We start from the raw sequence: 60948 nt of genomic DNA, 5'->3' as shown, positions 1-60948 counted from the left end.
GGGTGATTCTGAATGTGGCGAAGTCAAATATGTGTAGGTTTGATTTTTTTTTTATTGCTTTATTTTGATTGGGGCGAAAGGGAGGTGATTTGAACTTTTATGATTTTTTTTATATTTTTAAACACTTTTTTTTTACTTTTAGCATGCTTCAATAGCCTCCATAGGAGACTAGAAGCTGCCATAGCGCGATCACCTCTGCTACGTAGAGGTGATGCTCAGATCACCTCTATGCAGCAGAATTACAGGCTTGCTATGAGCAGCCACCACCGGGTGGCACTCATAGCAATCTGCCATCAATAACCATAGAGGTCTCTAGGAGACCTCTGGTTGTGATGGCAATGTAGCGATGACCCCCGATCACATGACGGGGGTTGTCGCTGCGTATATTTCCAGACCGGCATCCAAAAGTGCATTTAAATGCCCGCTGTCAGAGTTTGTCAGCGGCATTTAACTACTTAATAGGCGCGGGCGGATCGCGATTCCGCTCGTGCCTATTGCGGGCACATGTCAGCTGACATGTCACCACTTTGAGGTGGGCTCACCGCCAGAGCCCACCTCAAAGCGGGGGATACTGCATACTGTTCCATTAGCTGGCAGTAAGGGGTTAAGAAACAACAGTTTATAGTCTACATTATGACGTCCGAGACACTACATACATGTGCATAGATGTCAGTAGCAAAAGCAATTGTTCAAAAGTGTTTTGCAGATGACTTTCGTTTATAATCCATGTCAGATGCTTCTGGAATAAGATTCCAGCAATAGTCAGCCAGCATTGACGTACTCCACTTTCCTTGGTACCTTTTCTCCATCAGTGCAATGTCTTGGTGAAATCTTTCACCACGTTCAATGCTAACGGCACCAAGATTGGCTGGAAAAAAATCCAAGTAAGAATGTAGAAAATGTATTTTTTGTGACATATTGCATTTCATCAAATGATATGCTGTGAGCATGTTGTCCACGAGTTGTTCATAGTTCGGTGCCCTGCTGTTGCCAAGGAAGTTGAAGGTCACATCTTTAAAGGCTCTCCATGCCACTTGCTCAGCACCTTGCAAAAGACCATCAAAGCTACTGTCATTCATTATATCTCTGATCTGTTGGCCAATAAAAATACCTTCTTTAATCTTTGCATCACTTATTCTTGGAAATTTCTGTCGCAAGTAAGAAAAGGCTTCTGATTCTTTTTTCATTGCTTTGACAAAATTCTTCATAAGCCCAAGTCTAATATGCAAAAGAGGGAGAAATATCTTTGCTGGATCAACAAGAGGATTATTTTTAACATTCTTCTGTCCAGCAGCCAGGTTTTCGCAGAGTGGCCAGTCTTTTCTGAAATTGTGCATTTCTCATGCACAACTGTCCCACTCCCAAATAAAACAACAATACTTGGTATATCCAAGCTGCAGTCCAAGAAGTGCAACAACTTATAGATCACCACATATGTTCTAGTTATAATTTCTATAATTAATGTGGGTCAACAGTAACTCCATATTCTCATACGTTTCTTTTATGTGTACGGTATGTCCAATAGGTATAGAAGGATAGATATTTCTGTTGTGTAGTAAAACAGCCTTCAGACTTAAAACTGACAAGTCAATGAACAGTCGACATTCCTTTGGGTCACGCTCGCAGTTTATTAACCCTCAGGTGCTTTGCAAGAATTGAAGCAATGTGGAAGGAAAAATGAACATTTAACATTTTTTCATAAAAATTTTACTCTGGACACATTTTTTTTAATTTTGTCAAGGGTATCAGGAGAAAACAAACCACAATATTTGTTGTGCAATTTCTCATGAGTACAACGATATCCCATGTATGGAGGAAAACCACTCTTTAGGTTCACGGCATGACTCGGAAGGGAAGGAACACCATTTGAGATTTTGAATGTAAAATTGGCTGGAATCGAGAGCGGACGCCATGTCACGTTTGGAGACCCCCTGATGTACCTAAAAAGTAAAAACCCCCCATAAGTGACCCTATTTTGGAAACTAAACTCCCCAAGGAACTTATCTAGATGTGTGTTAAGCTCTTTGAACCCCCAAGTGCTTCACAGAAGTTAATAACATAGAGCAGTGAAAATAAAAAATCTTTTTTTGTCCACAAAAATGATCTTTTCTCACACAATTTTTTATTTTCCAAAGGGTAACAGGAAAAATTGGACACCAAAAGTTGTTATGCAATTTGTCATGAGTATGCTGATACCCCATATGTGGAGGTAAACCACTGTTTGGGCGCATGGCAGAGCTCGGAAAGGAAGGAGCATCGTTTGACTTTTTCAACACAAAATTGGCTGGAATTGAGATTGGACCCCATATCGCATTTGGAGAACCCCTGATGTGCCTAAACAGTGGAAACCCCCCACAAGTGACCCCATTTTGGAAATTAGACCCCTCTAGGAATGTATTAGATGCATGGTGAGCACCTTGAACTCCCAGGTGCTTCACAGAAGTTTATAATGTTGAGCCGTGAAAATTAAAAATCAAATTTTTTCCTCAAAAATCATGTTTTAGCACCAAATTTTTTATTTTAACAAATGTAGCAGGAGAAAATGGACCACAAAAATTGTTGAGCAGTTTCTCCTGAGTTTTCTGGTACCCGATGTGTGAAGGAAGACCACTGTTTGGGCGCACGGCAGGACCCGGAAGGAAAGGAGAAAGGTTTGACTTTTAGAACACAAAATTAGCTGGAATCGAGAGCGGATGCCATGCCACTTTTGGAGAGCCCCTGATGTGCTAAACAGTAGAAACCCCCCACAAGTGATACCATTTTGGAAATTAGACCCCTCAAGGAACTTATGTAGATGTGTGGTCAGCACTTTGAAAAACCAGGTGCTTTACAGAAGTTTATAACAGAGCTAAGAAATGTAAAAAAAAAAACCACATTTTCCCCGCAAAATTTTTCTTTTAGCCCCATATTTTTATTTTTTCAAGGGTTAACAGGAGAAAATGGACCCCAGAATTTGTTGTGCAATTTCTCCTGAGTGTGCCAATACCCCATGTGTGGGTGAAAACTACTTTTGAGGCACAGTGCAAAGCTCAAAAGGGAAAGAGCACCATATTATAGTGCAGATTTTACTATTATTGTTTGAGGGTGCAATGACCCACTGGGAGTGCCTCATAGGTACCAGAACAGTAGAGCGCCCCATAAATGACTCAATTTTACAAACTACACCTCTCAATGAATTAATTTAGGGGTGTAATGATCATATTGATACCAAGGGTGTGTCACAGAATTTTATACCATTGGGCAGTGAAGAAAAGATAATTACGTTTTTATCACAATTCTCTTCTTGAGGAAGTGGTGATGGCCAACTCACTGAATGAATTTAAGAAAGGAATGGATGCTTTTCTTGTGAGTAACAGTATAGAAGGTTATGAATAACATAATATTATAGGTAGATGGTTGACCCAGCTTAGGGGAAGGAATTTTTTTCCCTATGGAAAAAAAAAATTGGCTTCTACTCTGTGGGGTTTTTTTCTTTCCCCAGGATCAACAATGCAGAACAGCTGCACTAAAAATAGGCTGAACTAGATGGACATAAGGTCTTCCTTCAGCCTTCAAAACTATGTTACTATGTTATGTTACAAAAATTTTGTTTTAGCCCCAGATTGAGCATTTTCACACAAGAAGTGAGTAAAATTGGCACCAGAATGTGTCCCACAGTTTCTGCTGAATATAGAAACACACCATATGTGGCTGTACAGTACTGCTTAGCCATAGAGTCCTGGAGCGCAGATTTTCAAATAGTTTGCAGACTCCATATACAGAACCCCCTAAGTGCTAGAGAGCAGAATCCCCCCCCAAGTGACCTCATTGGAAACTATACCCCTACCAAATGTGAATGCTAAAGGTGGTGTATGCACACTGAGGCTCAGAAGGGAGGGGGAGTTTGGATTTGGGAGCGCAAAACTTGCTGAATTTCTTTTGGCTTTTCCAGAGCCATTGTGCTTCCAGTAACGTGGAAGCCCCCTATATTTCTGTTAACAGATGATAGACCTGAGTGGGGACTTTTTTTGTGGATTGAGATGAAGCTTTTATTGGGAACATTTTTCATAATGTTTGTGATCACATTTATCTGGTGCTCTACGCTGAGCACATACTTTGGGGTTTCCATCAAAATCTCCGAGCTGCATGACAGATGAAACCCCTGAGGGATCCATTCACTATAATGAGGCAGCAGAGTTACTCTGGACTCTGTCTGTCCTCTGTTCAGCGTCGCCCTTCCTTTCAGAGGTGCACAAAACTATGATGGACTGTGTTTTTATGCACGCAGGAAAAGACAGACATCGCCGAATCACTGGTCCTATGGCATACACAGTGCCTGCCTCTATCTGCCTCATTATAGGGAATCCTCCGCCGGTGGTTCTGTTTGAATCACGTATTTCAGAGATTTACATGGAAACCCCAATGCAAGCACTCAGTTTAGAGCGCAGGATAAATGTGTGCCGAGCCTTACTGGTTGGTACCATTTTTGGGCACATTACCTTTTTTGATCGCTTTCTATTCTGATTTTGGTGGAGGCAGAATGAACAAAAAACAGAAATTCAGGAATTGTTTTTTTTTCTCCGTTCTGCATGTGGTAAAATTGATAAGGCAGTTTTATTCTTCGGGTCACTACGATTACAATGATGCTGCATTTATATCTTTTTTTACGTTTTGGCGCTTTTACATAGTAAAAACTTTTATAGAAAAAAATAATTATTTTAGCATTGCTTTATTCTGAGAGCTATAACTTTTTTATTTTTCCACTGATGGAGCTATATGGCAGCTTGTTTTTTTGTGGGACAAGATGGCGTTTTCAGTTATACTATTATTATTTATTTTTATACTATTTTTATTTACATTCCTAATTTTGATCGCATTTTATTCCACTTTTTCCAAACTGTATGATGATAAAACATAATTTGCTATTATCGGGCCCTACAATGACATCGCAGAGACACCCATCTGAAGCCAGAGGAAGCTCCTGTTCCTCTGCCTCACTCCTGAACGCTGTGATGGAGCTCGATTGCAGCAATTAGGGGGCTAACAGCCAGGGGCAGCACGGACACCGCTCCTGGCTGTTAGTGCAGAAGCTCAGCCATTGGCAGCACTGAGCTCCTGCACTGATCAGGTAGGAGGTGTTGATATTTCAGCATCTCCTGCACGATCATGCTGTTATCAGTCAGTCAGATTGACTGAACGATCACAGTGATCTGGGCACGGGGACCGACGGCATGAGTCACTGCACCTGTTGCCATGCCTCTCAGCTGTCACAGACAACTGTCGGCACTGAACCACTACTGCGTGTTTACCCGCAGTGATAGTTTAAATGCATGATGGACACAGTCTGCCCTGGTGCGGGAACTGACACCCGGCCATGACGGACACCGTCAGTCAATGGACGATAAGGGGTTAAGGAATAAAAAAATACATACTAAGTCAAGAACAGAATTTCTCAACATTTAAATTATAACACCAATAAGGAAAAGTCATAAAATAATGAAAATCACAGGATCAATATACGTGATAACGATAGCACATGAGAAAAAAAATGAAAACACTTTTTTTAAAAATATCTTGATTTTTTCAGTATCGAGTATGAGCACCAAAAGCAGAAATACTTGCACTTACAAGCCTTGGTATGCAATCGATAAACTTATTAATGACTACAATTTCAATGTTGAGGATGGTATATGGAGGTAAATCAATATATACATTGTACAATTATCCAATATACAGTGACCACTCTCTGAGAAACACTCTGATCCAGACTTGATTTCCTATGACCTAATTTCAGTTTCAGTATACAGTATAATGCATTCTAGCCATCCTTATAAAGAAGACCAGCCCTTTTGAAGACCATGTTTCAATGCAGTTTTAGATGGTTGTTTCAAAATGGTTTAACTGTATTTTCTGTAACCATACCTAATTGTTTTCAAGATCTCAATGCCTAGTGCCGTAAAAGACTACCTAAAAACAATCCGACCTATTGGCGAGCTGGCTTTTGGTCTTCGTAGTGTAGTTGAAAGCATCATTCATATTATTAATAGACTCTACTATCCCCTGTAAAATGAAATGAAAATTAGTTTGTGAATTCAGATATATAGAGCTAATACTGAACTCAAGTTCTTGTAGGAATTTTTGATTTAGGTCCTTCATTGAATGAAAACAGCTTTGCATGTCAGGTCAAGTTACAAACTTCTCCTTTTTTGTAGTAATGACACTTATGAAATAAATCACCTGTATCTAAGCAACTGATCTCATAGCAACTTGAAGCACCTTTCCTACAAAATAGGGCTGGTAATATTTTTTTCCACAGTCAGTATATTAAAGGGATAAGAACTTCAGAGGCTTTTCAGAGAATGAAGACTTGCCCTTTGAACACAGGTAGAGTTCACTCTTTTTACTGCTGCCTATTCTACTGCTTCCCATTGGAATTGGTCTGAATGTTTTTAATCCCATTTAATACTAATATTTTATACTGACTGAGAAAACATCTGATCATTTTTTTCATTTAAGAACAAAGTATGTCATTGACTTATAGAGATGAGGATGTGGAGCTCCATAGACATTGAATAGGTTCTTTTTCATTCCTTTATTTTTTTCTGTATTTTACCATCTGCAGTTTAATCTCTGAAATCGCTACAGCACTTTTCTAGATAAATGGTTGTAGTACTTTTTTGAGTTTCACTTATTTCTAATGGTGTTTTTTTTTTACATAAATTGGGTTAAAACCAGATATGTAGCCTTTCTTTTTAGCAGAGCGTTGGTGTGATCGGATCACATTAGGCTTTGTAATAGAAGGCATGTATTACAGACATGAACAAATGAAATGTTGTGTGTCTAAAATGAAAAAAAAACCATTAGAAACTGGTTATTGTAGTGCAAATTTCAGCAATCTGCGCAAAAACATTTTTTTTAATTATTATGGAGCTGCTGAGAAGTAGCTAGGCCAGTCTACAATGATTAAATCAATTTATTGCAGAATATTCAATTACATTTTTGGATAAAGAATGGGTCTAATATTAGCAATCTCAGTTATTATAAGTACTGCACACATACACGCATCTACAGTTATACCAATATAACAGTTATTACAAATATAATATAAAAATATATCACTCACTGTCCAGCTTTGTAGTTTTAGTAGCTACAATAACATTGATCCTGCCATTTTTGCGTTGATCTTCATAAAGTGATCCCAATTTACAATAATCTTTTATGCATTTAGTGCAATAGAAGTCATTTTATTAACAGTTTTCCTTTGTGATACAGAATAGAACTATTAACACCTCATTATCACTTTGTCTGAGTTTTCTAACAACAAACCCAAATCTAATCAATAGGAAGGTTCCAAGAAGCTGAAATTTCGACTAGTTTGGAGCATCCTTACACTTCAGACCTTTTCTTTTTTATCTGGTTCAGTATATATTCAAAAGGACTTCTTATACTTGAACCATAATTACAGTTTGGGTAAAAAAATCCCCCTCAAAATTTCAAATCTCTGTTATTCTATTTTACTTATTATTCTTACCTTCAACTCTATGACAGCATTAAGTGATGCTGTCAGCTTCCCAATGCCATGCAAGTAAAGAGAAAAAGTGGAAAAGTGGGGATAGTAGCTATTCCAGATACATTGGTGGATCTTCCATTAAAATTCACTCTTGGTACCAAGAGGTCAGCTGAATGGGTGTAGTTATAGAAAAATTGCAAATGAATCCATAATCCAGCAATTTATTTAAGTTTATTGACTCTCACAAATTTTGGAGCCCTGCCCGTATATTTTGCATTGGTAATTTTTATCCAGCATTTATCTAAAGTACTAGATAAAAACTGAGCTCACTGTTCTGCACTGGGATGGTCCCCAGTGGTCCAGCTCATTATTTGTTGGACTGGTTTGAGACCCAGATAACAACTTTCCATGGAAATGCTATCCGCAAAGAGGAAACATCTTATATCATCATGATAATGTAAGTCATGTATCATTATTATTCTGCATCTTAGTTCTGCTCCCAAACCTTCCTGTATCCAACATATTTCACCATGTAATATTATACGAAGGACATAAGCAGAATAGAGACTTTTTATCAAATATGGATTCTATTTTAATGTTCTAGGTGAATTCCTTGATCAATATTTGTAATAAAGGTAAATGAACTAATACATTTTTGCTATAGAAAAAGCTGTAAATGAGAATATATGGTGGAAATGTTTGATGTATGCATAAAGAGAATGTACTGTATAATCAGAAAAAATGATATTACATGACTAAAATTTTTATTATAGACATACTTTTTGAGATTCCAGGACTTGAGGGTTGGTAACTGTTATTGAGATGGGTGTAGTTTTTTTTTATGGGACATTTACAGTTTTGATCTTTGGAGCTTGTGCAGAGAACATTGAAGTTGGGTCAGAAGACTATTCTTATTACCGGATTAAAAAAGAGATGATGTATGACAGCTAACCAGATCAAATAATCAGAGTTTACCTATAATAGTTCCAAAAATTTCTCTCCATATTAATGCCTGACAAAATTAGGAAGAGTCAAAGATACCTCATAACAATATCAGCTAGGTAGTCAGTAATAAGAGTACTATAAATCAAAGTGGCAGGAATAAGGTCACCAGAACAGAAATAAGTTCTTTAAGACATTTGCTTATTGTTTAAACAATGCAGCTGAGAAATAAAACAAAACAATGATGTCACTGTCGGTCACTGAGGCTGCGCTCGCAGCAGTTCAGTCACCAGTGGTTTTCAGCCTGAGCGGTCACATCTTGGCACTGTCCAGGTTGAAAACTGTTTTTCCCCCAGACATGGATTACGGCATGAGACAGAACGACGGAGAGGTGAGGGATATTTTTGTTTTCTTACAGAAGACGAGGGCTTCGGTGAAATTAGGCGTTAGGTGAGTATAACTGTGTTTGTTATTTTTAAATAAAAAAGTGTGTTTTTTTATTTCTAATAAAGGACTTTATTCTTGCTATGTCTTTATTTACCATATGACTATAGGATTAGTAATGTATAGGTGCCTTATAGACACCTCTCCATTAATAAGCCATGGGCTTGATGTCACCTGACAATACAAAGGTTACATCAACTTCACAAATATTAACCCCACTTGCCACCTCTACAGGGCAAGTGAGAAGAGCCGGGAAAAGCGCCAGAATTGGCTCATTTAATAAATGTGCTTTTTCTGGGTAGCTGGGAGCTGCTATTTTTTGGCTGGGGGGCCAATATCCATGGCCCCTTACCAGCCTGAGAATAAAAGACCCCAACCTGTCTGCTTTGCCAAGGCTGGTTGTTAATTATTTAAATAATAAATTATTATTATTTACAGCACAGGAGCAGGCTAATGAATACACCCATCAGCAGCTCCTGCTCCCACTGTTATTAGCGGCAGCAGGTGTTGGATGATGGAATCTGTAGTTCCATCTGATGACACCAGAAACTGGAAGTAAACTTAATACTTCCGATCACAGTTGAGCACTCACGCTGTCTTTTGACAGTATGGAGACCGCAGCTCTCTGACTGGCGAGGCCAACACTAGAAGTTCGGGCCCCCATTCAAGTCAATGGGGTCAGGGTTTGGGTTCGGGTACTGTTCTGGCACCCAAGCCCGAACTTTTTGTAACTGTTCGGCCAAACCTGTCAGGACCAAACATCCAGGTGTCCACCCATCAGAATTATGGGCTGTAGACATGTATCACTTTTAATTATAATGAATTTTTATAGTTTTCCAATGTGTCCTTAAAAAAAATTGTCTGTCCGTGATTTTTTTAAAAGCTGTCCAGAAAAAAAAAAGTCAAGCTGTCAACCCTACTCAGGTATAGTCATTTATTCATCAGATCTAGTCCCATCTGCCCTGAAGAGTATTAAGCCCCCGTCACACACAGCGAGATCGCTGCTGAGTCACAAGTTTTGTGATGCAACAGCGATCTCACCAGCGAAATCGCTGTGTGTGACATGTATCAGCGACCAGCCCCCTGTCGGTTATCGCTGATCGTGCTCAAAAGCCCTGGACTTTTTTTTGATTGTTGGTCTCCCACTGACCAGCACGCATCGCTGCGTGTGGCAGGCGGGAGAGCAGCGATCAGCGAGCTCCCAGCTCGTATCCAAGGTAAACAGCGGGTTTCTAAGCACCGCGCGGCGCTTAGAAGCCCTCTGTGTACCTTAGATACCAGCGCGCTGGTGCAGGGAGCTGGTAACCAAGGTAAACAGCGGGTTTCTAAGCACTGCGCAGCGCTTAGAAACCGGCTGTTTACCTTGGTTACCAGCTCCCTGCACCAGCGCGCTGGTATCTAAGGTTCACAGCGATGCGCGCACTCGTCGTTGCTGGTGCTGATCGCTGGTGAAGCTGCCTGTTTGGCAGCTCACCAGCGATCATGTAGCGACACACCAGCGATCCTGACAAGTTCATATCATTGTCTGGATCGTTGGTGAGTCGCTATGTGTGACGGGGCCTTTAGATGAAACATGTTGGGAGCATAGTAAGGACAATGTAGGCTGACTGTAGTCGAAGGCCAGCCGGGTATGGGTGTCCCTCAGAGCAGCAGCTATTAGGGTGAGCAGGGATGAGCTGTTAAAACTGATCTGATTAGACACTGTTGTCCTGCTCCTGAATGCTGCTCCCAAAGCTCCACTTGATAGATCACTTTCTCATTGAAGAATTTTTGGCAGACCAAACCAATTTATTTCCTTTAAACATGGATCTAATCACTGCACTAATTACTGTATACTATTGTTTATTGATAGTCCGTAATCTGAGTATATCATTTTTTTTTAATCTTGTGTTGGCCTTGGCCCTTGATGAGTTTGATATCTATGACTGACCATGAAATGGTAGCTGTAAAGCTTTATACCAAGTCTATGACATTTTCAGTGATTAGTGTGTTTTATGAAGGCACTATTAAAGGTTAAGTTTTAGATTGTCTTTCTTCTGAATCTATATTGAATTTGTTTTGACAGGTTGTTCATGGATTGTTGATGGATTAATAGTGGTGTGTAGTAAGAATTTTATAAATGAAAACAGATTGACATGCTTTTTAAAAAGGTGGATATTCATGCTTACATTTTTAGCTATTTTTATTACCGTATCTAAAAAACATGAGGATGTGAAGTAATAAAATTCTGACCTATGAAAAATCGCAATCTTTTTAGGGCAACAGATGTTAAACATGGACAATAAAGAAGTGTGATATTATTTATTCATTAAAAATGTTTAAAAAAAACCTTTAATAATGTACCAAGTACTGAGGAAAACTGTCCCAGTTTAATTGGTTTGAACTTGAAAATCGTATATGCAAAATTCACAATGCCTTCAGTTGCATCGCTGTAAATGGCTTGTCAAGGGCATCTTCCTCCTTCACAGATGGCACATGTATAATCAAAGTGAAATGTGTAGTACAAAGTTGATGAAGGAATGTTATCTTTCTGTTGTGGCTAAATTTTCTTGCTATCAAGCAGATTCCCAAAACATGAAAAGGTTAAATTCCAACATAATAGGGCTTGGATCTAATGTTGTATCATCTGTTTGTTGTTACTTGGGGTTTTTAAAAGACCAAGGTGATTAGAAGTTAATGCTCTCTACACCTATACATAGGAGAGAAAACTGCCCAGGAAAGACATGATTACAGAGGTTCTGAACCCAATGCAGTACAACATCACTGAGGTTATGCCCAGTGTGGCTCCAGCGACAGCTGCTTCCATGGTGGCTTTCATATTTCTGCTTATACTTATTTGGAGTTATGAGGAAACGTCATCAATACCAGGTAAGAGAATTCGGACTTTACATGAGGAGCTGTCAAATTACATTACTACCACCACTGTGATAAATGGGTTGTCTCATGTTTGGAAGTTATCTCAGATCAATCAGATAGGAGATAACTACCCAATCCATGGGACCTACCACCGATCTTGAGACTTGGGCTTTGCAGAGCCCCATGTGAGTTGAGTAGTGGTCAATGTAGTGCACATCCTCTCTATTTATTCATAATGGGGCCGCCGGAGATAGTTGAGTGCTGTGCTCAACTGGTCTTCGCCACTCCTATAAAAATAAATGATAAGAATGTGTGCATGATTGACCACCATTCCATTCACATGAGGCTCTCCAGAGCCCTGGTTATTGGGATCGGCGGGGATTCAAACAGTTGAACTCCCAGCGATTGGGAAATTATCCCCTCTTTCATACATTAATAAATGGATATAGCTGCAGCAACGGTTAATTAATCAGATGTTATAGTTGGCAGTCATGGGTCTACGCTGAACTGTAGGTAGACCTACTGTATCACTAGAGACCTTGTTTGGGCTTGGTATAAAGTATGGACATCCATATATGAGTCTCAAAAGGCAGCTCTTGCCCATCCATATATTACATAATTGTAATGCTAAATGCCCACTGCAGTGGTTGGTGCAGGGAAAATGTCTCAGAGAAAGTAGGGATGTGGCACTTTGTTGCTCTCTGGGTCAGTTCCTCTATAGAAAGAGATAATTTTTGCGAGACAGCCCATTCACATTCACTAAAAATCTGAAAGTGCAGGGGTGACTCCAGTTCTGCCATTGTCTGCTGATAATTACTGTAGGGATTGTCATTCCCTGACTAAACAAGTAGCAGCCCAGCATTGGAGAAGTAAAACCAGAACCACTCTTTGAAAACATGTCCCATCGCCATCAGTGATAAGGCTAAATCCATCTCATAGGTATCTATCCTGTTATCATTGCACCTTTCTGTTTGCTGCGCGATCCATTTCATGATTTACTGTAACATTACTTTTTCTATAGGTCCTGCCTATTACCTGGGACTTGGGCCACTCATATCCTATGGAAGATTTCTGCTGACAGGAATCGGGACGGCATCAAACTATTACAATGACATGTATGGAGAGTTTGTCAGGGTGTGGATTAATGGCGAAGAAACCCTCATCATCAGCCGGTAAATGTGCACTTGTTATATTTTTGTAGCTATTGCTCAATATACTCTAGACATGCATATACTGTGCTGGAAATGACTTGTGTCAGCTACTGGACGCCAGCACATGCCTAGATGCTCAGCAGCCACCTAAACGAGAAGTATTAATATATATTTAGCCTACGGGAGATAAAAGCCATCAGTTTCATGTTTTTACTGATGCTTAATATTGTAGGCCAAAATGATCATTTAGGAGATTGGTATTGTCCTAGCTAATCATATTGTGCTAAATATCACCCTGACCTTCACATTTTAAAGGGATTGTCCAGTTAAAACAAGTTATCACCTACTGGATCTGCAGGATAGGTGATAACTAGCTGTTTGGTGGGCGTCCAACTGCTGGGACTCGCATTGCTTGGTAGATCAGGGAAAATTATTCCCGTTACAAGATTTTGTGGCACGTTGGATGCCTGACGGCCGTTCCATTAATTCTCTATGGTGCTGTTGGAAAGCACAGAGCGCAGAGTTCAGCAGCCCCATAGACAATATTTAGAGCGCAGGTGGCTCTGTTCTTATTGGGAATAAAAGTGTCCCATTCTTATGATCGATCACCAGGGGTCGGACCTCCGCTGATGAATAAGTTATCGCCTATCCTATAGATGGGTGATAATTTGTTTTCACCAGACTATCCCTTTGTAGATTTCTCTATAACTGATTGCTGCCAGTAAATGGAGACATTCATTGTTTATATACCGCCCTCCTCACACAGCTGCAGTTTGTTATAGTGTATCAGAGCAGATGAGCCCATGATCATATAAAGACATGTGCAAATCCTGTATTACCTCACAGAGGATTGCCTACACTGACACACTGTAGCTATATGAGAACAGCCATAGGGTAATGCCTCATTAGAGGGCCTGTCAGATTCCCAAATGACATACAGTGGGGAAAAAAAGTATTTAGTCAGTCAGCAATAGTGCAAGTTCCACCACTTAAAAAGATGAGAGGCGTCTGTAATTTACATCATAGGTAGACCTCAACTATGGGAGACAAACTGAGAAAAAAAAATCCAGAAAATCACATTGTCTGTTTTGTTTTCATTTTATTTGCATATTATGGTGGAAAATAAGTATTTGGTCAGAAACAAAATTTCATCTCAATACTTTGTGATATATCCTTTGTTGGCAATGACAGAGGTCAAACGTTTTCTGTAAGTCTTCACAAGGTTGCCACACACTGTTGTTGGTATGTTGGCCCATTCCTCCATGCAGATCTCCTCTAGAGCAGTGATGTTTTTGGCTTTTCGCTTGGCAACACAGACTTTCAACTCCCTCCAAAGGTTTTCTATAGGGTTGAGATCTGGAGACTGGCTAGGCCACTCCAGGACCTTGAAATGCTTCTTACGAAGCCACTCCTTCGTTGCCCTGGCGGTGTGCTTTGGATCATTGTCATGTTGAAAGACCCAGCCACATTTCATCTTCAATGCCCTTGCTGATGGAAGGAGGTTTGCACTCAAAATCTCACGATACATGGCCCCATTCATTCTTTCATGTACCCGGATCAGTCGTCCTGGCCCCTTTGCAGAGAAACAGCCCCAAAGCATGATGTTTCCACCACCATGCTTTACAGTAGGTATGGTGTTTGATGGATGCAACTCAGTATTCTTTTTCCTCCAAACACGACAAGGTGTGTTTCTACCAAACAGTTCCAGTTTGGTTTCATCAGACCATAGGACATTCTCCCAAAACTCCTCTGGATCATCCAAATGCTCTCTAGCATACTTCAGATGGGCCCGGACATGTACAGGCTTAAGCAGTGGGACACGTCTGGCACTGCAGGATCTGAGTCCATGGTGGCGTAGTGTGTTACTTATGGTAGGCCTTGTTACATTGGTCCCAGCTCTCTGCAGTTCATTCACTAGGTCCCCTCGCGTGGTTCTGGGATTTTTGCTCACCGTTCTTGTGATCATTCTGACCCCACGGGGTGGGATTTTGCGTGGAGCACCAGATCGAGGGAGATTATCAGTGGTCTTGTATGTCTTCCATTTTCTAATTATTGCTCCCACAGTTGATTTCTTCACTCCAAGCTGGTTGGCTATTGCAGATTCAGTCTTCCCAGCCTGGTGCAGGGCTACAATTTTGTTTCTGGTGTCCTTTGACAGCTCTTTGGTCTTCACCATAGTGGAGTTTGGAGTCAGACTGTTTGAGGGTGTGCACAGGTGTCTTTTTATACTGATAACAAGTTTAAACAGGTGCCATTACTACAGGTAATGAGTGGAGGAAAGAGGAGACTCTTAAAGAAGAAGTTACAGGTCTGTGAGAGCCAGAAATCTTGATTGCTTGTTTCTGACCAAATACTTATTTTCCACCATAATATGCAAATAAAATGAAAAAAAAACAGACAATGTGATTTTCTGGATTTTTTTTCTCAGTTTGTCTCCTATAGTTGAGGTCTACCTATGATGTAAATTACAGATGCCTCTCATCTTTTTAAGTGGTGGAACTTGCACTATTGCTGACTTATTAAATACTTTTTTTCCCCACTGTACATCTTTTGACCCAGTTAAGGTGGGGCTGCACCAGGTGATTACAAATTCGAAATCCTGTTCCCCATAGATAGGAGTTGGTTTATGAAACTCTGTTTGTTGCCCATAGCAACCAATCATAGTGTAGCTTTCATTTTTCAACAGCAGAATATGAAATGAAAGCTATGATGCAATTGGTTGTTATGAGCAACAAACACAATTTCATTTTAGACACAAATTTCCTCCCGTCTGTCCCTGTGTCCCATACATTATAATGAATCCATTCATGTATTCTGTCAGTTTGGGAGTGAGGCCACAGTAGGCCACAAAAATTAGAGGATTAGTTCATCAAATCCAATGATTTTACCTACATTGGCCAACTATTTAATCTGTATGTTTGAGTCTGCCCAATGGCAAAAATGGAAATTGTCACATTTAGTCGGGCTGTGCTGCAAGAATGAAGAGCCTTGGGATTACAAATCGGTTTTAGCTAATACCAATGTGTTTGTGCGCCGGACTGGCGCTTTTCTCAAGGTATAAAAAATACACTTGAGAAAGGCGATGGTCCGGCACAGAAACGAGTTGATGTCAATAAAAACCGATTTGGAATCCCAAGGCTTTTCATTCTCGCAGCTCAGCTTGCCTAAATGTGACAGTTTCCATTTTTGCCATTATGCATCTGGAAGAACCATTTCCTCCGGCCGCGGGACAGCAGTGGCTTTCCACGCTTTTATGGGTGTTATGCCTGCACACGACACCATCAGGTGAGCGCTACCATCACTTCTACTTATTCTTTACCAGACAGTAGTGCCCTATTTTGTGTGCACTTCTGCCCCTCTCCAGAGCTTCTCACCCACTGCTATATGTAAGTGGAATCAAAGAACAAGCCTTTTTGAATTCAGTAATCACCATTTTTCATACACATGTAGTGCTGATAGGGCATCTGCACCACTGCTACATCACAAAATCATCTTATTTCCATGCACTTTGTGCCACAGTTTTTTTTAACAAGTACTTTGGCATTTTTAAAGTTTCTTTTTATATTCAAAACGGCGACCATAATGGCGAGAAAGCCACAATAAAATGCATGTATATATGTGCAGCAGTAATGTAGTGCAGGCAATATAAAAACAAACAGGTGTAGCAATAGTGTCAACTTCTGGGGAAACATTACCACTTGTGTATATTGAAATACAAGAGGAGTCAAACATTTTCTGCACTTCAGTTAAAACTTATGTTGGTCATACTATCTTATCAGCGCTTTCCATACGAGGTCGCCGTCTTCCCAGTCACTGCTGTGTTATGTCAGATCATCAATGTCTTTGGTAAGAGAAACAATGATTACCACGCTTGTGATTTGCATGAAAGAAGGGCAGCGTGCAGTGATTTGTTTGTTGTGCTCTGACGCTGTGTCCGCTGCCAATATTTATCGAAGATTTTGTGTACAGTATGGAGAAGTGCTTTGTTGTGAAGATTTTTGTATGATTGGATAGAGGTTCAAGTAAGTGTCAACTGCAAAGAAGGAGTCAGATGCCAGCCTACACCCAAGACTAAGGACAGTATTAAGCGTTGGATAAACGAGTGACAGTGGATTATGTCACCTGAATGAATGATAATATGTATAAGGTGTCGGGGCCTAAAGACTTTTTGAAAGCTTCAATTTTTACAACCCAGTGATCCAGAGTAGTGCTTCCCAAACCCTGTCCTCACTGACACAAACACATCATATTTGCAGTACTTGCTTAGTGTGATGCTTTAACCTCTTCACGACTTTGGACGAATCCATATGTCCAGGTTGGGAACAATTCCCAACCTTGGACATATGGATACGTTCTGGCAATTTTGCACGCATAGGAGCTGTGCGCGCACAAGATCGCCACCAGGTGTTGAGCAAATCTGACACCCTACACTCACTACCAAGAATGGTGCCCACACCGCTCCTGGCAGTTTAACCCTCTAAGTGCTGTGACCAATATCGATTGCAGCATTTAGAAGGCAAGGAGTGGGAGATGGATCCTTCTCCCCTCCGATTGGTGCCCCAGTGAGGTCATTTCGTGGGGTCGAACAATGTCATGGTGACCCAATGTTGCCATGACAACATCCGGGTCACCAGGGCTAGCAAGCTAGTTGGATCATGCGCAGTATGAATGGAGGGCTCGAGCATCCATTTTTTGTCAGGCTGTCATCTGCATGACAGCACGGCAAACAGTGCCTCTGATCGGTGGTAACATTATTACCAGTGGTCAGAGAACTGCGGTTCCCACGCTGTCAGATGAAAGTGTGAGCCCGGTCACAGAGGCGTCGGCTGATGAGAGTACTACTCCCATCAACCTACGCCTGTTGGTGCTAATAACAGCAAGAACAGGTGTGGCTGATGGGAATTTTCATAAATAAATAAAAACTGGTTTAAATAATTAAAGAGAACGGAGTTGGGCTCATCTATTCTTGATAACCAGCCATGATGAAGCTGACAGCTGTCAGTTTACCATGCTGGTTATCAAAAATACAGGGGAACTCATACCAGTTTTTAAATTTATTTATAGTGCTGTCTGATGTTTTCAGCCATTGTTGCTCTCACTGTTATTAGTGGCAGCAGGTGTAGACTGATGGAAGTAGAACTCTCTCTTCAGCCGACGCCTCTGTGAACAGACTTCTTACACCCGGTCACAGCTGCTGACGCTTTGAACGGCGATAATGATCTCGTTCCGCCAATCAGATCTTCTGGGGGGGTATCTGGGAAAGGGCTAGTGTAAGATTATATGCCCCATAGCACCAATGGCAGAGTCGCTATCAATAAAGGGGGAGTGGTTTGTATAAACATCTCTCTTGCGATGTAAACGACGCATGCGATTGTCCGTGCAGCCGTAATGACGTCACTTCCGGTGACGTGCTCCATGGAACGCATGTTGGAACGCATGCTATCCAGTGTTGGAGTGCTCCCGGAAGTGAACGGAGCTACGGAACGCACTCATGTGCACCATCACAGGGAGATAAGCTGAATCGCAATTACTAAGGAAAGGGGTAAAAAAGGAGAGCATATATAAGGTGATACATATATTATTTTACGTGAATGCTAAAAAATAAATGGATGAAAGGAAATTAGAGTGATTGGTAGAAATGATGCAAATGTGAATCAATCATAGTACGGGCACAAAGAGAAACGCCCAAATACAGGCAGGAGGTGAATAAGGTGCTAGAAGTGAAATACAGTGCAAAGTGACTGGGTGCTAAAGAAATATTTTATTAAATATAATATAAAATAGTAATTAGAAAATATAATAATTATCATGCCATGGTCATGAGCAGGATTCAGACAGGTAATGTCCGATGTGGACACGCTGCAGAGAACGGCTTATACAGTATGTGCATGGCCCATGTGTTTGCATTCAATTGGTTTCTTGTTTTTGCAAGATTAGGGAGGCTTCCACCCCTCCCTTGTGGGCCATGCACATAAAAGCCGTCTTCCATAGCGTGTCCACATCGGACATTACCTGTCTGAATCCTGATCATATAGGTACTATACACATGGTCAGGTTTTTAAATACATCGGTTATGGACTGCTCTGATATGGGGGTTACCTTGACGTTTTGTAGAGCGGCTTAGTATACATTTTTTGCAAAAAACGTATCAACCAAATACCCTGTTTTGTTATCTTTTTACTAGCACTTGCTGTTTACTGTTACATTTTTACAGCAGAGTATTTTTATACGTTTGTTTTAGTTTGTTTTTCTGTGTTTCAGTCTTTTGGTGGTGTGAACACTGTCCTACAGACTTGTTCACTGTGTGCATGGCCCATGTGTTTGTAGGTAATGTCCGATGTGGACACGCTGCAGAGAACGGCTTATACGTGCATGGCTCACAAGGAACTGGCGCGATAAAGTAATCGCGTCAGACCTGGATGTGGTATTGTCGCAGGCTGATGATGGCATCTCGCTGGCACGTCACACAAAAGTCGATGGGCTATCCCCTGGAGCTGGACTGTTATTCTGTATTGCTGTCAGTAGAGATTCAGGAAACTTCCCGAATCGTTAAGCCCCGGGCGGTAACCCAGATCACCCGCATTATAATCTGCTTTTGTGACAATGTGCATAATCTTTTGTGCCAGCTTAAGTACAGATGCAGAACTATACAAATAACAATGACACAAGGGACACTTTTAATACCTGAGCCACAAGGTTTTATCACATACAGTTTTGAGTAGTAAACCATTTAATAAATCTGTAACAGCAGTTTTTGCTTCTTCTATCATACGTATGTTATATACTGCTGAATATGATACTTTTTCCCCACAGATCTTCAGCAACATGCCATGTGATGAAGCACAATCATTATGTGTCAAGGTTTGGCAGTAAATTGGGATTACAGTGTATTGGCATGAATGAAAATGGGATTATATTCAACAGTAACCCAACTTTATGGAAAGTCATACGGCCTTTCTTTAACAAAGGTAAATATTTGGAAATAATTGTATAACAATAATAATATATTTCCAATACATTTGTTTCAATCTGCTATGAAAAAAGAACAAAAGAAATTTTTTTGCAAAGAGTAAAGCCAAAGAACATTTTACTAATTTCGAAAAGAACCCTCGAAGATAGGACTATGCAAAACAAAACATTCAAAGTTAAAATTTAGGACAAAATATAAGATGTAAATTAGGAATACAAAGTGATACAGAAGACATTGTGATAGAAGGAAAGAAGAAAAGGGGTATCACAATGCCACCTGCTGGCAATGCTGGACACTGCAGCACATTCAAGTCCGCGCAATATATTACCGTATATTAAAATCTTGGAAAATAGACTGTAACTGTAAAGAGTGTTTTAAAACTTTTTATAGTCTTATTCAATATTTTCAATAGTGCCAAAAAATCAGATTTACTTGGTGTTTTCTGCTATTGTCAATGCATTGTTAGAGATGAGCAAACCCTAACTATAAAGTTCGGTGTACATACCGGATGCCGAGTGAGAGTGGGAGATTTTCCATCTCCACAGTTCAGTTCTCCATTGATTTCAGTGGGGTTCAGGTACAGTTCTGGTACCCAAGATGCACTTTGGACTAAAGTTCAAGCGCGTACCAGAGCCAGAACTTCCAAGGAATCGGCTTTCATAGAAGTAATTTTCATGCTTGCGATCCACCACAATTAGCCTGTGCAGAAATCTAGCCTCTGGTGATAAAAACTGATCACTGAGAGGTATTCAGTAGAGATGAGCGAATTTGCTCGGATTTTGTCTCCGAATCTGATTTTGACATATTCGGGCCATATTTGAACACTATTCGTTCCGAATGTTTGTCTTATGATCGGTTCCGAACATATTTGGTAATTTCTACTCCCATTGACTCCAACGATGTTCAGCTGTGTTCGACGAATACTGCAAAAACAAAATTCGATTCCGATCGTATTCAAAACCGAATCCAAACAAGTTCGCTCATTTCTAGTATTCAGCTGCCTGGTTCATGGGAATTAGCTGATGGCTAGTCCAGAAGGTCTTATCTAGCCAAACCTCTGCAGGCAGAAAGCACTGCACTTATGTGATGTTTGTTAATCAAATTCACATGACTTTTTGTACTGTATATATGAGAGCTGGCAAAGGGTTCATTTTCTTCAACGCACTCTGTCACAGGGAATTTAAGAACCCTGCGATTATGTGTGTTCCTGAAATTCCACATAAATACATTTATAAAACCCTGTTTGCTCATTCAACCTTTCAGTAGATTTTTCACTTTTCTAGAGTTTGCCATTTGACAATGAAGCACAAATCATCCAGGAGAGGAGCATAATGCAATCAGCATAGCAGTCGTTTAAAGCACCAAACTCACACAAGCTGAGCTTTACTTCTAGTTGCTTATTTGCATCCATAAAATTGAAAAATGTCTTTTCAGAACATTCTCTGATGATTGACTATATATGCGGATTGCTTTTTTTTTTCTTTAAATGTGGAATGTTTAATAAATTTAGTGGACAATTCAGCAGTCAGGCACATTTTTATGGTTAGTTGGGTTAATTTGTTGACTTATTTGAATTGGTTTTCCAGCTCAAAAAATGTAGTTAAATTTACTTAAATTAGTAACATTTACAGCTTTATAATAGAGTTCACATCTAAAAGGTACCCCAATCTTCAGCTTAAAGCGAACCTGTCAGCAGAATTTTGCTAAGTAAACTACAGCAATGTCAAGTTGGTACTGTTATACGAATTAAAAGGCTACCTGGGGAGAAGAAATACGTCTTGTGGTTCTTGTGTAATCAATGTTAGAAGTTTTCAGTTAATGAGATGCTCGTGCTGTGGGTCTGGACTGTAAGCAGAGTCTTATCTTGGTGATCTAATAATAACTAGAAAGGAGACCCTAATGCAAATGTGAAGGCAAACAACTGAAAAATAAGATGCACAACAAAGATAGCACTAGTATACATTGCCAGTAAACCCATTTATATTTTTATTAATTCATTATAAATATAACATTGCATAAATATAGACAGGGTGAACTGCTAACCAAGCAGGGACTGAAGACCTTATACTATGACAAAAGTAAAGTGCATGTAAGACCTGTATAAATTGGAGCCAGTAATGCAGGTAAGAATGACAGGATATAGAGTTCCAAATTGCACTACATGAGTGGCAGAATAAAGTACAAAAGGCACTTACATGAGTATGTAGTACGTTTATATGGCATCCCCGCCTCCCCAACCCACGTTTCGCTTCTTTGTCAGGAGGCTTCTTCGTTCACCTTGTGTATATTTATTCAATGTTATATTTATACTGAATTAATAAAAACATATAAATAGTTTTACTGGCATTGTATACTAGTGCTATCTTTGTTGTGTATCTTGGTGCTTCGTGGCTGCCTGTGAGCAGATCTTTACTTGGTTTCTCTGGCTTAGAGCAGGAAGATAAGACTACAGTCCCACCAAGGAGCACGGGGATATCATTAGCTGAAAACTTCTAACACTGATTACACGAGGACTACAATATGGATTTCTTCACTCCATATATTATTTTAATCAGTATAATTATGGCAACATGACAATGTCTGTAGTTTACTTAGCAAAATCCTGCTGACAGGTTCACTTTAAGGTCTGGTCCTAGCAGGACCCATTCCAGTTTGTGTCCGACACAGAGTAGGGTTTCCTGTGTTTGCCCATGGCCAGAGCTGGGTGCAAAAATATCTGGCTTATTACTCATTTTAATACCTAAACTAGACCTCTTTGTTGTCTGTATGTCATCTGTGTCAGAGAATTGGGCTGAAATGGACAAAAGAACGCCCCTTTCACCCCACTGAAGTGAAGTGTTGAACAGGCTACAAAAAAATATCAAATGTATAATTGCAGAGGTCATTCCTTCAAGATTCCATTACAGTGGTGTACTTTACTATAATGTCACCAGATAGATAAAGGATGGCTTCTTTATAAATTCAAAGGAGATTGGTGCTTGATACAACTGCAACAAAAAAAATATAATACAGGTGCCTGCCAAGATCTAGTAGAGTAAAGTGACCAAACATATACCACTCCAAATGCATGTTTCGCCATTAAAGGGAATCTGTCACCACCACATTTGACCTCTCAAACTATTAATATGAGCATACAGGTTATATAATGCTGAAAAAAGTACTTCTTGTTTCTCAGCATATCTTGGCATATCTTGTTGCTGAGAAATCATCTTTTATCACTTTTTATAAATGACCTCAGGAGCAGATGGTGTCTTGAAGATAACTCTGCCCTCAGAAATTATTTTACATGAAAGGGAGTTACCAATGTAAGACAAGTAACCAGCACAGAACTTGTCTTCTGCTCCCTCTATGGATCAGGTATTACCCTGAGCCACAGCTCACAATGATGTAGGTAGGAGACTTTGGTAATCTTGACCTCTATTGCAGGCAGTGAATACGGACTCAGGTTATATATCTCCATAGAGATACATTGTGTATAACAATGTATTTTTATGGTGTCTGTATGCTGAGGTGAAGACATTTTTTTTTGTTTCTATAAAAGTAGTAAAAAATAATAAGCAATTACAAAAATTGCATTTATTTTTTTTGTTTCTGAGTCCCCCCCCTCCGGGTCTCAAACCCACAACGTTAACATTACAGATAGACACTTAAAGGGAGTCTGTCAGAATCAGAAGGTTTTTGCTAAGTAATGTACAGGCATTGTCATGTTGATACTGTTACACTGGTCAAAATGATACCTGGGGTGAAGAAATCTGTCTTGTGGTTATTATGTAATCAGTGTTAGAAGTTTTCAGTTAATGAGATGCTCGTGCTCCAGGGCGGGACTGTAGGCAGAGTCTTGGTGCTCTACACCAGAAAAAATGAGAAAAGACCTGCCCACAGATACGAGCATCTCACTAATTGAAAACTTCTAACACTGATTACCCAAGAACTACAAGACAGATTTCTTCACTCCAGGTACCAGTTTGATCAGTGTAACAACACAAACCTGACAATGCCTGTAGTTTAGAAACCAAAATTCTGCTGACAGGTTTGCTTTACGCTGCTGACCCACAAGCTCTGACACTGTAGATGGGAGGATTTTGTGTACTTGATCTGTATTTAAGAATAAAATATATTTTCATCCTATAACATTACTAAAAATTAATGAAACACTTGATAATGAAAAAATAGTAATTTTTAATGCGTTTTTTAAAAAAAAATAAACATTACAAATCAGCACATAACATGGACATATTTGGTGTCTCTCTAATCGTAATGAACCACACAACATAGCTATCAGATTATTTACGGGGATCGGTAAATGTCAGAAAACAAGTGGCGCGAATGATATTTTTTTCTCAATTAAAAATGTAATAAAGCTGTAACGCTGAGGCTATGTTCACACGTAGCGTAAATGCTGCATTATTTCTGCTGCTTTTTTCCTGAAGGTGTCTGCACCAGATGACGCAATAACAATCTTCTCTGATTATTGCGTGTTTGCTGCATTATGAAGCAGGGCTGTTAACACTACAAAAAATCTTTGATACTGCACTTAAAAATCCAACTGTGTTTTTTTTTCTTGCATTTTTATCAGAAGAAGCCTTTAGAGAAAAAATGCACCAAAACTGCAGAGTTCAGCAGCATCTTCAAACCACAGGGGGTGGAGATTTCATGGAATCACATCCACTTTGGTTCGAAATTTAGAGTGTAGTGCAAATGCTGCGTATCTTCTGCTGGATTTTTTGCACAAAAATTCTGTGTTTAACTTTCCAAGCAAAGTGGATGTGATTTCATGAAAACTGCACCCAAGGATGCTACTGAACTGTGCGGTTTGGGTTCTTTTTTTTTTTCGCTCTTGTCTTCTATGTGAAGCCTAAAAAAAAGTATGCAGAAAACTGCAGTTACTTTTTTAAGTCTAGAGTCTAAGCTTTTCTGTACTATGAAAAACTCATTAAAAACGCGGTTTCACATCTGCAGTTGCAATCTTACAGAAAACAAAAAACACCGTATTTCTGCAACAGGCACAAAAAAGAAAACTGTCATAAAGTGAAGCTACATAAAGATGAGAAAGTTCTGGCGGCTCCGCCTGTGAATGTAGGAGCAAAAATGAAATCCACATGTCCCAACTAGAGATGAGCAGGACAGACAGATGACATTGCGTTGCCCTGGATAATCAAAACCTGTATCGGGAACGCCAGATAGTTAGAGATTCATGACATCCCATCCAGCCACCATGTACCACTGACCTACATGCTGGACCAAAGACCCGTGAATCGATCCGCTCATCTCTAGTCCCAACTGTCCCGGATACAGCGGATAGTTTCGGATTTGGGTCCACACCCTGCAGTCTCAGGTGTCTGCTGAATTTCCCTCACTACCACCGCCCAGCTGACAACTCCTTCTACTGGGGGAGAAAAAAATGGTAAATGGGTGTGGATTGGGGTGTGGCCAGGGACATGGTCAACATTTGCTGCGATGCGGATAGCACGATACATGATCTGTTCTTTCTATTCCTCAAAAGTTGGGAGGTATGCATATGACATTGTTAACGCCCTCCTATATTTCAAATAAGATCTGGGGCAGAGTTGTCTCCTGGCACCATCTTTCCAGGAGCCTGTAAGAGGTCACTTATATAAAATGATAAAAGAGGATTTCTCAGCAACAGCACAGCTAATATGAGACACACAGGGAGGACTGTTCTCAGCATTTTATAGCCTGTATGCCCACATTAATAGTTTACCGTACATAGGTCAAAGGTGGTGACAGATTCCCCTTAAGGCTTCATCTGAACAATGAAATATAGGTGATCCTTTCTAAAGAAAGACTCTTCTTTCAGTTGAATATCAGCTCTTAATAATGTAAATGGATCCCGACATACAGTAAATCATTCCCATCCTTTCCATATGAAAAGAGCCTTAGGGTACTGTCACACTTAGCGATGCACCAGCGATCCCGACCAGCGATATGACGCGATCAGGATCACTGGTACATCGCTAAGTGGTCGCTAGTGAGCTGCCACACAGGCAGATCTCACCAGCGACATCGCTGGGGACGGGGATCGCTACTTACCTGTCAGACGACGCGATGAAGACGTCCTCCCGCCCGCGTCCACGTGTCGCTCGTCTCCACAGCAGGAAGCCCAGCAGGAAGCAGACGGCGAGAAATGGCTCAGGACGTTCTCGTGCGATCAGCTATAACCAGCAGGGGAGCGGTCGGAGGTAAGTATCACACATAGCGATATCGCTAGCAATATCGCTATAACGTCACAAAAAACAGTGACATTATAGCGATATTGCTAGCGATATCGCTTAGTGTGACAGGCCCTTTACTGTATATAACCAGGAGTCAATCACTGATAGTGGCTCCTTTGAATGAATTATCTGGGTACACAGTGTATTGAGATTTTTTTTTCTTTTGTCATAAGGTTGTACAAGGTTATTTAACTCATACTTGTTGATTTTTCTCTTAGCTTTGTCTGGACCTGGACTATTACAGACCACAGAGAACTGCATTAACTCCACCAAACATTTCCTGGCAAAGCTGAGTGATGTCACTGATGATCTGGGCAAAGTAAATGTTCTCAAGCTAATGAGGCTGATTATGTTAGACATCTCAAACAACCTTTTCCTCAGAATCCCATTAGATGGTAGGTTAATCAGCAAACCTGTACATTGTAAGTCAGTGGGGTCATTCATGAGAACTGATATTAGAGGTGGAAGGTAACTAATCACATCACACTGTCCTACAATCTGAGTACAATAAATGTCACTGGCAATAAATACAATGTATCTGATCCTGTCAGACGGTATATTCTTATCCTGTAGGAATCGTCTCTTTAGTGTTCTTCTCATGAGGCTCAGAAAGCTGTCTCCATTTCCTCTTCATACATGGTTTCTATTCAAGCCATCTTGCACTGTGCTTGCGCACTCGCTACATTGTAAAGGAGTCTCACATCTGAAGTTTTTGTAAATAGTGGTCAGCGAATAAGGCGTTATCCAAGCATGCTTGTGTGCTAACCGAGTGTCTTCGCCTTACTCAAAAAATATGTTTGAGTCCCTGCGGCTGTTAGACAGCCGCAACACATGCAGGGATTGACCGCTTGTTAGGCAGTCCTTGCATGTGCTGCAGTTGTCGAACAGCCACGAGACATGCAGGCGCCGAGACTCGAACCTATTATTTGAGCACACCATAATCTCTCATCAGCACCTGAGCATGCTCGGACAACACCCTATCTGAGCACATCCGCTCATCATTAATTAATAATAATAATAATAATAATCTTTATTTATATAGCGCCAACATATTCCGCAGCGCTTTACAGTTTAACAGTTTCAAAACACAAGTCATAAGTAACAACACTAACAATACAATAATTAAAGCAAAATAAGACGAAATAAGACGACCCTGCTCGTGAGAGCGTACAATCTACAATGAGGTGAGGGAGATACAGAGTACAGGTGTGTATTTACAATGGTGTATTTACAATGATGGTCCAGCCATCTTGCAGGAGTGAAGGATGGATGGAGATAGTGAATGGGCTACGCACGCACACTTACACAGAGAATGACTTTGATTAGTGAATGTGATAGGCCGCTCTGAACAGGTGTGTTTTGAGGGAGCGCCTAAAACTATGCAAATTGTGGATAGTCCTGATTTCTTGGGGTAGAGCATTCCAGAGGATAGGAGCAGCACAGGAGAAGTCTTGGAGTCGGGAGTGGGAGGTACGGATTAGTGCAGAGGTTAGTCGAAAGTCGTTTGCAGAGCGCAGCGATCGGCTAGGCCGATAGACAGAAATGAGAGAAGAGATGTAAGGGGGTGCCGCACTGTGGAGAGCTTTGTGGGTGAGAACAAGTACTTTGAATTGGATCCTATAATGAATGGGCAGCCAATGTAAGGACTGGCAAAGAGCGGACGCGTCCGAGTACCGATTACCCAGATGGACGATCCTGGCTGCTGCATTGAGTATGGACTGGAGAGGGGATAGTCGAGTGACAGGGAGGCCAATTAATAGAGCGTTGCAGTAATCCAGGCGAGAGTGGATCAATGCAACAGTGAGGGTTTTTGTTGTTTCCATAGTGAGAAAAGGGCGGATTCTAGAGATGTTCTTTAGGTGTAAGCGGCAAGAGCGGGCAAGGGATTGTATATGGGATGTAAAGGAGAGATTGGTGTCAAATATAACACCCAGACAGCGCACCTGCTGCCGGGGTGTTATTGTGGTACCACCCACGGAGAAGGAAATGTCAGATTTAGGGAGGTTAGTAGACGGAGGGAGCAGAAGAAGTTCAGTTTTGGAGAGGTTGAGTTTCAGATAGAGAGCGGACATGATATTGGAGACTGCGGACAGACAGTCACTGGCGTTCTGTAGTACTGTGGGGGTAAGGTCGGGGGAAGACGTGTATAGTTGTGTGTCATCAGCATAAAGATGGTACTGAAAGCCAAATCTGCTGATGGTCTGTCCAATTGGGGCTGTGTAGAGAGAGAAAAGAAGGGGGCCAAGGACTGAGCCCTGAGGTACCCCGACAGCAAGAGGAAGAGGAGATGACGTGGAGCCAGAGAACAAAACACTGAAGGAGCGGTCAGAGAGATATGAAGAGAACCAGGAGAGTGCAGTGTCCTTAATGCCTAGTGACTGGAGCCTAGAGAGTAGGAGATGGTGGTCAACAGTATCGAAAGCTGCAGATAGGTCAAGAAGAATGAGCAGAGAGTGGTCACCGTTACGTTTTGCTGTCAGAAGGTCATTGGTCACTTTGATGAGTGCAGTTTCAGTCGAATGTAGGGGGCGGAAGCCGGACTGTGAAGGGTCTAGAAGGGAGTGAATGGAGAGGTAACGGGTAAGGCGGGAGTAAACTAGGCGTTCCAAAAGTTTAGAGATGAAGGGGAGATTGGAGACTGGTCTGTAGTTGTTTGTGCAGGATGGGTCGAGAGCAGGTTTCTTTAGTAGTGGAGTAACGATGGCGTGTTTGAAGGAGGATGGGAAAATGCCCGAGGAGAGGGAGAGATTAAAGATTGTAGTTAGGTGGGTTGTGACGACTGGAGAGAGAGACTGGAGGAGATGTGAGGGAATGGGGTCGGTAGTGCATGTAGTCGGACGAGAAGAAGAGAGGAGTCTGGAGACTTCTTCTTCTGTTATGGGATCAAATGTGGAGAGTGAGCCAGGGGAGATGTAGGAAGGGATGGGAGTCACAGCACTTGGTGGTTGGGAGCAGATTTCTTGACGGATATTATCTATTTTTAATATCTAATTAATACCTATTAGAGTTTAGACCCCAATACATTCTGAATATTTTAGTCTAGTGCAAAACAAAATGGACAGCTTTATATGCAATCATTATTTTCTGAATTTCATTATTTCAGCATAATTCCTAATGAAACAAATAGCGTAGGTTTTAGTAGTAGCTTTAAATTTCATTGCAGTAACCATGAATCACCATAGCATAACTTGGAATGGGGCACACTCCACCTTGGCATGAAAGTCTTACGAGAATCTTGGTGACTACCTTATATCTTATATTTTTTCCTCCTGCCCTTACCTTATAGTGATTTATTTGGCATTTATGTTTCCACTCTAGCTGGTATGCCCTCTTACCCCCTGGTGTCTTTCCCATGCTTACATCCCTATATAAAATTATCGTAGAGAACACAATGGTCACCGATTCATCAAAGCAATTTCGCTAAAATTCTGCCATAAATTGACTTGAAAAGTTGAAACATTTGGGGGCACCTTGGAGTTGTGCAAAAATGTTACGACTTCTGGCATTTTTGTAGCACCTTCTCCCAGCTCCACCAAAATGGGAAGATCTGGGTTTGGACAGGAGCGAAGCAGGGGCCTATTGACACAGTTCATCTAATTCTTAACAAGCTATGGTAGACCTTATGGCAGAAATATTACATCAGTCTCTGACGGGAGTAAGATTTCTGGCATGGCGCACAGAGGTGCATGCCACTGGTTAAATGCTCCTGATTCATTAAGAAACATGTGCCTCTTAATGAATCAGGAGTGTTTATCTCCTACATAACCGTCATCAAGTCCGGCGAGATGGTGTTTATAAAAAATCCCAGTATGTGGTCAGGTTCCACATGTAGGCAGCATTACTTGTATCACATGACTAGTTAGCGAGTGATCATTTTATAGCACAAAACAAGAAAATAAATATTTCCCTTTCTGTAATGACCGCATACTCCACTTACATAAGAAAACATTGAAAGGTTCGCAACCATGAAAGTGATGGAAACCCCGGAGAATAGAAATAGGAAAGATTTCCAAACCTGTCTTCTGACTATGGTTTCCTTTTGACCTTCTCCTGGGAGCCATCAGTATTGTAGCACGTCTACCATCGACTGGGAATATGAAGCGGTGACATTATGGTGAGCTCGAAATGATTTTATGTCAGCTTTACTGAGTGAGTTCATAGGAAGTGACATTTCCAATTCCTGGTTGGATGGAGGGGAGAACTCAGATTGGGAACGTGCAATAATTGTGTATAGAATCCAATTAATTCCAGCTGGATCTATAAATAAAACTGGATGTAAATGACCCATAGCCATTGTTTCTGGTATGAATATAGCTGCCATAGTAACTGAAACTAATCAAGATGCTAAAAATTGTGCCTTTACAGATACTCTATCTGTTGTGATCGTCTTGTGTAAAAAGCCGTCTTATGCCCTTAGTAATGGCTGGCTTTGTGTCAGAATGCGACTGGTGGAGGATTCAAAACATATAAAAAAATCAGCTTGTGAAGACTCTTTATATAATTCTGCACAACCACTACTGAAGTCTGTGTCAGTCCATCAGTAAAGCTGGGGTCACACGAGTATATATATATATATATATATATATATATATATATATAATTGGTCCCATTCTCATTCTGTAGTGTGTAGTGTGTGATGATTTTTTATCACTTCTCATCAGTATATAATCCGTTTTTTACTCAGTGGCTATTAACCTTTTACAGGAGCATTTACAGTTTTCCATCTTACAGAATTGCAATATATAAATAAAAATCCAATGCTATACTGTGGCTACATATGGCATCCAATTATTTTCTCGCACCCATGCGATTTCGGAGTGAAATCACGGCATACGGTGATTATTTTCTCATACTGAATACAGATGAGAAAAAAATACACAGATCTGCACCGCCTCTTTCAATTCCATTGGTCCAAGTGCAATTCTTTTTTTTTTTTTTTTAAATCAGATTGCACTCATCCGATTAATATGGTCATGTGATTGAGCCCTTTGATTCTGGGGGCCCACTCTTTAGTTACAAGTAAATATTACCCGACCCTTTTTCATATATTCCTGGACCAACACATTCTCCATACTTTTAATTGGAAAGTTGGTTGCATATGTTGCAGCTTTAAACTATATTGTTGACAATAGTTTTGGCAACAAATTGCACGTCAATTAACAATTTGATACTCATGACGTTTTGGGGTGAAAGCATGTCATCACGGTTTTTGGCCACATCATGAATTGCGTTGTGGCTGCTACAAGTGATCTCACTCTTACAAAAGTTCCTTCTCTCCTTTTAAAAGATAGTTTAGAACCAGACAACCCTTTTAAAGGTCAGATGATATATGTTTTCGGCTGCAGTTTGTTTGAGCCTCCCCAGGTCCAGCACCGAGTCTCCGCCACTGCTCCCAGTATCTGTTTTTTCCAACATCAACAGCGCTGCAGCCAATTAATGAGTTTAGCTGCTCTGAGCTGTTCATCGACTCGTGCGGTGCCGCTGAGCTCTGTTGTTGTCTGGAAAGCCTATCAACAAGTCATTAGCTCTGCAGCCAATAACGGACCCCAGGAGCAGCAGTGGAAACTCAACGCTGGACCTGGGAAGGAGAATAAAATGCAGTTTTTTGGTGTTTTTTTTTTAAAAAACAAACTTCAGCGGGAGAAGAGGATTTTTTTTCATTTGGGCTGAGAAACGGAAATTTAATGTAAATAAATGTGAGGTCATGCATTTGGGAAGATGATATAAAATGTATTTGTGACACCCCAGGATTCCGGTTGCCACAGTGACATGGCCTCCGTCACAGGGGGTGATGTCATGCCTGGAAGCATGGAGGGTTTCCCTAGCCAGATAACACCAGCATACAACACCTTTCCTGTCTCCAGACCAGAAGGGGGAGCTCAAAACCTGATTTCTGGAAAGCTTCCTTATTAGCTCTGCCCTGGAGGCAGGGTTATTTGCAGTCTGGGAGAGTCTGTACAAGGGACAGGAGCTGTGAGGAGCTCGTCCCAAGAGCAGAGTGAAGAGAGAGGAAAGTGAAAGTTTAGGAAAGCCTGGGGATTGGAGCTTGTGACCAAGCTCACCCCAGGGAAGAGTGCTTGACACCGAACGATGGAGTCCATGGCTGCATGGGTACAACAGTCCCAGCAGCCAAATCCAGAGGGCAGGAGACTGAAGGCCTCCTGGCCCCATCACACACCTGAAGGCACAGCAGCATACCAGACCTGGAGCCACCATGAAGGAGTGACACCTGTAAAAGGTTCAAGCTGCCTGCCATACAGGCAAAGACTAAAGAACAGTAAGAAACAGAGGACTGAGCATAGCTTCAGGCAGCAAGGACCTCAGAGAACAGCGCAGTAAGGAGTCCTTCAACACCATCTGGCTTAGGGGATCCTAAATTGCTTCCAGGCTGCCCGGATCTCCATTACCATCTGTAATCAGTGCCCTGGACTGCACCTCAAACTGTGAGTAAAAGTGTGAAGACTGCACCCAGCTGTGTCCTCCTGTTTATTTGCTGTGTCACCTCAGCCCTGCATTACAACTATCATCACCATCATTTTGCACTATTGCTGCTCTACCTGTGGAGAGCTGTAACAACTCTGCTGCATCGTCATCAGCCCTAGCGGTCTCTTCAAGCAGCGGCGGCTAACATCTAATTGCCGAATACCACAGGTGGCGTCACAAACTATCTTTCTTAAACTTTATCATCCCCTTATCATCATTTTCATTGGACGCCCAGGGCCACGGACCGGGTCACTGCTGCCGTGACACATCCCCTTAAGATCCGGCCCACTACCGAGTACCCCCCGGCCCTAGCGGACATTCCATATTATATGCTGAATTGTAAAACTCTGGGTAAAGCTCACTGGAAAAGACTTGGGCATATGGGAGGAGGGTAAACTCTACTTTAGTGGCCAGTGTCAGGCAGCTGCTGCCAAGTCAAATAAAATAATGGGATGCATTAAAAGAGACTCAGATGCTTATAGTTTTGCCTCTATATAAGTCACTAGTATGACCACACTTAGTATACTGTGTATTTGAGTTCCAGTGTATAAGAATATAGCTGAACTACAGCGGGTGCAGAGAAGAGCAACCAAGGCTATTAAGGGAATGGGTGTGCTGCAATATCAAGACAGGTTATTACACTTGGGTTTTTTCAGTTTAGAAAAATGAATGCTTAAGGGCGATCTTATTATGATGTCCAAATATGTGTGGGGACTGTACACGGATTTTTTTATGTCAAAGTCTGCAATGGGAACAAGGAAGCATCCTCTTCGTCTAGTGGAAAGAAGGTTTTATCATAAATCACAGATGGCATTTTTTTTTACTGTAAGAGCATTGAGATTAGGGAATTCTCTGCCACACGATTTACTAGAAAATTACAAGGAGGGCATGGATACCTTTCTTGAAAAACAATATTACAGGTTATGGGTACTATAGTCTGTGATGTGATATTGATCCAGGGAAGTAGTCCGACTGTCATTTGTGGAGTTGGGAAGGAATATTTCCCCTAATATGGAGCTATTACTGTTTGCCCCATGGGGTTTTTGCCTTCCTCTTGGATAAACATGTTAGGCTATAGGTTGAATTCAATGTATTTAAGTATACCTTCAACTTTAAAAACTATGATGAAATTCATGAAAATAACAGTATTAATAATTTTAAATCATAATAAACCATAGTACAACACCTTCCTATTATATTTAAAGGCATTAGTGTAAAAACATATAAAAGCAGTGTTTTGGTGACAAATGTTCCTTAATCTATGAACAGTTCTAGATTTCATGTACTTCTGGGATATAAGCATAATTGTGGGACACAAGGCTGGTTTTCTTTAGACCTAAGCGTTGAATGTTGTGTCATGCTCTCATCATTTTATCATTGTTGTTTCCAGAGAATGACATTGTTGTGAAGATTCAGAAATATTTTGACGCGTGGCAGGCGCTTCTGCTGAAACCAGACATATTCTTTAAAATTTCCTGGCTCTACAAGAAGTATGAGAAATCAGCGTGAGTTCCCTATGACTAAACAATGCTTTCCCCACTGTGAATGTAATTGTGTATGAACCCAAAAAATAATTTTGCGGATTGAGAGTGTCCTCTCTTTGTATTTCAGCAATGATTTGAAAGAGGCTGTTGAAATTCTCATTGAGCAAAAGCGACGGGAGCTTTCCACTTCAGACAAGCTGGATGAAAATATCGATTTTGCAACGGAGCTCATTCTCGCACAGGTGTGTAGTAAGGGTCAGTTTAAGTAAAGACGTGTATAAGTAAGTGTGCAGAGAAGCAGATGATACCTTGCTTACAAATCTAAGAGCTGAATGCCAAGAAGGATCTGATATCTGAAACATCTCGTGCACACAAATATACATGGAGCACACTACAAGTCCATAGTTCAGACTCCTACAGACTCATTGCTTTCCATGCACTGTAGAATGGTGCGTCCGAAAAGCAGGATGTGCCGCCTACAGGCAGCGCCTCTGGGATTGCATTCTTTATAAGGCTACGTTACCACTTTGAGTACTTAGTTTTTGATGCAGCAGATTTTCGGCACCAATTAGCTAATGTAGGTTACGGTACTTGCGCTTTTTTCATTGTTTTTTTGAGTGCATATTTCTTGCGGTTTTTTTTTCAGCTGTGATTTTGGCTTTTTTTTTAGGGTATGTTGCGTTTGAATAAAACTGCATTGTTCTTGAAACTCCCTGTTACTTAGCTTTATTGCTAAACTCATGTCTGGGTTATTTTACTGCTTTTTTAGAGAGTTTCCTCTGCTGAAATGCAATAAAAACGTACATGTGTTTTTTACCTGCAGATTTTCCTCATCTCTTTCAAGGGAAAATTCATAACTAAAACACATATTTACAGCAAGAGATATTGATAAGTTGCAGATTTAAATATTGCTCCGCACAACGGTTTACTCAGCATTAAAAAAAAAAGAGCACAGTAGGCATGAGATTTATATAAATGTTATTCACTTTACTGGAACAGCAAGAAGCTGCGCTATTTCCGCAATGAATACTGTATATGCAGCATCAGAAACACACCAAATATTTATTGTGGAAACTTAGCCTTATGCTGAATTTGCATGTAGTGGCTTATTTTTCTGGTTTTGGCAATGTGTGTGAACGCAGTCTAATAAAAAAAAGCCCAGTAGAACAGCATTAATGAAATTTAAGCTGTAAAAGCAATGAGAAGTTTACAAATGTCCATATCTGTGACTCTCACTGATCAGGAGACTAAAAATTTGTGCACTGTTGCTCTTCTAAGTATTCCCTGCCTAATGCGCCACTTCAGTCACTGTGCAGAAAACTGAACATGCAAATTGCCTATTCAGAGAAGAGGACTTGAACTCTAGTGCCACCTGTTGGAAGTAGCAATCTTAAAAGTCAAGATCAACCCTTTAACGGGTCTTGCCATATTACTTAGAGTACGCTCACATCTGCGTATATAAAGTAGCTGAGATTGTCAGCCAGAAAAATTGCCGAATGTCAAGCGAATGTCATGTGTTTTTTCTCACCTAGCTTTCGTATGTCATGTGTATGCAATCCATATGCAATGCGTTTTTATCAGCTTCTACATACAGTAATTCTCTGTCATTTCAATCTAGTTTTTGAACTAATAAAACAAGCCTATATACAGATATAGATACATAGATGATAGTAAGAAAGGTGTCAGTGAGATATATAATTATTGTAGTGCATGTGTAGTTTACTGTACATGTATTTAGCTAATAAATATAAAATTAAATGAAAAAAAGATGGGGTGGGGTTCCCTTTATTTTTATTAACCAGCTGAGGGAAAGAAGACAGCTGGGAGCTGGTGTTATTATTCTGGGAAGTGGCCAATATCAAAGGTTCCGAGCCTATAAATATCAGTTCAGAGCTGGCAGCATAGCCTCTACTGGTTATTAAAAAGGGGGGACTCTCAAAAAACTATGTGAGGTCCCCCCCTATTTTCAATATCCAGCAAATGCTAAGCAGGCAACTGCAGGCTGATGTTTTACATGCAGATGTGAGCGAACCGTTAGTGTAAAAGCCACAATCTCAATTTGCATATACTGTGTTTTGGGGTTTTGCACCTCATCAGTGCAAAGCATGAGCTCTGATTTGGCTGTATGAGAGGCTTCTGACTAGTGTTTAAGGGGTAACATTTTGATTGACATGCCTGGTATGCCAATGTAAGGAGGCTTATAAGCCATGCAATGCTCCTCTAGGAAACATTTACTATATTTCCAACAACTAAAATACTAGGTGTTATTATTTTACTAGGTTGGGACATAGTGATTGAGAACGGGTTGTCCGAGTAGTGATAACTCTATTAAGTCATCTTCTGCAACTGGAAGACTTCATTGGACAGACACTAACACGGCACATACTGTAGTAATACACAGTATCTGTGTCACGGGGCAGTTGGGACAAAGCAGGAGACGTGGAAACTGGGCCCCTGATCTGCCCCTCAGGCTAAGGGGGTGCCCTGACTCTCCTTAACTTGGGGGTACACTTGAAGGTAGTGAGGCCCAAGTCCCCGACCTTACCTTATCTCCTGTTTAGCCCTGAGCTAAACCACCAACCCCCTCCCCAGGAGGTGACACATGGAATAAAGTGAACTGCACCCAATAACTCACAAAGGAAAATAAAACAGGCACCAAGGGGTTAAAGCAACTAAAACCCAAAACTTAGCTTTTCTCTGCTGCAAATGCTCCAAGCAACAGAGTAGGGATCCGATCAGCATCCAGCAGCAACTCCACTGCTCCAGATAAGCTGAACCCCCTCTCCACCAGGTAGTTCCAGTCTTCACCACGGTTGGATAACAAATGAACAATATTACCAACAGTGATTTACTGCACATGGCGACCTTTTATAAGAAGGAGGGGGGAGTAGTCATCACCTGTTGGTTAATTCAAATGTGTAGTAACCCCAGCGGCCACCGGGGGCAAAACTAGCACCAAAACAACTACAGTTGCAGTAAACCCCAGCGGCCACCGGGGGAAAATGGAAAAAGGTTTCTATAAGAATCCACATTCTGCCACGGCTCCAAAAATGGACCGTGACAATCTGGCTTAGCTCTATTTAAAGTCTGGCTGGGAGAGATTGGTGGATAAAGGTGCATGGGCCAAAGGAGGTGATAACTTAATTTGGACAATGCAGGAAAAGTAGTGTAAGGCCACCACTTACGCAATATTAAATTAATATGCAGGTACAGGCATGTTATGGCCAATATATAAACATATATAAATACATTATGCAACAGCACTCTGCAATTAACCCCTTACCTGCACATGATGCACAGTTTTGTCATATGCCAGCTCCCTAACTTTGATGCAACTTGAGCAACTGAGCCCACAGCTTTTCTAGGAGATGATGGGTGTGATATTCAGCAATCTTTTGCCTCTAACGTTGAGTGGAGCTCCACTCGAGGCTGTTAACCTGTTAAATTAAGCTGTCAATCTCCAGGAGCAGCATTTACAGCATGCTAGTAGGGAGTGCGTCATTCCATGTGGCCAACGCCCCCGTGACAAGATTGCAAGGCATCATTGAGTTGCAATAACAGCAGGGGTTCTGCTGAAAAAAATGTTTTTAAAAAATAAAAAAAAGTTCAAATCACCACACTTTTACTCCATTAAAAATAAATATATAAATAAATAAATACACATATGTGGTATTGTTACTGTATGTCCGTAAAAGTCCAGTCTATCAAAATATAAAATTAATTAAGCTGATCGGTTAAATGGCATATTTGAAAAAAAAATCTAAACTACAAAATTACGATTTTTCAACCTCCACAAGAATTAAAAAGAAATAATTTCTTCCCCAAAATGGAAACAGTAAATAAGCTTTCCCACAGCCACATAGACTAAAAATAGAAAATGTTATGGGTCTTGGAAAATGGCAATACACTGAAAAAATATATTTATATATTTTTAGACTCCAATTTTTTTGTGCTACTTAAATTAAAAAAAATATTTATACACTCATGCTTGGTATCTCCATAGTCATACTGACCTGGAGAATCATACTGCTTGGTCACTTTTACCATATATTTAACAGGGAAAATAAAAAATCCCCAAAACAATTGTATAATTGCACTTTTTTTGCGATTTTGTCGCACTTGGAATTTTTTTTCTTGATTTCCAGTGTATAACATGATAAAATGAATGGTGTCATTCAAAAGTACAACTCATTCCGCAACAAACAAGCCCTCATATGATTATGTCTATGGAAACAATAAAAAATTATGGCTCTTGCAAGAAAAAGAAAATGAAATAACGGAAGATAACCATGTCGAGAAGGGGTTAATGAATTAAAAAATGTCACTATTGCCACAAATGCTGAAAACGTGAGATACTTAGTTAGCATTTTTGATTAGAAATGTATAAGTCCTCGCTAGCAACAGGATGACCTCATTGGATGAAACACAAGTCTGCTGACTTGCCATATATACTCGTGTATAAGCTGAGTTTTTCAGCACATTTTTTTGTGCTGAAAACGCACCCCTCGGCTTATACAAGAGTCAATTGTCCCAAAAAGACAGCGGGGGGAGGAGGAGCAGCGGGTCACAGAGGCAGAAGCCGGCGGCTGTGGCTAAAGCCTGTGCTGCTGCTAAAGAGAAATGAATACAGCAACAGCCGCAGCCGCCGGCTTCCTGCATACATCCTACTTACCTTACCTGCGCACCCTCGCTGCATCTCGCTTGCTCTGGCGCCAGCAGCTCCTCCAGCCAAGTAAGCACATGGCCCCGCTCATTAAAGTAATAAATATTCATGCCTCTCCACTCCCATAGGCATGGAGTGAATATTCATTACCTTAATGAGGGGGGCCACGTGATCGCTCAGCAGGAAGAGCTGCTGGCACTGGAACGAGATGCAGCGAGGGCGCCCAGGCAAGGTAAGTTGATTTTTTGTTTATAGGAAACATGCATGCAAGGATAGGGGATAAGGAGCTATGCATACAAGGACAGCGACAGGGGAGCCATGCATACAAGGACAGGGATGGGAGAGCCATGCATAAAAGGACAGGGATGGGGGAGCCATGCATACCAGGATAGGGATGAGGGGACTATGCATACCAGGCTTATACTCGAGTCAATAAGCTTACCAAGTTTTCGTGGCAAAATTAGGTGCCTCGGCTTATACTAGGGTCCACTTATACTCGAATATATAAGGTACCTCTTTACATGCCTTGCCATGCTTCAAGTGAACAGAGAAAGAAATAGTATCCAGCTTAGCTTTAATTCAAATCTGTTTGGAAAAGATGGGTGGATAAGGAGTAAGGGTGCATGACTGAGGGGGACGTCACCTGCCCCATCAATGCAGAATGCAGAAAACATTTAAAAATCTCTGCCCTCCTATGGTAATAAATTATAAGATGAAGGATTAAAAGATAAAAACGAGCATTTATTGAAAAAACAAAGGTCCAAATAACAAATGTAAATCTAATTAATATTTTCTTTCATCCAAGAACCATGGAGATCTCACTGCTGAGAACGTGAACCAAAGTATCTTGGAGATGCTGATAGCTGCTCCTGACACCATGTCTGTCTCTTTGTACTTCATGTTTATCCTCATCGCTCAACATCCAAAAACTGAAGAGATGATCAGAAATGAGATCAACACGGTGATTGGTAAGTATCACATGGACAAGAACACTGACATTTCTGGGATATCTCCAGATAGACCCCTAGGATATATGAACATTCATTTTACTTTAGGTTTGAAGCACTAAATGTTGTGAGCTCATTTTCCGGTTTGCCTCTGGCTTCTGGTGAGGGTTATGGAGCTGGTTGTGCTGACAGAGGAGTAGTGAGTTCTCTATCTGGACTCCCTCTGTTGGTGAAGGGAGGTAATGAAGCTGATCTAAATGGCAGAGACCGGCCACCTGAGGAGGAGGACTGCGATTGGACATCAGGAGTTTCTGATTGGATTTAAGGCAGCCGACTCCCTAGTTTCTTGCTGGTGATTTTTCCTGACTGTGGCTCCTGGTTTCCAGTTTGGTTCCTGCCTTCCTAAAGCTAATGTTTTCTCTGCTATTGTTCATATGAGTTTTCGTCTGGTTTACAAAGTTTTTGTGTTCAGCCAGCCCTGGCTGGCACTGGGCTGAATTCCCATTTTGTCTCTGATCAGTTGATCTCTTTTGCTCTGTCTTCAGAATATACCTGAGTGCTGATATAGTGATTTGAAGTCTAGCGACTTCAGGGCCTTTTTCTATCAGACGTGTTGGACATTCTTTTTGGCAGGGTTTTTTGCGTGATTGCAGACAGCAGCTTTTCTTTTCTGTCCTTTCTAGTTAGAGAGGGCCCCATTGTTTGCTCAGCCTATCTTTCTACTTGTGTCTGTGTTTTCATCTTGATTCACCGACAATACATGTTGGGGCTGTCTATTGCTTTGGGGTCTGCTCTGGGGCAGTTTCGATTTTCCCTTTCTTTCTTTAGGCTTATTTAGTTCTCAGGCCGTGACGAGGCATCTAGGACCACCATAGGCACGCTCCATGGCTACTGCTAGTTGTTGTGGATAGGATCAGGGGTCTGCAATCCGCTAGTTACCAACCTCTCCGGTTTTCTGGGCTTAGCTTGCTTTTTGTTTTTTCCTCCTTGGTGACTCATTCATAACAGCTAAAATTACATTTTAAATTGGTTGGAAGTGTTAAAATTACATTTTAAATCGGTTGTCTCAGTATAGACACTGATAGCATATTACTATCATATGCCAGGCAATCGGCAATTGGCAGTGCCAGTTATCTGACCACTGTAATCCCTATAAATTGCTAATATTTGGCATGGCAGTGGCACTAAGAAATCAGCACAAAATTTTGTGCAGCCATGTGGTTGGCCTTTGACGACATAATAAGATAACTGATGAGGTATTTGAAGAAAGCAGCAACAACAAGAGCTAAAGCAACATAGTAACATACTGTGTAAGTAATGAGTAATATAGTTTTAAGGCTATAAAACCATAAACCCATCCAATTCTGCCTGTTCTCCTGTAATGCTTACCCAGACGAAGGTAAATCCCTTGTGTGTCAAGAAAAAGACTCAATCAAAATAAATCTCATAATTAATAACAACCCGTCCGCTGAAATCAAGCACTTGTATTGAAGTCACACTCATGAAAGGCTTGTGAACTTTCCTAGTGCCACTGACACTCCACATTTGCAATAGATGGGGGTCATAGCATTCACATCTATGCTACCAATATGCTGATATCTACAATGACGTACAGTTATCACAACACCCCAAAGGTGAAAATAAGTTTCAAAATAACTAGTTCAGCTGTCCGTCTGTAAAGTGCACCAGAGCGGTAGTCATGAATGAGTTGCTGTCCGGTTACGCACTGGACAACACACTCACTTGTAGGCCACATGACTCCGCTGCCTCCAGGCTTCTGTCCTCAAGAGCCGCCGTACACAGTTCAGGGAACACCAAGATTTTTACAACAGGCAAACGTTTACTAGTTAGTCCAAATTCATCAAGTGCGACATGTGGTACAGGGCACGGCATTTCATGTTTCTTCTTTCCTTAGTAAAGTACCTCTTTAGCCCTATAACTCATTCATCCTGGACTATTCCTGAGTCCACTGACTGTCAGACTCAAGGATTTTCTGTCCACTTCAGCAGTGCACCCAGAACCGGCCACCTGCCCCCCACGCAATTCCACATCCGCTGATTTTGAGATGTCAGAAGACCAGGCCAGATCCTTACTACCTGGCCCAAGCCCTAGGCTCCAGAGATTACAAGAATGTGCATCAGGGATATCAGTATGGCCTCCCAATAACTTGAAAAATTGCACATACTGCCCCTAGCAACCCACTCCATCTGAACTTGATCTTAAGGCTATGTTCACACGTGGCGGTTTTTTCGCGTTTTTGCAGCGTTTTAACTGCGTGATTTTGCCGCGAAAATACGAAAAATAAGCATCCCATGCATTCCTATGGGATTCCGCAATGCTGTGCTAATGCTGCGGTTTTCACCGCGGCGGAATCGCTTTGCGGTAAAAAACGCAGCATGCTCATTAATTTAGCGGAACCGCGGCAATCCCGCACCCATAGGAATGCATTATTCTGCTTACTTTCCGCATGTGGCTGTGCACACTATACGAAAAGTAAGCAGAACATTTGCGAATGGTACCCACGGTCCGGAGGAGAGGAGACTGTCCTCCGGGCTTTGGGTACCATATCCCTGTAAAAAATAGAATTTAAAATAAAAAATATTGTTATTCTCACCTTCCGACGTCCCGCGCAGCCTTCCCGCCTCTCTCCACGCTCCCGGTCCCAGTAATTCTTTGCGAGCGATGAGTCCGTTCTCTCGGGATCGCGAAGTCTCGCGGTCATTCACGTGACGTCATTGCAAATGACCGCGAGATGTCGTGATCCCGCGAGAACGGACTTCATCGCGGTAATTCTTGCAAAGGATTACTGGGACCGGGAGCGTGGAAAGAGGCGGGAAGGTTGCGTGGGACGCCGGAAGGTAAGAATAACAATATTTTTTTTATTATTATTTTTTACATCCTATCTTTTACTATTGATGCCGCATAGGCAGCCTCAATAGTAAAAAGTTGGTTACACTCGTCAAACACTATGTTTGACAAGTGTGACCAACCTGTAAATCAGTTCTCCAAGCGATGCTACAAATCGCTTGGAAAACGCTAGCAATTCTGCAAGCTAATAACACTTGCAAAATACTAGTTTTTCCGCGGGAAAATCGCGGAAATTTAAAATGCGATTTTCCCGCTGAATGGAATTCGGAATTCTCGCGGTAATTTCCGCGAGAGTTCCGCTACGTGTGAACGTAGCCTAACACTGCACTACTCTAACCACTCACTAGCAGGAAGTGCCCTCCTTTTATTAACAATAGTTCCCACCCATTGGGCTAGTTCTATCATTACCTGTTTCCTATCCTATAGACTAAACATATTGTTCTTATCCTATGTTCTATGTTGTTGCTAAACCAATTACTACATACAGTAAACCATAGTTATGCTATCCTAAGCTAATCATATGCTTATCCTGCACTATACGCTACTCACATTATACGTTAATATTTTACATGACTCCTATGCAATACGTTACCATAACACATTATATAAGACGCACATCACTATAACATGTAAAACCGCATGACACTATACACACAGCATGATTGTTGTCTTCAGGGGCAGGAACAGAGTAAGGCACACTAAAATCAAATGTGAATTTTTCACTTTTGATTTTTTTTCCACTTCTAATACAAGTCTATAGCACCAATCTGCCAATACCAAAATAAAATAGCAAGCATTTGTGAAGGTTAAAAGATGTGATACATGGTTTTCTAATTATTTAAAAAATATAAATCTGAAAAATGTGATGTGGTGTGCACTTGTATTCAGCCCTTTGACGTTTGATACCCCTAAATTAGATTCTGACTGACCAATTAGTCACATAATTAGTAAATTGAGTCCACTTGTGTAATTTATTCTCAGTATAACTACAACTGTACTGTGAAGGCCTCAGAGGTTTGTTTGAGAACATTAGGGACCAAACAGCATCATGAAAAACAAGGAACACATCAGACAGATCAGGGATGCAGTTGAAGAGACGAGTAAAGCAGGGTTTGGTAATAAAAAAAAATAGCCTGAGCTCTAAACATATCACGGTGTACTGTTCAATCCATCATCCATTAATACAAGGGGATATGTTTAGCCTATTCAGACTAGTGCCTGATTGGATATTGATTGGTAGTCATTCTATTGGTCTCCAATGGACCTATGATGCTTAAACAAAGGCTTTAAAAGATCAGTACTATGTTTGTCCTAATTCATTATAGCCCCAGCCCCCGAGGAAGCACTAGTAGCCCTTGTGGCGTATCTTGTTGCGGTGGCTATGTGATTGCACTTTAGCTAACATTAGAGAGACCAGAGTATATCCTAAATAGTGAGACAGTCGAGCTACCTTTAATCCTTTAAATGTGTTATTAAATTTGCTTACCACTTTTAATTGAAATAAATAGAAGTCATGTTTTAAATGCATCCCTTATTAAAGGTCTATTTACCCTCTGTTAAATTTGGCATTTGTATTTGTCATCCCTATAGGGGTGTATACACCTAATGGTTGTATTGTGACACATATGCCTTACTCGATGGTTAAACAGAGGTCAAGGAGCACCAATCTCTTGAATGTATGGAGGACCCAGATATAGGCACATAGTGCACTTTTCATGCTTGCCCTTTCTTGAGCAGTGTGCTACTCCTCTTCTCTAATTCAATGATTTCATATAGAAAGTTGGAGATCCCACCAAAAGCGGAATGCCGTATGGGGTCCCTGGGCCCCAGGTTATGCACCTTGATGTATACATATATATGTCTGTGACTTTGTCTAGTCTGATGACAATAAAATGCCTGGAGATGGTAAATATGTCACATTACATCTTTCTAATGTTTCACGCAATAGACAATGGATGATTCTAGTTCCACAACTCTTCAATGTCAAAAGGCTGCCCTGATTCTTGTTGTGCTTCTGGCAACATGTTACATAAATAATAATGATTAGTTTGTGAAATAAAGGCCTTTAAATGACATTGCAAAGCTCAAGTCACATTCAGTCTCACAGTGGAATGTAATCATTGCCATCTATGTACTGTATATATATCTATGTGGGAAAACTGCATTTATTAAGAAGCACTTATAATATATATTTGAGATACAAATCTTAGAAGATATATCTTTGCACACTAAAAAATAAATTGGGTTTGCAAACATGAAGGCGTTTGGCCCTAGAGTTTATAGTAAGCTATATAGTCAGATACAAAGGATGGCTTAATAGCAGCCAAACTCATTGGCTAGGACTTATGGATTGAAGTCATTGGAAACTTTTGCAGTTTATGACTTTATAGAGCTAGGATACAGATTAGATTATAAACAGACTCACAAAAACCACTGGACAGAACATGGCGCATTACTAAATATTTTCCTTATAATTGCAGGTGATCGGGAAGTACTGAGTAGCGATTTGCAAAAACTTAAAGTTACGGAGAATTTCATTTATGAGAGCATGAGGTACCAGCCCGTGGTAGACCTGGTCATGCGCAAAGCTCTGGAGGATGATATCATAGATGGGTATTATGTTAAGAAAGGCACAAATATCATTTTGAATCTTGGACGTATGCACAGAGTTGAATTTTTTCCTAAGCCAAATGAATTCTGCCTTGACAATTTTGAGAAAACGGTACGTTCCTATAATGATGATGAATTTAAAAAAATATCTAAATTAACTCAAACATGAATTTGTATATATTGCTACTCTAGAAAACAGTAGCTTTTCTATGTAAGAAAATGCCATTAAATGGATTTTTCCACTAAATAAATTTTACACCTACTCCCAGGAGAGGTTATATACATATCATTGCTATGGGTCTTCCACTGGGACCTCCAACTTTCATAGGAATGGTGGTCTTAAAGTCTTCTGTGTGAATTAAGCAATAGTGGGCATCTGACTATTCATTTATATAGGACTTATGAAGACAGCCATTCTCTCACTCCAATAGAAGTGAATAATTAAAAATAATAAAACAATCTACCCGCATCCTAGTGAAATAAAAAGGCATACTTGACAAAGTCCCCTGCATGGATACATACACAGGCCCCAATTGCTGTTCCTTCACTTTTCTGGTGTAATTTGCTCCTCTTTAGTGACTTTTGTATTTGTGCTTTTATTCTCCATAAATTTTGCATAAGGGTTTGTCTTTCTTTTTTAAGTCTTATTTTAATTTATCCCCAATAACTTTGCTTATGGTGATGTTTTAGACAGATTCATGAAATGCGATTTTTACCAAATGAGAGCATTTTTGATTTTGCATCAAATTCATGACCCGCATGCACCATTTAGAAAAAAAATATGAAAAAACATAATACAAATAAAAGAAAAGTGACTTCAAGAAAATCACAAAGGGTGAATCGGGGTCACGACGTCTAAGTGATACCAATATAAGAAGTCACATGGATGATGGTGGATTTTTTAATTTTTTGGTGTTATTATATATCAGATTACAATGATAGAGTTGGGTTACATCTATGAAACACACCAATAAAAATGTATTTATACATATATGAATTTATGCATAATAATAATAATAATAGTAGCCTAGATGAGATGAGGTATGTGCATTTTATTCTAATGACAAATTCCTATTAAAGTGCAATCTATCCCTGACACTCTGATTGACAGCCTGCTCCGCAGTGTGAGTGTGCCCACTGAGCAAGTTGTCAATTAAAGTGCGAAGAGTGAGTAATCACTTGTTATCTCATAGTGCTGGTAGCTCTGCTATGCATAACTGTGCCTTATTGTAACCAACTCAGTACAGCAGAGTTGAATTTTGTCCTTTTGCAAACACATTAGCAGTCATGTCATCTCTGCTGTACTCCCCCCTCCAAACACGCACACACACACACACACACGCACAAACACACACACGACTGCAGCTGCAAATGTGTTAATACAAGAGAAGAGCATGAGAGTAGACTGTAGGTTATTACATGTCTCACACTGGTATCTCCCCCTTTCATTTAAAATTAACTCTGGAGACAGATTCTCATACAGATCTGTGTCCCATAGCCTGGAACAGCTCATGTACATATAAGGTATCATTTTATTATGCATATTATAACCTTCATGCCCATATAAATGGCTATTTATTTTCAGATTGACCTCATATCTGCAGTTAATTAATGTTTTTTGACATTATAAGCTCCCTTTCATAGTGATTTACTCACAAATATCATCTGAATATATTCCCCGGTGATGAATATGATGTATGATGCACTATTTGAAATGTTTCCCTGTAAGTCAACCTGACTTATTAAAGGAAGCTGTCATGTCAAAAATGGAAATTATCCTGCAGTTATAGAGTTTATCTGCAGGTTAATAGCGTTCCGAAGTCAGGCGACTGCTACACTGAGACACCCACTGCTGTGGGGAAATTAAATTTATTCTTCCCAGCAGCCTTTGGCTTTCAGTCATAAAGGCGCGGCTGGTATGGCTTCAGTCACCGCTTACTTCATAAAGAGCAGCGGCTGTAACAACACCCTGGCACTGGGGCTTGGTTACATCCGCCACCCACTATGTAATTAGTGGTGACTGAAGCTGCGCCTTTATGACTGAAAGCTGGAGGTTGCTGGGAAGAATAAAGTTAATTTTCTCCCAGCAGCCAAGCTTTCAGTGTGGAGGCCTCATGGCTTCAGAATGTTAATAACCTGCACAGATTATCCCCATATCTGCAGGTTAATAGCCTAATTTGGTATGACAGGTTCCCTTTAAGGAAAACAACGTCAGTAGTTTCCTTTTAAACTATAATGCAAATTCCAATAAATTACAATTCATCTTAAAAAGTATTCCAAGAACTGTTTTAACCTGATTCTGTTATTCTGATTTCATTTTAGGGATACAGTGTAGTGAATGCTGTCATACAGTAAAATTAAGGACCAGCAATTTTAATTTTAGTTTTGGGAGCACTATAGTGGAGTTAAACCCTGTAGGAGAATCTCATAGATGCCCTTTTTAAAAGTGCATCTGTGTCATAACAGTGACATTTTAAGTTGGAAATACTCATAAGGGACGCATATGCTGTGGCTAGTTTCAATTGTTACAATATCCTCTTAAATACTGTAACCCCAGTGATAATTGCATGTTGTTCTGAGCATTGAGTTTAGTGAGCAATACAGAACGTGGGCACAACAATATGAGAACACAGGGAAATATTAATGCGCAGAGTACTGTTTAAAAACACATTTTCAGAGATTCCGTGGTAATTTTTATTATTATTACTATTATTATGTATTTTCTTAGAACGATCTGTAGGCACTATGCAGCATTTTACACTTCAGTATACATTTGTCATTAAGATAAAATGCACAAACTACATCTCATCTAGGCTACAGGAAGCATTAATATGTATAAATATATGCATAACTACATTTTTATAGGTGTGTCTCATAGATGTAACCCAACTATCATTGTAATTTGTTAATTGATGCAGTTGTATGAAATGTGTATCCATGTATATGTAGTGGCATTGTGAAGCTCATGGGAAAAATCTCCAACAAGTCTCCCATTGATCCCAAATATCAAAGGGCTTTACTAGTATTGGATTTTTTATTTGGGCCAAAGGACACTTTTGAGGTCCACCCAGGTTCCAGTGCCTGGGTGAAACTGGAACCTCCTGCACCCACTATAGTTTCACAGCTGTATTTACGTTTTCATATACATATCCATACAATTTCTCTTCTAGCCTGTTCAAAAAGAAAAAAAATATAGCATTTCTAGCTGCAAAAGTCTAAATTAAAGTGGTTAGTAAATGAAGTATGGCATAAAGAGGTGTAAAATAAAATGTTATTTTAATATTTCACCAAAATTCTGATGACTTATTACTATGCTCATGAAGGTTGTAGAAAATACAAGAAAATATAGAGTAATTACATTAGACTGTGGATCGTCCACGTCTGACTGTCACCGAGCCTCTCCATGTCTCTACCTTGTCACGCTCCACTCTGTCTCTACTGCAACACATGCTGTATATCAAAAGATACTGGCAGGTCTTGCATATACTTTTTAATTAACTTCTCATTAAGCAAAAAAAAAAATCAGATTTAAAGCCAAAGTACAAAGACTATGGTCCATTTAATCAGATTTCTAACAGGCTTCAGATTCTCAATTTTTCACTAAATGGTCATATAAGATCATAATTTCCAGACATGAACCACAAAACAAATGCTAATATAAACTATGGCACACAACCATATGTTGCACATGACCATACTATGTGTCAATACCAATTCTGTGTGCGTTTCAGCATGTTCAAATACTACATACTCTGAATACTAAAAAAACAAAAACAGAAACATAATGATTGAATACCCTGCAGTGAATAGATAATCAATAGTGCATGAAGATAATATAGGGTACTTAGTTAACATGTTTTTTTGATTAAAACAAATGGAAATGCCATCCCACCACTTCACGGTGACCCTAATTGGGACAGTCCTAACTCTAATATTAAAAACCTTACCATTTGTCAAGTGACATGCATGTGGATAACCGCTGAGAAGGACTGTGCCCAGCTAGTGGATTCTGAATGCTGCCAGATGCAATACATTTGTTCCAAGCCCCATAGGACACTATGTGGACAGGTTTTGTATAAGTTCCTCTTGCCACCTCCACCCACCAAGCATTGATTTCATGGATAACTGTTTTTGAAGCAGAAAACTATTAGACACTGATGCCCTGTAATTTATAGGAAAGTACATGAAGGTCATATACTACATGTAAGAAAGACTGTAAGGAAATATTTGCTGTATAATTATGGAAATATACAAATAATATACAGATATTGGTAACATATGGGCATGTGTCTGGATTTTTAGGATTATTCAATACGGGATTAAATAGGTGTCTCTCTTAAGACTTAGAACTAAATTCAGATCTGTACTAGTTTTTGTAATACAGGGAGTGTTGCATACTCTTACATTAAACTCTTCTTAACTGCCTACACTGATGATTCCAGGTCCCACATCGCTACTTTCAACCCTTTGGATTTGGTCCCCGGGCATGTGCAGGAAAATACATAGCAATGGTGATGATGAAAGTGATCCTGGTGACTCTACTGAAGCAATACAAGGTGCAGAATCTGCATGGACGATCCTTGGAGAACATTCACAACAACAATAATTTGTCCATGCATCCTGATGAATCTCAGTCCTCGTTAGAGATGATCTTCATTCCTCTCCACACAGATCAGATCACACACTAGCGCACAACATATTCATTTATGCCAAGTCTGGAACTCTGAATTGTGAATCATCTAGTCACAGTGTTGGTCTGTGTTAAATCTTGATTCAAGTCTTGCCATTGGTTGATGGCTGTCATTGTCAGTGACATGGTCTATTTTATGTGTATTTAACAATATTATTAATAAAATATTCTGTTTATTTTCCATATTGGAACCATTTTTTCAACAACTAAGCAGTGCTCAGCCCTTGCTCTAGTAGACTTTAATGGGAAAGGACTATGTGCAGAAGTAGTCACCACTCTATTGCTGGACTGCTGACTGCATAGGTAATGAACAGTGGTTAATGTGCATTTGCACCAGACAATGCTCGGCAATAAAAGGGATCCTGTCATGTTAAAAATACTGTTAACCTCCTGATATAGTGTTGATCTGCAGGTTAACATTCTCAAGCCATGCAACCACTGCACTCCAACTACCCTGAGGAAATTAACTTACTTCCTCCCTGCAGCCTTCAGCTTACAGTCAGAGGCGCAGCCGACACGGTTTCAGTCACCGCTCAGTACATAGTGAGTGGTGGCTGTAACCACAACCCAGCACTGACTGACAGCCAGCTCAGCAGTATGTCAGTGCTGAACTGGCTGTCAGACAGTGCTTGGGTGTGCTTACAGCTGCCACTCACTGTGTATTGAGAAGTGACTGAAGCTGTGCCTGCTATGCCTCTGACTGAAAGCTGCTTAGAGGAATAAACTTGATTTCCTCTCGGCAGCAATGCCTTCAGTGTGTTGGACGCATGACTTTAAAATGCTATTAACCTGCAGATCAACTCCATATCTACAGGTTAATAGCATCTTTTCACATGCCAGGATCCCTTTAAACAACCACTGATTAGCAGCATGTTTTCCAGTCGTTGGTTATTTGGTACCTTGTTAACACAGGCAGACCATTCTTCAGATGCGCACTGTCCAATCAGTAATAGACCAATCAGTGATCATAGGCTGCCACTGTTCTCGGCAGCACAGGCTATGTTTACAAAGGATGATAAGCTGCCAAGAACGATGATCTTTAAGTGAAACCAAAGGATCATTTTCTCAAAGGAACAAATATTTTGCTCATCTGTCGGGAGATTGTCAGCCTGTTTAAACTGCACTATAAGCATTACAAGGAACGCTTGTTCCCAATTATCATGCAGTGTAAATGTACCTTTACTCACTTATGATATATTCTGTGGATATGCCATAGATATGTAAAGCTAGGAATAGCTATTTAGTACGTAGTCAATCTTAAAAGTCTATTTGTATATTTCATATTAGTGTAACTTCAGGGACTGCTTTATGAATTGTCTTTACAATTTGATGAAAAGTATAATGCTCACACTTCTGTTTTGGTTTCTGGTTTTATGATTCAAGTTAGACAGGATTTATCAATTATTTATGATGATCCATTTCAAAGATAGAGGAGAATAGATTATTCCTGCATTTATAAAAACAATGGAAACCTAATGGAATATAATTTTGGGGAATGTACACAACATCTTTTTCAGACAGGCTAACCCACTGAGTTTTTCAATAAGATGTTTCAGTAAATGCCATTGTCTTTTTTTGCGTTTTTTGTTGTTGTTGCTTATTGAGCGCTTATTCAATATGGTGTTTTTCCAGCACGTTTTTCCTGGCATTTTCTAAAACTACATTCAACAGTGAAGAAACTGCTAGCGTTTTTTCAAGCAAAAACACTGCCAAATTACTCAAAAAGATGCCCTTGGTCATCTGGGCTCTTTATAATAAATGTTAATGGGATGGCTTAAAGTATAGAGCATCTTCAGAGCGGTAAACACCTGAAGAATAGTCAGCTCACTTTTCATAAATGCTTTGCGAAGCAGAGGAAACTGTATTTGGGAATACTATTCATAAGTCACTGTATATAGAGGCACATTAGATGTCAGGTCTTTGGTTTGAGCATTTTTCATTGTTTATGCGACTGCTCTTCCACTCAGGGCTGCCACTAGGAATCTTGGGGCCCCATACTGGCAAAATTTTCGGTGCCTCCTTGAGACTCCACCTAGGCTCCACCCCAGCCCCGTCTACACCCCTCAAACTGTCCAACGTCCCACCACTCTCTCTTGGAAAAAATCCACTTCTCACCAACCACACATTAACAGTTCCCATCACCAGATCACACACATACCCAGCAGCTTTTGTTTAGACTAAAAGATTTTTTTAATCTGCCACAACGACAAGGTAGACCCTTTTGGTCGGGCCCTACTCTACTCTAACCTAGTAAACATTTGTTAAAATATGCAACACAATTTAGGTATATTTTCATTTATTTTTCAATTTTTAAAATGACCGATAATATCACATACAAGGGACAAATACGAACGCACCATGACCAGACACCATACTACCACCACATACAAGGAACAAATATCACCACACCATGTCCAGACCACATATTACCACAACAGTGACCGAAGAATATCACATACACGGGACAAATACCACCGCACCATGTCCAGACCACATATTATCATCACATGGCGACCAATAATACCACATACAAGGAACAAATACCAACACAACATAATCTGACCACATATTAGCAGTAGCACCACACAGTGACCGAATACTAGCACATACAAGGGACAAATACCACCACACCATGACCAGACCACATATTACCACCAAATAGTGACCAAATAATAGCACATACAAGGAACAAATACTGCCACACCATGGCTGGACAACATATTATCACCACATAGTGACTGAATACTACAATACTGATCATTAATATAAAAAACACAATACTATCACCATAAGTGCCATTATACACAGGAGATCTGTACTTAGTTTACAGTGTCTGTATACAGGTAATACAGGGAACACCGGTGACATTATACACAGGAGCTCTGTATATAGTGTCAGTGTACAGGTAATACAGTGATTACCGGTGACATTATACAAAAGGAGCTCTGTATAGAGTGTCAGTGCACTATGTGATGCAGTAACCTCTGTTACAGCTTGGGGGTGCTGTGTATGCACTTCAGGATGCGCTTGGAGGTATAATTATGATGGTGAATTAGGGACTGGCATTATTGTAAATGGCTGGTATGTGTCGCAGAGGTTCTCTGCGCTGTAAGCCCAAAATGATATGGTTATGCTGGGACTTATAGTTCCACGAGTATTTGTGTATTACTTATAAGGGTGGCTTATAGGGTTAGTCAGAGAGCTGGGCAGGAGTTGGCTAACCACACATGTACTGCCCATCCATGGGGGTGGTTACAACACTATAATGTGACTGAGGTCTAGTCACATGGACAGAGTGTGTGTACCTGAATGGTTCACGGTGCAAGGTCCTGGAAGGTCTATGTTGGAAGATCCTGGGAGTAGGATTGGATTCCTGGAGTACATGGTGAGACCTTGGACCTGGTGGCCTGGGTGTTGGACGAATGTCATGAATAGCATCCGGACAGGCCACATGTGTGAGAAAGATTCTGTCCTGTTGAGGACCTTGGACTGACGAGAAGTCAGCCTGTGGATCAGGAGCTCCTGAGAGATAACCCTGGGCATAGGGAAAGAACTATGTACATTGACAATGGTCTCTAAACTGAACTGTGCGGTCACCTGGTGACTGGAGAGAGTCCGGCGTGACTGGTGAATGCTTTGTAAAGCCACGCGTGATGAAGTAATGGACTATGTGAAATCTGGCTTATGGTGCGGTTTATGACGTTTAAATAAACTGTATGGACTGTTTTGTGTGAAAAACCTGTGCCTGACTACATTACTCCACTGCCAAGTGATTGTTCCCCAACACACATAGTAGGCGCTACACCACAACAGGTAATACAGCGATCACCGGTGACATTATACACAGGAGCACTGTATATAGTGTATAATGTACAGGTAATACAGGGACCACCAGTGACATTAAACACAGGAGCTCTGTATATGCTGTCAGTGTACAGGTAATACAGTGATTACCAGTGACATTATACACAGAAGCTCTGTATATGGTGTATAGTGTACAGGTAATACAGTGATCTCCAATGACATACACAGGACTCTGTATATAGTGTCAGTGTACAGGTAATACAGAGATCACCAGTGACATTACACATAGGAGCTCTGTATTTAGTGATCACCAGTGACAATATACACAGGAGCTCTGTATATGTCAGTGCAAAGGTAAGACAGTTATCACTGGTGACCTTGCACCCAGGACCTCTGTATATAGTATACAGTGTATAGTGTCAGTGTACAGGTAACACACTGACTCACCAATGACGTCTCTAGGTGGAGTCCTTCATCTTCGCTTTTCATCTTCATCCAGCACAAACCGCCATCACTTCTTCCAGTCAGAGCTCGTCTTTGCAGGAAGTAACACAGCTATTTATAGCTCTACTTGCAGAACACATTACTTAATTTTTTCCCAACTTCTTCACTACACCAGATGAAGAAAAAAAGGCAACAGTGTCACTCTGCTCAGTAACAGGACAGTGCCCCCATTTAAAACAGTATCAACAAAAAATAAAATAAATACATCACTGCAGTAACAATGTCCCTTAATTAGCCCTCATGGTAATAATATCCTCCATCCTGATCCCCGTGTATTTCATTCCTGGCTCCAGCCATATGTTCTCCCATCCTGCCCTCATGAGTATCCATTCTGCCCCATATGATCTCCCCACCCTGCCCCATTTGTCTCCATCCTGCACCATCTGTCCCATGATCCTGTCCCATCTGTCCCACGATCCTGCCCCATCTGTCTCATGATCCTGCCCATCTGTCCCATGATCCTGCCCATCTGTCCCATGATCCTGCCCCATCTGTATCCATCATATCCATCCTGCCCCATGTGTCTCCATCCTGCATGATGATCCTGCCACATCTGTCTCCATCTTGCCCCATGGCCCTGGCCCATCTGTCTCCATACTGCCCCATGACCCTGTCCCATCTATCTCCATCCTGCTTGTGTCTCCATCCTGCCACTGTGTCACCAACCTGCCCCCCATGTCTCCATCCTGCACCATGTCTACATTCTGCACCATGTGTACATCCTGCCCCCATGCCTCCCATCCTGCCCCCGAGTGTACCATCCTGCCCACGTGTCTCCCATCCCACCCCTGTCTCCCATTCTGACCCGTGTCTCCATTCTGCCCCCGTGCCTCCATTCTACCCTGGGGCAGGATGGAAACACATGGTCCACCATCCCAACAATGAAGCATTGTGGGGGATACATCATACTTTGGGGGTGCTTTTCTGTAAAAGGGACAAGATGACTGCACTGTATTGAAGTGATGATAGATGGAGTCATGCATTGCAAGATTTTGGCCAACAAACAAAAAATTCTTACAGAAAATACTTACAAAAAATAGACATGTCCACTCTATTTTTTCTGAATTCATATCCCTACTTGTGTAAGTATTTTTTGTAAGTATTTTCTGTAAGAATTTTTTGTGAATTCATCTCTACTCGTGTTCTTGTTTATATGTGTTCTTTATGTATGTTATATGTGATTTTGAAGTTTTTTATGTATTTCTTGACATTGTGGGATGAAGTTGTGGAGGGAGGAGCGTACCTGGGACAGGGTATTTCTTTCTCCATCTCATCCTTTCACCTATTGACCCGTAGAAGCGCCGCAAGCGTGAAACGACTGTCGTCAGCACATGAACACTCCTGTCCTCACTCTCCCGCCCATGATGTTTTAAATATTTCTGAATAAAGAGTGGAATTTTTAAAGATCGGTGAGTGCTATCCATTTTCTCTCTTCAGTGGAAGTGATTATGCTGTTTTTTCTGGACGAGCACCCAGAATTTTGAGGTATAGCCTTCAATATTTCATAACACCGATGGTATAGATGTTCAGCAGTACCATCGGTTCTGTCCTCTTTTCCCTTGGATGTCAGAATATATTTGCCTCCAGCATGCTAGGTGCGGAGAGGGTTAATGGAAAGCTATGTTATGGGGAGGTTTTTAGTGGACCTTCATAGAGAGGGTGGAAAGAGGTCCACCGTTTCTCCACCTGCAGAGTCCTGAGAGGACCTGTGTGATGTCAAGGTCATATGATAATCACATGGTTTGTTAAATACCTAGACATAAGAGTCAGGCTGTGTTATGCCTTGGGAGAGGAGGATCACTCACACGACTCCCGGAAGAGCTGAGGTCATTGTGTGTGTTACCTGTGGGTGAGCCCTGCAGGGAAAGGACTCTTATGGACTTTATCTTTGCTTTTGTTTTACTGTTCTGCCAGAAAGGCTCTGTTTATTTTGCTGAACCCTGCTAAGGTTTTATGCTGTCTATAATAAACCAGCACGTGAACTACTACCAGTGCCATTTCCTGTGTCTACCTTGTGAAGCAGCTGAGTGAGTCAACCCCTTACAATATATGAGATATAAAATAGAATTTTGGCCTCGTTCACACTAGAATATAACTTGGATTTGAACGTTTCATCGGAAAGCACTCACTCCGATGTTATACTATGGAGCAGTGCCAACTAGCATTTATTTTCTCATGCTGAGTTGGCATGAGAAAAAAATAGCTGCATGCTTGGAATGGCGTGAACCCATACAAATCTATGGGTAAGTGCAGAATATCAGACTGCATTTGGATACCGACTGACAGAATGGAGAAGATGGAGAAATTAAGTTCTCGCAAGAGAATCGGATCACAGTAAAATAGCACTCGCAGCAGAGTTTGAGACAAGGGTCATCTGCACATAGCATCTGATTCTCTTGATAGAATGAATCTTTAATAAAAAAATAAACACCATAGTTGCTGGCCACGTTGTCTTGGGAATGACTACAGGACTTTGCCATAATTGTGGCTTTAACAGACCCCGGTTGATGAATATACTGTACATAAGGCACCAGCCTATGCTGCATAAAGGACATTGGTATAGCTTGCATACATTTCAAATAAGACTTACATGGATTTTAAGCTCAGAAAGAACCATGAAAAACTAAGCATTTTTGCCTTTCTAAGCTGCTTTTCATGTGTACAGATGGAGCAGTACTATGGTTTATACAATAAACATCAGCGTTTTCCAAATAACAGGATGCCCAGATAAGAAGTGCTGATTCTGCCGTGTCTAGCATTGTTCAGTGTAATGATGATTTATGAATCTGGATGTATGCATGTTGATTAGTATAAACCACCGCCACCAAATGCAACATAGAAAATAGATAAAATACTTTGATTAGGACACGGTAGAACTATAATTTAGCTACGGCTTTGATAACACTGCTTGAACTCCATTCAGTGACTTCTACTGAAAATAGCTAAAATAAACACAATACCCATAGAAAAAAGTAGCTCAAAATCGCAGTTTCCTTATCAGTCTTCATGAAGTTAGGGTGATGGCTACAAGTAGTAGTGTAAGATTGGTGACATCAGGTTACAAAAGAAAACACGAAAGCTATGTTTAAATTTAGCAGCTTGAACATTTTTCACATTTCTCAATTTAAGTCTATGAATTTATAGATTTCTTTACAACACCAAGTTATTATTGTCATCCTTTCTGAGATTACACTTATGGTACATCAATTTCCTGTTCTCAAGACTTGATGAACATTTTAGATAAATGCTCTTTACACTGCACTCAAAAATGTATTTATTAATATACATTATAGTCACAGGGAGATGTACCTTTGGATGCGAAGAATGAAGAGGGGGTAACATGAAGAGTAAAATGGATTTCTCACTATGACAACTTCTATTAAAGTGAATCCGTCAAGTCATTTTTGTATAGTATACTAATAGTATCCCGAAATAAGGCTTGTGCACAGCATATCACAAAAGTGAGTACACCACCCACAGTTTTGTATATATTATAATTATATCTTTTCATGGAACAACGCTGAAGATATGACACTTTGATACAATGTAAAGATGTCAGTATACATCTTGTATAACAGTGTAAATTTGGTGTGCCCTCTAAATAACTCAACACACAGCCATTAATGTCTAAACCACTGGCAAAAAAGTGAGTACACCCCAAAGTGAAAATGGCAAAATTGTGTCCAAAGTTGGAATATTTTGTGTAGCCACCATTATTTTCAAGCACTGCCTTAACTATCTTGGGCATGGAGTTCACTAGAGTTTCACGAGTTGCCAATGGAATTCTCTTCCACTATTCCATGACATCATGGAGATTGTGGATGATAGAGACCTTGCACTCCTCCAATTTCCATTTAAGGATGCCTCACAGATGCTCAAAAGGGTTTAGGTCTGGACACACGCTTGGCCAGACCAGCAACTTTACCCTTAGTTTCTTTAGCAAGGCAGTGGTTGTTATCATGTTGGAATACTGCCCTGTGACTCAGTTTCTGTGGGGAGGGGATCATGCGTCAGTACAGTCCATGTTGGCATTCATGGTTCTCTAAATGAATTGTAGCCTCACAGCCGGCAGCACCCATGCAGCTGCAAACCGTGACACTCCATCCACCATGCTTGCCTGTAGGCAAGACACACTTGTCTTTGTACTCCTTACCTGGTTGCCATCACACATGCTTGACACCATCTGAACCAAATAAGTTTATCTTGGTTTCATCAGACCACAGGACATGGTTCCAGTAATCCATGTCCTTAGTTTACTTGCCATTTTCACTTAGAGGTTATATTCACTGTTATACAAGCTGTACACTCACCACTTTACTTTGTTTCATATTTTCACTGTTGTTCAATGAAAACATATAATAACAGATTTACAAAAATATGAGGTATGTACTCATTTCTGTGATGTTCAATAACTTTTATTTATGTATGTGGCCCCTTTGTCTTGCTTTAAGCTCCGGAAAAGTGTACTGCGGCTTAGCGGTGTCATGCTCGCTATGTCTGTCATGTCCGCCATGTCTCTTTTGCCTCAAGAACCCGTGGAGCGGTGTGCACGCGCATATCATGTCTGCTATCATGTGGGATCCCTGGAGCAGTGTGCACACTTACCTTGTGACTGTTGGGCTGCAAGATACCTGCATTTCTGCTCTGCCTCCTGTGATCTTCTCTGCATGTCTGAAAACCCCTGATCATGTGACTTTTCCTAGGATCCAGCACTGTCCGGTTCTGCAATCATCTCTGCATGTGTGAAAACCCCTGATCATGTGACCTTTCCTAGGATCCAGCACTGTCTGGTTCGGCAATCTTCTCTGCATGCCTGGAATCCTGATCATGTGACTGCTCTCTGTTATCCTGAGGATCTGAACCGGTCCTGACCCGGAAGTGGAGGTGCTATGCCCTATATCAGACCGCCCCTCCCTATGCTCAGGGCCTGAGTATTGTGTTGCTTCCCTGCATGGCTGCTTGGTCTGCTGGGTCGCTCCCTCTATTCTGTGCCCTTGCATTTTGCTCTGTCGTGCGTCTCTGCACACGCTCCGTGCTCATACTCCGTCTCTTGTCTCATGTCTTGTCCAGTGTTTGTCCCTCGTGCCATGTTTGTCTGTGCCTTGCTTTGCCTTGTAGTACTTTCTATGTTCTCTGCCTTGCCTGTTTTTGTTTTGTCTTGCCTAAGCTCTTCCTTGCCTTGTTGTTCGTCCTCTGTTCAGGGTCTAGTCTCAAGGCTCTGCCTTGACCCGGCTCTGGGCTCCGGCCTATGCTCCGCTGCTAGACTCTGTCACTGTCCCTGACTAGTCTCAAGGCTCTGCCTTGACCCGGCTCTGGGCTTCGGCCTATGCTCCACTGCGAGTTCCGCTCTCTGTCCTGAACCTTGTACTTTGCCCCTGGCATGCCCTCTGCATGCGCAGGACTCTTCCTCATGCTCTATGCCTTGTCTCTGTTATTTCGTGTGCTCTTGCACCTCTCGTACTAGGCTTTGCCATGCTCTCTCGCACGCGTATCTGTCCTGTACCTTTGCCTAGCCCTGCCTTGTGGCTCCGTGTCCTCTTGCACGTTCCTGGTCACTCTGTGCCTGCCTGTTGTGCCTCAGCCGTGCCGCTCTTGTCGTGCCCGCCTGTGTGCCTCAGCCGTGCCCACCGTCCAGTGCTATAGTGTTTACCACCTGTGTGTGCCTCAGCCGTGCCGCCTCTAAAGTAGTCATGCCCGCCTGCCTGTGCCACCGCCGGTACCGCCTGCCGGTGCCCCAGCCGTGGTTTACGTGCTCCCTTGCACTCACGTTGGTTCTCGTACTGTGCGTTTTCGTGCTACTCTTGCACAAGTCTTTCGCTTCCCTTGCTCTGTCCTGAACCTTGTCTCCCTGGCGTGTCTCTCTACACGTGCAGGCCACCATACCTGTACCGGTCCCTGGTGTGTCTCTCTACACGCGCAGGCCACTGTTCCTGTACCTCTCTGTCATGAGCTCATTTTCTGCTCCACCAGTTGAGAGTTCCCCTTCTGTTCTCCCTCTGGTGGTGACAGGAGGTAGTGTGGTTGGTTTAAGTGGTAGTGATCTGCCACCTGATGAGGAAGATAACGATTGGATCACTGGCCTATCAGACTGGATATAAGACAGCCGATGCCCTATCCTAGTGCTGGTGATTCAGTCTGTTTCTCAGGTCCTGGACTTCTGCTCTCTTCCGGTCTTCTCAAGTTAAGTTTGTTTTTTGCTAATGTTCACACTTGCGCTTGTTGGTCAATTCAGTTTTTTGTGTAATCAGCCTGCCCCTGCTGGGGCTATGCTGAATTTCCACTCCTATTAATCAGTATTTTCCAATCTGCTTTTTGTCCCTTATTAGATTGGCCTCTTTTTTGCTCTGTCTCAGAATATTTCAGAGTGCTGATATAGGTTTAGAAGTCTAGTGACTTCAGGGTTAATTTTGCTATCAGAAGTGTTGGACAATATTTTTGTAGTTTTTTTTTGGCAGATTGCAGACAGTGTCTTTCCTTTCCTGTCCTTTTTAGTTAGCAGGGCCCCATGGTTTGCTCAACCTATTTTCCTGCCTTTGTTTGCATTTTCATCTTGTTTCACCGTCAATACATGTGGGGGGCTGTCTTTCCTTTTGGGGTCTGCTCTGGGGCAGTTAGTTTTCCTCTTTACCTGCTTTAGGCTTATGTAGTTCTCCGGTTGTGACGAGGCGTCTAGGACATCTTAGGAACACTCCACGACTGCTGCTAGTTGTGCGGTTAAGATCAGGGATCTGCAATCTGCATAGTTACCAACTTCTCTGGTTTTCTGAGACTTAGCTTGTTGTCTTTTTTTTCTTCCTTGGTTACCCATTC

The 60948-nt window shown here is 41.0% G+C and overlaps 1 protein-coding gene across 2 annotated transcripts; it reads left to right on the top strand.

The window, feature by feature from the left end:
* Nucleotides 1–6252: 6252 nt before the first annotated feature.
* Nucleotides 6253–50013, top strand: CYP19A1 (cytochrome P450 family 19 subfamily A member 1). Of its 2 annotated transcripts, XM_073568438.1 has the most exons (10): nt 6253–6363; nt 11575–11743; nt 12753–12903; nt 19696–19850; nt 26304–26480; nt 33959–34073; nt 34180–34294; nt 39521–39683; nt 45011–45252; nt 49583–50013. In XM_073568438.1, the coding sequence occupies exons 2-10, from the start codon at nt 11599–11601 to the stop codon at nt 49826–49828; spliced, it is 1509 nt and encodes a 502-aa protein (XP_073424539.1). In that variant the 5' UTR covers nt 6253–6363; nt 11575–11598; the 3' UTR covers nt 49829–50013. The 2 variants fall into 2 exon arrangements, with proteins under 2 accessions (XP_073424539.1, XP_073424541.1); XM_073568440.1 differs by lacking the exons at nt 6253–6363; nt 11575–11743 and adding an exon at nt 12599–12670.
* Nucleotides 50014–60948: the final 10935 nt, after the last annotated feature.

This window comes from Dendrobates tinctorius, unplaced genomic scaffold, assembly GCF_039654945.1.
Source record: "Dendrobates tinctorius isolate UK_male_01 unplaced genomic scaffold, ASM3965494v1 ptg000022l, whole genome shotgun sequence".
NCBI classification, from domain to species: Eukaryota; Metazoa; Chordata; class Amphibia; order Anura; family Dendrobatidae; genus Dendrobates; species Dendrobates tinctorius.
Note: the sequence above shows the minus strand (reverse complement) of the source record. Positions and strands in the feature narration are given on the sequence as shown.

Excerpts from the sequence above, each read along its gene's own strand:
- CYP19A1 (XM_073568438.1), top strand. The coding sequence starts at position 11,599 with ATGATTACAGAGGTTCTGAACCCAATGCAGTACAACATCACTGAGGTT. Across the intron at positions 11,744-12,752 it reads GGAAACGTCATCAATACCAG|GTCCTGCCTATTACCTGGGA; the intron begins GTAAGAGAATTC and ends CTTTTTCTATAG. Across the intron at positions 26,481-33,958 it reads CCTCAGAATCCCATTAGATG|AGAATGACATTGTTGTGAAG; the intron begins GTAGGTTAATCA and ends TGTTGTTTCCAG.